This window comes from Tauraco erythrolophus, chromosome 12 (genome assembly GCF_009769465.1).
Source record: "Tauraco erythrolophus isolate bTauEry1 chromosome 12, bTauEry1.pri, whole genome shotgun sequence".
In the NCBI taxonomy this organism is placed as follows: domain Eukaryota; kingdom Metazoa; phylum Chordata; class Aves; order Musophagiformes; family Musophagidae; genus Tauraco; species Tauraco erythrolophus.
The window spans coordinates 16,405,204-16,472,019 of NC_141476.1; the positions used below are offsets into that span (position 1 = coordinate 16,405,204).

A 66,816-nucleotide genomic window follows, 5' to 3' on the forward strand; every position below is an offset into this window, starting at 1 on the left:
TTGAAAAAGCTGGGATTTTCCACCGTTTAAGTAAAGCCTGGGTGGAAGATGCAGCCCCTTCCAAGACGTGGTCCCCAGGGGAGCTGGGGTACCGTAACCCCCAGGAATGGCTGGTGGGGGGTTGGGGTGAGCCCAGGGCTGCCTGCCAGGGTGGAGAAGGGATTTGGGAGCCCTGCTGCCCCACGTGTGTCCCCATCCCAGCGATGGGGGCCAGGCGTCTGTTCTGGCAGGGATGAGGCGTGCAAGACCAAACGTAGCCTCCCCTGGCGCAGACGCGGCCGGCGGGAAGGGTACGTGCCGCCCCATGCGTACAGCTCAGCGTTCCCCACGGGGGGGCTGTGGGACCGCACTGGGGCCCAGCTTGGACTGCCTGGCCGCACCAGGGTTTGGTGGGGTGGATGGTGTCCCCAGTGTCACTGAGCAGTGGGACAGCAAGAGCAGCCCCTGGGAGAGACAAGGCTGGGTAGGGAAAGGTGGGAGATCTCAGTGCAGCGGGGCTGTCACTGTCCTTGTCACCCGGAGCCGGCAGGCAGCGGAGAGGCACACACTGGGGAATTGGTGCAGCTGTCTCAGCACCCCCAGGGACGTGGCCCTGGGTGCCACAGCGGAGGGGTTCCATGCTCACGCGTGTGGCCGTGCCCGTGCTGTCAGGGTGGGTGAGTGGGCTCTGGGACTGTGGTCAGGAGGGGGCCGAAGCCAGGTGGCACACGGGCTGCCCCACGTGGCAGTGAGGGCAACAGCATACCATCTGTGCGGCCGGGGCTCTCAGGGCTGGCACGCTGTGGGAAGAGATCCCTGGGGAGTGGAGGGTCCCCAATGGAGGTGGGCACACAGGGACAGAGATGAACCCGCTGCCCCAAGCGCTGGGGGGGGGAAACCCACACCACCACCACCACCCCCGCCTGGAGCCATCCGCTGCACCGTGTATTTGCTGTTCTGCCCAGCCTTATCACAAGGCAAACAGTGGCAGGCAGGGCATGCTTGGCCCGATCGAAGCATCTCTCATTCCCCCCGCTTTCATCTCCCTCTCTTCCCCGGCAGCCACTGCCGAGAGACCCTGGCTGAGGGGCAAAGGCTGGGGCCAACCAAGGAGGTGGTGGCAAGTGGTGCCAGGGCTGTGCCAAGGCTGTGCCAGGGCTGCTCGGCCAGAGGAAGCGTCTGGGTGGTGGTGCTAAGCCTGGTGCATGCCAAATGAGCCCGTCCGTGCCGCTTGCTATTCCGAGAGGCGCTCGGGGGAAGAAGCTGGTATTTCCTGAGCCGCCTGGCGAGGTGTAATTATAACCTGGGAGAAGAAAGGGGCTGCAGAGGAGAGGACCCAGCCTCCATGGCGCCGCAGGGGAGTGGGCAGGGGGAGTAGGCAGTTCCTGCCCACCGTTGGTGGGATGCTGAGCAGCCCTGCCCATGGGCAACTTGGCAGCACTGGGGGAGTTTGGGGAGGTGACGGAGCACCGGGGATCTGGCAGCCCCCTTCGAGCCCAGCACCAGGAATAGTGGGTTCGGCAATGCCCGCTCGCGGTGGCGGGAAGGTGCAGAGTTAACGGCAGCATTTGGAAGTGCTGGCAGCCTTGTTCGTGCCTGGATCCAGCCCAAGCGGAGGCCTAGCAGAGGGGATAAATCATCGCCCAGCGCCTGCCCTGTGCTTCCCTCTCTTCCCCCACATGCCTGAGCCTCCCTGCTCTGGTCCCCGCTGGCCTGCGCCCTGCCTCAATTTCCCCACCAGGCTGGGTGCTGCTGTGTGCCCCCAACCTGGGCCAGTCTGAGGGGCTCAGCCTCCCTGGCACTGCTGGCAGTCGGCGCGTGGCCTGGGATGACCCTGCCAGGTCTCCTCAGTGGCCTGGATGGGCAGAGACAGGTAGGGCAGCGGCTCAGGAGCCTGGAGGTGCTGGCACCCACATCCCACCATGGCATTCTTCCCCCATGTGCCAGGGGACTTCTGTCCCCTGTGTCTCCCTGCCCCAGCAGTGCCATGGGAAGAGTTGCCTGGTTCCCGTGGCCACCGATCCCCTGGAAGACTGGCATGTCCCCTGCTCACCCCATGGGGACCCCAGGCAGTAGGGTGATGGGGCAGCAACATCCCGCCGGGGTCAGGCACCGTGCTGCATCCCAGCCAACCCTCGCCTTGAGTCTGGTGGCATCACCTTATGGCCCTGAGGTGGAGACCCCAGCCGGCCAGGGAAGACCCCAGCCCCTAGGACGGCAGGGGGTGGCGGGGGACCCTGCCCCGGTTGCCAGCCTGCCCCAGAAAGCCACCCTGTGCTGTTTCCCAGCGGGGCGGGGAGGAGTGGGGCTCGCACAGAGGCGGCTTTGTGCGGCGTGCCAAGGCGTCCAGCGCTCCGCAGCCTTCCCCTGCCAAGGAGCTGTCTCCCGGCCCCGTCCTCTTTCCTGCTCCATTTGTCCAGCCCTGACGTGCCCCTGAGCCCCCTGCCTCGGCACCCCGGCAGCACCAGCCCCAGGCAGCGGGACGTGGGCGAGCCCTTCGCACTGGGCAGTGCCGCGGGCTTTACGTAACGGCAGTGGCTGGGGGGACCCCGAGCTTCCCACCCTGTCCCCAGCTGCGCTCCAAAACGCCCCCACTCGCCTGTCTCCGGGAGGGGAAACTGAGGCACAGAGCGGAGAGCTGTGGACAGGGGAGCAGAGGTGGGCAGGCGTCATGGACAGAGACTTCGGGGCTGGGCTGGCACCGTGCTGCGGGCTGGGGAGCGGAGTGGCCCTGTGGGGTAGGCTGTGGGATGGCTGGGTGGGTGATGAGACCCTCATGGGGCTGTCAGAGCTGGGGTGAGCTCTGCAGGGCGTTGTGGGCTGAGCGGGCAGAAAGGAGAAGTCCAGCTGCAGTGATGCCCGGCCAGACATCCCCATCGTCCCCCAGTGCTTGTCCCTGTGGTGCCACCAGCTCTGGTGCTGAGCCCGACTCTGGCATCCCCAGCAGATGAGGGACCTGTAGGAACCCCTGCCCAGAGCCAGACCCCCATTACCCTCCTCTTGCAGAGCCTGAGCAAAGCCCACAGCCTGCCCAGCCACCTGCCCGCCATGGACGCCACAGACGTGCCCCTCCAGGCTGAGATGGTGGAGCTGGTGCCCAACGGGAAGCACGCGGCCACGCTCACTGCCTCTGCCGTCCCCTCGCTGGCAGGTGACAGGTAGAGGCATGGGGACAAGCGGGGTTCCAGCACCCCAGGGGGCTCGTCCCGGCTGCTCCCTGCCTGCGCGATGCCAGCCGGCACTGCCTGGGCACGGGGGGGCATGGCAGCCTCACTCCCATCCCTCCGGCTGCCAGGTTTGAGGAGAACCAGTCTGGTGCAGCGGAGATGGAGGAGTTCCTGCCCCACGGCGCCGAGAAGAAGCAGACGCACTTCACCGATGTGAGTAGCAGTGTGGGCACCGCGGTGGTGGCGGGATGGCGGTAGCTCCCGGTGTGACCGATGTGTCCCCTCCACGTTGTGTCTCGTGTGCGCAGTTCGAAGGGAAGACGTCTTTCGGGATGTCCGTCTTCAACCTGAGTAACGCCATCATGGGCAGCGGCATCCTGGGGCTGGCTTATGCCATGGCTAACACCGGCATCATCCTCTTCCTGTGAGTGCCACACACCCACGGTGGTCCGGGTGTGCGGGGTCGGTGGGTGGCAGGTGTGTAGGTCAGAAAGGGGTCCCTGGCTCAGAGTGATGCCAGGACCGGTGTCCTGCTGCCTGAGCAATGCCCGTCCCCGGCGTGAGCCTGCCTGCCCCTGCCAGGCGCTGTGCCCTGCTGAAGAGGAGGATGAGGATGAAGGCTTGCTTGACTTCCTAATACAAGACCAGATTTCTCCACGTGGCCAAAAGAATGCGGGTGCCAGCTCCTGTCGGGCATGGGAACACAGACCCACAGGGCTGGGGTGGCCTCACAGCTGTGGGATGCCCGCGGCCCATCTGCCCCATGAGCACCCAGCCAGTGCCAAGGCGAGGGGCCGGGTTTGCCCCACAGTTGTGTCTGGCCCCAGTGCTGTGACCCGCTGGTGACAGCGCTGTCCTCCCGCAGCTTCCTCCTGACGGCGGTGGCCCTGCTCTCCAGCTACTCCATCCACCTGCTGCTCAAGTCCTCCGGCATCGTGGGTGAGTGCTGGGTCCCCAGCAGGGCCATGCCAAGGGCTCCCCTCCCAACCCTCACCCCTCACCGTTCCCTGTCCCGCAGGCATCCGCGCCTATGAGCAGCTGGGCTACCGAGCCTTCGGCACGCCGGGGAAGATGGCCGCGGCCATCGCCATCACGCTGCAGAACATCGGAGGTAAGGACGGGGCCGTGAGGGGACCTGGTGGGGTTGGGATGGGGACATGGGTCCAGAATATGCCAGCGCAGCACGACCTCGCTCTGTTCCGCAGCCATGTCCAGCTACCTGTACATCGTTAAATCCGAAGTGCCTCTCGTCATCCAGACCTTCCTCAACCTGGAGGAGAAGACCACGTGAGTGCCTCCTGCCCGCGCTGCCTTCCCCGGGCAGGCGCCGGGGCTTCATCTCCAGCTGTGCAGCCCATGGCAGGGATTTAGTGCCATTAAGCCACTACTATTTTTGATAACTGTCAGTGCTGAATAAGCCCCCGGGTGGGATTAAACTGGGCTGAACTTCCAATCCCTGCTCCTCGCATCCCCTTGGGACCATGCTTTCCTCCTTGAGCAGAGCCTGGGGCTGTGGGGGTGGAACCGGAGATGTGGTTAGGAATGGGTCCCCCCCACCCCATGCCCCTATCCCCACCTGGCGGCACGGGGTGTGGTAGCCGGGCAGATGCTGGGCAGAGCTGCCGCTGGGACCTCCACCAGCCTGGCACCGGATGTCCCAGCTGCTCTGGGTGCTCGAGCGCATGTGGGCCTGGGGATGGGCAGGTTCCTGCCCCACGAGCAGCCGGGGGCAGCTCCCCCTACCTGGGGCACTGAGGACCTGGCTGAGTCCCCTTGCAGATGCTGGTACCCTTGTCCCCGGGTCCTCCAGCTGCCAGGCTGCCCGCCGACAAATGTGCTGAGAACAGCAGTTCTCAGCCTGCCCGCAGCAGCTCTAGCCCTTGGGGGTGCGCCCCTATGGGGGTAGGCAGGACCCCAGCTCTGGGGCCCGCAGGGACACTGGCCTGGGGAGTCCCCAGGGATGCCAGCCTTGGGGGATGCCAGTGTCCCTGGGGATGCCAGCTCTGGAGTCCCCATGGATGGCAGACTCCCCCCTGCCGATGGCTGCCTCTGCGTCCTGTGCCCCGGCAGTGTGGGGCTATGAGCGGGCCCTCTGCTTCCAGGGACTGGTACCTGAATGGGAACTACCTGGTGATCCTGGTTTCCATCACCATTATCCTGCCCCTGGCCCTCATGAAGCAGCTGGGTAAGTCAGGGGGATGCTGCATCCGGCACCCCGGGGCTCCTGCAGGGTGATGGTGCCAGCGTGGGGGTGGTGGGCGACGGGGGGCACCCAGCCAGCGTGGGGGTCCTGCCCACGCCCACTAGCCACTCTCTTCCCTCCCCAGGCTACCTCGGCTACGCCAGCGGCTTCTCCCTCAGCTGTATGGGCTTCTTCCTCATCTCGGTGAGCACCCGCCGGCATGCCAACCATCCCTTCTGCCGCAGTGCATGGCTCCGCCAGCGCGGCCAGGCTGTGAGCTGCGGGGACAGTGGGCGCTTGGGGCTGCGGTGACGCTGTGGCGGGACTGTCACACTGCTGGGTTATTTTTGGCTGAAGGAGCTGAGCGCTGGGGAATGGAGAAGGGAGAGGGTGCTGGGGGGAGAACCGCACACAAGGCCCCTCCATGTGCTGCTGCCCCGCTCTGCCCTGCTGTCCACCCTCGCAGCGGCGGGCTGGGGGCCAGCATCGCCACGGGGCACCACTGGCAAAGGGTGACCCACAGAGGGAACTCAACGGGGACACTCCTGCTGGGTGCAGTGCTGGCTCAGGTGGCTGGTGGTGCTGGGTGCTGACCGTCCCCATGTCCACCCCACCCCAGGTCATCTATAAGAAGTTCCAGATCCCCTGCCCACTCCCCGAGCAGGAGGGGAACCTCACGGGCAGCCTCAACGTCACTGCTGTCAGCACCAGCGACTACCAGAACGGCTACACCGTCCTCCAGGCCCCTGAGCAGGTCACCTGCACCCCCAGCTTCTTCACCCTGAACTCCCAGGTAGGGGCCAAGGATGCACCCCTGGGGCTCCGGGTGAGCCCCCACCCTGAGCATCCCGTGAAGGCGGGTGGTCCCGGTGCTGGCAGCACCCACCAGCTTGGCCCCCAGCACTCAGCTTCCCTCCTATGGCGCAGACAGCGTACACCATCCCCATCATGGCCTTCGCCTTCGTCTGCCACCCTGAGGTCCTGCCCATCTACACTGAGCTGAAGGAGTGAGTCCTGGGTGGGGGCACCCATGGAGGGTGTGTGGGCTTTGTCTGGCACCCATCCAAAGGCAGTGCCCTCCGCGTGTGGGACCTGTGCTGAGGTGTCTTGGGGATCCGAGGGGATCCGGGGGACCCTGGGTGGGTGGTGGGTGATGAGACCTGGGATGGGTGACATAGGTCCCAGCACGTGGGTGATACAACCTGGAATGGGTGGGTGCGTGATAGGTGCTGTCACCCCTGGGAGGTGGGTGTTATGACCCAGGGTGGGCTGGGCTGGGCCATGGGGACTGTGCTGAGTCTGCTGTGTCCCGCAGCCCCTCCAAGAAGAAGATGCAGTGCATCTCCAACATCTCCATCGCCGTCATGTACCTCATGTACTTCTTGGCCGCCCTCTTTGGCTACCTCACGTTCTACGGTGAGCCCTCGGGGAGGGGGCAGGGGCTGCTGGCGGCATGCTGACACCAGGGCATTGGTGGTGGCGGGGCTGACCCAGTGGCTCTCCATCGGTGCCCACAGGCCGTGTGGAGTCGGAGCTGCTGCACACGTACAGCAAGGTGGACCCCTTTGACGTGCTGATACTGTGCGTGCGGGTGGCCGTGCTGACAGCTGTCACCCTCACCGTCCCCATTGTCCTCTTCCCGGTGAGTGGCCCTGCAGGGGTGCTGGGTGACACCAGGCTTTGAGAGGGGAAACTGAGGCAGCAATGGGGCTGAGGCCCAGGGACAAGGTGTCAGGGATTGGCAGGGCTGCAGGGATTTGGGAACGGGACCGGCTGGGCATCAGGGATGGGGCTGGGGCAGGGGAAGGGGTGACAGGTACCGGCAGGATTGCGGGGATGCGGGGTGGGATGGGCCCCGGCTCCAGGGATGGAGCGTGACACCCTGTCCCCGCCAGGTGCGCCGGGCCATCCAGCAGATGCTGTTTCAAGGGAAGGACTTCAGCTGGATCCGCCACGTCACCATCGCCGTGGTCCTGCTGACCTTCATCAACCTTTTGGTCATCTTTGCCCCCTCCATCCTTGGCATCTTCGGCTTGATTGGTGGGTGGCAGCGCCCCGTTCCTGTCCCCCCTCAGGAACTGGGCATTGTGGGCAGCACCCCAGCCTCTGCCCCTGCCTGGCACACAGCTTTACCTGCCCCCCGCCCCGTGCCTCAGTTTCCCCTTCTCACAGTGCCAGGACCCAGTGGCGTGTGGGGCGTTCCCCAGCCCCATCCCTATCCCAGTAGGCTATTTCCCACAGTGCGGTGCCGGCTGCTCGCCGCACTGCTGGCCGGTGCTTGCTTTTCCCCTGGGCATTTCCCTTGATCCCCCAAGCTGAGCTCCCCCTGCTCGGTGCCCGGCTTGGTGCCAAGGCCCTGGCTGCAGGGGGGCCGTGGGGACGGTGCCAGGACACGGCGTCCCCGGGCTCCTGGAAGGCTTTGCCAGGGCCGGGGGTGGCAGGGGACGGACAGGACCTGGCCCCGCAGTGGGGCTGGCAGGGCTGAGCCGTGAGGTTGGGGTCACCTGCCCGCTCTGTCCCTGTCTGCTCCAGGTGCCACCTCTGCTCCCTGCCTCATCTTCATCTTCCCCGCCATCTTCTACATCCGCATCATGCCCAAGGACAAGGAGCCACTGCGCTCCACCCCCAAAATCTTGGTAAGCGTTGGAAGGGGGGGACAGGGACGGGGTTCCTGGGGCTGGGCTGAGGATCCCATCACCCTGGCTGTCCCTGACCCCTTGCCCTGTCCCCACAGGCTGCCTGCTTCGCCCTCCTCGGGGTCCTCTTCATGGTCATGAGCTTGAGCTTCATCATCATTGACTGGGCCACGGGCGGGGGGAAGAGCGGTGGCAGCCACTAGCCAGCACTGGCTGCCCACGCCAACCTCCCCCCCACCCACTGCTGCCCCAGGGAGAGCCACCCCGGGCTCAGCCCCTGTGCCACAGCTCCACCGGGCTTCCCTGGGGACCCTCCACTGCCGCTGCCCATCGCCTGTGGTGGTGGTGAGGGGGGTGCGCATGAGCCATGGCAGGTGCGGGGACCCCCCGACCTGTGCCTGGGATGGGGCAGCAAGGCTGGGGCAGGTGCTGTGCTCCACCTCCCGTCTCCAGCAGGTACCCTCCCTGCTCCGCGCCTCAGTTTCCCCATCTGTAAAATGGGGAGAATAACACTGCCCTACCTCACCAGGAGCTGGCTGTCAGCTGGAGCTCATCTCTGTACACCCAGAGGCACCTGCAGCGGGCACTGCCAGGGGTGCGGGGCACTGCCTGCCGTGGGGGCCAAGGACCAGGGCACTTTCCTGGCCCCCCAAGACAGATGATCAGTGTCCATGGGGGGCTGGGATCTGGTGGGGTGGTCAGACCCCTGGCAGTGCCCGTGCCCAAGCCACCCACCCTCTCCCCGTACTGTTCCCCCGTCCCTGGTGAGATGCCTCCCCACTGCCCTGGCATTGTGGGGGCACCCCAGCCCCACAGGCGAGCGTGGTCTTGTCACGGTGGCTGGTGGTACCCAGCCCACTGCTCTCGAGCCCGCTGGGGGAATGGTTGGCTCCTGGTGCCTGTGAATGGGACCCCTGGTGCCCCCAGGCAATACTTGGGGACCAGCCACATCGCTTTGGGGTGGTGGGATGCTCGCTGGGGGCTCGGTGCCTGCTGGCACCCTGCCCGTGTTGTGACTTGGCTACCCAGGGCCTGGCCCACCTCTAGGGGTGCAGGTGAGGGGCACGAGGGGGCTGGGGACAGCTTGGGGCTCTGGAGCCATCTCCCTGTCTCCGTGCCCAGGCACCACAGTGATGGGCACCCCCTGCAACCCAAGCTGGCCCTGCTTGCCTTGCACCCAGGGCTGGCACCCAGGCCACCACAGCCCTCTCCCACCCACCCACCCACCAGGACGCCCCATGCCATGCCAAAACCCAGGGAGCGGCTCTGCTGCCCCCCGCCTCCCTCCCCAGCATGAGGGGTGCAGCCTGGCAAGGTGGGCAGCACGGGGGCGCAGGGGGGCTCCTGCGGCAAAGTACATAAGAGACGTATTTTTTTACCGGGGTGGTGGAGGCTGGGATGCTTTTTATAAATACTGTATATAAGAGTAGATCTTTTTTAACGTGCTGTGTTGCTCTGGGTAGCTCTGTGTAATGTATATATCTATATGGGGGGGGGCTGTGACCTGGCACCAGTGAGGGGCTCGGTGGACCCTTGCCATCGCCCTGGGGCTGCCAGCTACAACATGGCCCTGGTGTCCCCGTCCCCAGCCCGGCTGTCCCCTGCGCTGTGCCAGGGGGGGACACCTTTAAATTAGCCATGGGGGCGATGGCCAGAGAAGCCTCTGGTGATGACAATAAAGACGTGAACGTGGCCAGGTCTCGGGCATCACTGGGGCGGGCAAGGAGCTGGCACACAGGCTGGCATGCGGCATCCCGGGACAGCACCAACATATGGACACACATGCATATGGATGCACATGGGGACAGCAAGGACATACGGACATGCATGCGCAGGGTGAGTGGATGTGGACGCACAGATGGACAGGACGGCACAGACATACGGACACACATGCACAGGGTCAGTGTGTCTGAATTCTGAATGGACAGATGTACAATGGGACAGCATGGACAGATGGACACAGACGCACATGGTCAGTGCACAAGTGTGCATGGATATACAGCAGGACAGCACGGACAGGTGGACACACATGCACAGTGTCAGTGCACATGGATGCTCAGCAGGACAGCACAGACATACAGATACCTGCCATGGATGCACAGACATACAGGGGGACAGCACGGACATATGGACACGCATGCACAAGGTGAGTGGAAGTGGATGCACGGATGTACAGCAACACGGCACAGACATATGGACACACATGTACAGTGTCAGTGCACACGGATGCACAGACACATGGATGTGGATGCACAGATGTACCCGGAGATGGCATGGACATACGGGCACTCCCATGCCCCGACACGGACAGGCAGACACGGACACACACAGGGAGACACAGACCGGGACACAGGCACGGGGCCGCGGGGACAGACGGCAGCGCACCGGCGGACCCACGGGCACACGCACGCTGGGGGCACAGGGCCGCGCGGGCGCAAGGGGGCGCTGCGCTCCCACGCGCGGTTCCTGCCCGCGGGGGCGCGCCGGGGGCGGGGGCCGGGGCAGCGGGACTCCGGGGCAGCGGGACCCGCCGGGGAGGGGGATCCCAGGGAAGCAGGACCCCCCAGGGGAGTGGGACACTCGCGAGAGTGGGACCCCTGAGGAGTGGGACTTGCGTGGAAGTGGGGCGGGGGGCATCCCGTGCCTGGTGCTCAGCACCCCCCGAGGGCAGCCCCAAGTCCCCTGGCCCTCTCTCACGGCACGGCGTGGAGTGGCAGGGAGCACCCCCCCCCCCCCCAGCCTAGGCCCTGCTCTCCCCTGACTGTGGGCACAGGGCTTTGGTCCAGCCGGCCCCAGGCCTGGGCATGGCGCCAGATCATTAGCGAAGCCTTATTAACGCCACGGCCCGCTCCCACGGGAACAGCCCTGCTCCCGCCACGGGCACTGCCCCACGGACCCCACGGCTGGGCTGCACGGGAGGATGCTGTACCCCTTCCCCTGGCACGGCGACTTCTGGAGCAGAGCATCTCTCCCTGCCCCCTAGCCCACTGGGTGGGTGCCAGTTTGGGAGGGGCGAGGAGGGGCTGGGGGGCCCAGGCAGGCGGTAAGGCTCTGCCACGGGGCTGGCATGGAGCTAGGGTGGCTTCCTGGACACGGGCCAGCCCTGCGGGGCAGCGGGCACAGCCAGGCACCCTCCTCGGGCCGCGTGGGGAGTCCAGTTACCAAGGGTGCTGCCCTGGGAGCTGGTGAGGGGGCAAGTGCCGGCGGTACCCCTTAACCTGGGCAAGAGCGGCCGGGTGCCCCAACCTGCCCAGTCCCGTCCCTTGTGGTGGGCAGCTCCAGTCCTGGCACCTGCCGAGGAGCTCCCTGCTCTGGCAACGTGCCATGTGGGTCCCCAGGGGCTGAGCGCCATGTCCAGTGATGGGACAAGCAGGTCTCCAGGGTATGAGCCACCACCCTGTGACACTGTGTCCCCGCAGAAGGTGGCCCTGAGACACAGCATCCCCCCACCACTGCCGGCCCCGGGGCTGCACCCACCTCTCTGCACCCAAAGGACCCCAGACCCAAAGTGCAGCACCCAAACTCCACCTCCCACCCTATGTCTGTCCCAGGGGACATGCGGCTGGTGCCCGCCTGTCCCGGGCACACCGTGCCCCGACGCTTCCCGGCGCTGCCGCGTGGTGGCCGGCCCCCCCGGGCAGGGATGAGGCCCCGCCCCTCTGCCCTGCGGCCCCGCCCCCGCACGGACCCCGCCCCTCGCCTTTCCCCGCCCCCCGCCCCCGCCCTTCCGTTGGCCCCGCCCCCGGCGCAGGGGCGGGGCGGGGCCGGGCCGGGCAGGGCAGAGCCGCGGCCGCGCGCAGGCAGCCGCCGCCGCCATGGGCTGCACCGTGAGCGCCGAGGACAAGGCGGCCGCCGAGCGCTCCCGCATGATCGACAAGAACCTGCGGGAGGATGGCGAGAAGGCGGCGCGGGAGGTGAAGCTGCTGCTGCTGGGTGAGAGCCGCGGGACCGCCCCCCGGACCCCCCGCGGGCTCCCCCCCGGGCTCCCCCGCCCGGCCCTGCCGGAACTGGGCAGCCCTGCAACCCCCGCCCCGGTGCTGCCCCGTAGCCTCCCTGGGTACCGGCCCGCAGAGGTGCCGGCCCCGCCCCGGGGATCCCCCACGAGCGGGATGCTGGGCCCGGCCCAGGCTTTGGGGGTCCCCCCCGCCGAGTGCGGTGTCGGCCCCGTCTCGGGCTCCAGGGGTCTCCCCGGGAGTGGGGTGCCTGCCCAGCCCCAGGCTTCCGGATTCCCCCCCAGAATTGGGGTGCTGACCCCACAGCAAGCCTTGGGGTTCCTACCCAGGAGTGAGATGCTGGCCCCAGCCCAGGCTTTGGGGCTTTCTCCCAGGAGTGGAGTTTTGACCCCTTCCTGGGCCCCAGGGGTGTCCCCCCAGATTGGGGTGCTGGTCCCACAGCAGGCCTTGGGGATCCCCTCTGGAGTGGGGTGCTGGCCATTCCCTGTGCTTTGGGCATCCCTCCTGGAGTGGGGTGCCAGCCCCACCCTGGGCTCTGGGTATCCCCCAGAGAGTGGGATGCCAGCCTTGTTCCAGACTTTGGGAGTCCCCCTGTGGAGGGGGCTGCTGGCCTAACAGCAAGCCTTGGGTGTCCCCCCAGAGCACGGTGCCAGCCCCACCCCAGGGCCTGGGCTTCCTCCCAGAAGTGGGATGCCAGCCCCCCCCCCCCCCCACTGTGGTACTGTCCCCCCAACCCCACCAGGGTCCCGCCTGGGCACATCCCTTCAGGGCACAGGTGGGGACGTCTCCTGGTGGCTGTGTCTCCCCAGAAACGGTCTGGTCTGCCTGGGACCCCCAGATGTGCCAGGGGGCTCCTCCATGGGCTCCCCTTGCCCAGGCCAGCTGGGGTGGATGTAACGGGGCTGACGGGCACCCGCTGCCCTGCACCTGCCCCATCTGGGGCATTGAGACAGGCCCGAGCCCCACCATCTCGCCTTTGCCCTCCCCTCACCATGGGGTGGTGGGGGGGGTCGGGCAGCAGGCTCTGCCCCATGCACTGCCCACAGTGGGCAGGGCCCCGTGTGGCCCACGGCCGCTCTGCCCCGTGGCTACCCGATTTTCATCCCGATAACGGGCCGCTCGTGCTCTTCAAAGCGCCTCTTCAAAGATGCTCCTGTGGGCGTTCGCAGACCTGCCCGGTGCCTGCGGGCGAGGCAGCCGCTTTTTTATTTTAATGTATTCTTTTTTTTTTTTTTTTGTAATAACTTCCAGTTGGGGTTTTATTCCCTTTCCAAAATTCCCAGGGAGAGCCTTGCACCAGGTGTGACGTGCGAGCGTGCGGGGCTCCCACGGCACCGTGGGGCGGCGGGAACTGGGACGGGCAGAGAAATCCCCGGCTGCTGCTTGGGAAGCGCCGGCAGAAAATGTCTTTCGGCTCGTCGCTGTCGGCAGAGGAAGCCGCCGGCAGCAGGAAGTCACGCTGAAATCCGGCAGCCCTTTATTTGCTCAGCCCCTGCCTGCCTTGAGAAATACGTAATTAACGCCTCGAAACGCTCGTCTAACGGAGCGCTTGGGCTTCGGGGGGGCTGGGTTTATTTTATTTTTGCCTTAGCGTGAGCTGTGCTGGTTCAAGACCTGTCGTGGGGGGACTGGGCGGGGGTCCGTGCCGTCGCTGGGGGGGCTCACCAGTTGTGCAAGCTGGCTGACCTGCTTGTTTCCGGGGAGGGAAGGGTGCCGGCGGAGCGAAACCCCATGGGGTTTGCAGGCTGTTGGGGAAACACGTGGTTCCCCCTTCGCTGCGAGCTGCTCCGTGCTGGGCCTCGCTGCCGGCTCGGCTCCTCTCGGACTGCTGCCCACTGTGAAATAACGGTGCTGGGGGTTGTAGCCGACCGGGGGGGTTTGGCACATCCTTTCTGCAGGGCTCGGAGAACGTCCGGCATGGGTAGCATCGCCCCAGCACCGTTGGCTCTGGGTGTCTGGAGCCTGGATAGCTGGTGCTGAGCATCACCGAGGGGTGGTCGGGGGCTCGCTGGCCAGGGAGGATCGCAGTGTGAGCTGGACAACTGGCATCCCTTTCCCATGTCCCGCTCTGTGCTGAAGCGGAGGTGCAAGGAGGAGAACGGCCACGCTCCCTTCTGCCAAGGCCGGCGTTTACAAGCGGTGTTTCTGATCTCTGCTGGTTTCTAAAGCCAAAAATAGAGCAAAATGGTTCTTTTTAATTTATTTTTTTTTATGTTTATTTTTTTCCCTCGCAGCTGTTCAGGTGTAAATAGCACCAGAGCCTTGGGTGACTACTGCCCATTTCCGAGCTGACCTGCAGCTGGAAAATCCTCGTGATCTGGCAGGGAGCGGCTGGGGAGGTGGGGCTAGCATTGCCCACCATTCGTGAGAAGCCCTTGAGGTGGGGACACGGTGCTGGGGGGGGGATGCTCCCACCTCCCCACTGCCCACCCTTCCTATAGCTTATTTTTTATCCTGTGTTCAGGGGAAGCTTTGAGGAGAAATGGGGCCTCCCGTGAGCTCAGGCGGGTGCTTTTTGGTGAGCACCATGGCTCTTGGGTGTGCTTGGCAAGGCAGAGCTCTGCGGTCATCCCGTGGCCTGCAGCCCTCCTGTGTCCCCCAGAAATAGGGAGGAAAAATTAGGGAGGAAAAAAAATGAGAAGGATAGCTTCACCCCTTGTGCCGAATCAGCCCGTGGCACAAAGAGATGCCTCTTCCAAGTGCCGTGTGGTTTTTGCCGGTGACTTGTGCCATCCTGCAGCTGCAGCTTGGAGCTGCCGGTGCAGCCGGGCAGGACACGGTATGAGTGGAGAGCACCGGTCTCGGTGTGTGGTGGTGGCAGTGGGAGTGTAGGATCATGCCAGCCGCTGGCACCGCAGAGGGCTCAGCTCTGACCGGTGAAGCCACCTGGACTCTGTGCCGTGCCCTGTGCATGGCCATGAGCCCACTTCTGCCTTTTCTCTGCTGTGGCGGGCGAGCTGGAGAGGGGTGGACACGCCGTCAGTGCAGCGGGGGCAGGCAGGACCCCCCTGATGGCACCTGGCACTGCAGGCGTGGGCATGGCACTGCTCTGGCCTGCAGCACCTGCCGCTGCCTGGAGGTTTTCCTCTGCCGTTTGCTGCCTCTGGCAAATATGTTGCATTCCGGATAGTTTGAAGCTCTGATCCCTGATGGGGAGAGGACCCAAATGAAGCAAGCCTCATCCCAAACGAAGCCCTCCTCTTCTCCCTGTTGCTGGAAACCAACAACCTCCCAAGGTCTGGGTACTGGGAGAGGCCAGGAGCTGCCGCCGGCACCTGAAAGCACCTGGAGCATCCGCTCTGTGCACCAGCAGCTCCCAGTGCTGCTGGCGGCTCCTCAGCATCGCCGCGGCTCAAACCGCTGGAGTCACCGGCCGTTTCTGCTGGGCAGTGGTGGAAGTCAGGTCCTGCCTGGCTGACCTCCCTGCCCACTGAGCCGGGATGCTCCAGGGGAATGCAGGACTGGCAGCAGGCGAGTGGTTGCCGCGTTAGAAGCCCCTAATTCCATATCTTCCTTTGGAGGATTAGGAAAGCAAAAGGTTTTCTCGGCCGCTCGGGAGATGTCCCAGCTGCGAAGGTGGTGGCAGAAGGTGCCGGTGTGTTGGTGGTGTCGATCGCCAGTGGTTTTTGGTGCTGGGGCGAGCACGCTGCCCTCGCACCTCACCCAGGCTGGGTCATGGCGACATAGGTGACGCAGGCAGCTGCCTGTACGGGATCCTGCCTGGGCGAGCCGGTAGCCGGGGCGAGGGCAGGGCTCCGCAGCTTTATATGTTGTTTTTTTTTTCAGGGCTTGCATAAAAATAGAGGAAGGGAGGGACCAGCTGCCACTTTCGGAGGCCGCGTCGCCCCGGCGCTGCCCTGGGCCCGCGTGCGAGCGGCCGGGTTCACCGCGCTTCGTCGCGTCTCAGGGTTTTGTTTTTGTCCTCCCTCCTGCCCCAGCCCAGGGTGATGGGAGGGGAAGGGGTCCCCGCTCCAATGGGGACACTAGTGGGGTCCTGGTAGGGTTTCTGGCCACAAGCCCGGAGATGTTGACATGGAGAGGAGCAGGGAAGAGCTCGGTGCTATTAGATCTGATGTGACCCTGCATCCAACTCCCCGGAGCTGGCGGCCAGGCTCGGCATGGGATGGCAGGAGGGAGCCCAGGCCCTGGGATGGGTCACCCCAGTGTCCCCATCGGTGACGTTGCGGGTGCAGGCAGCTGCCCTCTGCTCTGAGACAAGTGCTTGGGCTTTGCCCAGGAGAGACGGCAGGCTTACATGTATATATTTTATATATTTTTTTACATAAATATATTAGAAATATAGTTTATATATATTGCGTTTATATATGTATTTTTCTTTTTTATATGGAGCAATATGTAAGAATTTCTTTGTGTTAAAAAGCATCTATATTGCTTTGCATATATTATCACACATTTTTAATATATATTTAATATACATATTTAAAAATATGTATATCTTTACATAATAAGGCCTCCCATGGGCTGAGCCCACCCAGGGCTGCAGGTGCCAGTGGGTGCCGGGGTCGGGATCGCGGTGTGCTTGAGCACCGCTGCTGTAGCCTGTGCCAGCTTGGCCTCTCCGCAGCTGCTGGGTTTCCTGCCCTGTGCCGGGCTGGAGCACGGGTTTCCGGGCCGGAGGCTGACTGAATCACCGGAGCTGGGGGAGCTGAGTAATCCTCCATCCCTGCTGGCGGAAAACCCACGGGAGGAGCAGGGTGCCAGCAGCCTCGCGGTGGCGGGCGAGCCCCAACCCTGTCAGGGTGGGATGGACGAGACGATGGCACTCGGGTGTGGGGACCCCACACCGCCGGGGTCAACTCACCAGCACGGGCTGCACTGGAGCTGCTCCAGGTGTTTGGGGAGGGGGAGACGCGGGAAGCATTGTCGTGTCCCCATGCCCCGAGCAGCTAGGGGGTTGCAATGGGTGATGGTCTTCAGCAACCCCCTTTTCTAGGGCTGAACCCCAAAATTGACACTGGTGACCCTGAGCGTGTCCGGGTGGAGGGGACAGCTCACTGCCCAGCTGTTCGGGGGCTCTTCCCCAGCCGGCCCAGTGTCGGCACAGCTGGCGTGGGGCAAGGGCACGGAGGTGGCTGGTGTGAGCAGTGGGGAAGAGGGATCACTCTGGCTCTGACAGGGGCAGAAACAAAGCAGCAAAGTTCTGGGATTCCTGGAAAAAAAACGGCACAAGGATCGTTTTGTGCAGTTTGCAAAAATCCAACGGCCCTTGTTGACACCGGGGGTGCTTTTGCCTTGCTCCCCCTGGAAATGCTCCATCCCCAGCCCACCTCCTCGTGTGCTCCAAATGTTCTGCCCGCTGCCAATTTATTTCTGGTCTGTTTTTTTTTTTTTCTGTGTCTCCATTGACTGCGTTGGACAGTGGGGTTCATACCTTCCCGGTGCCCCCCAGTTGTTTGGGTCCTGCCTGGGGACATGGCATCCCACTGGCTGCTGATGCATGGGCTCCTCCTGGGAAGCTGCCAGCCCTATGCCGGAACAGGACGGCCCCTGGGAAAAACACCCTGTATCACTGCAGGCTTTTAAAAAAACACGATTATTTTTACAGCAATTTTCCATCTATCTTGGGTTGGAAGGAAAATGTCGAGGGGAATCTCTTTTTGTTATTATTTTTTGAGCCTTTAAGATAACTCTGCTTTTAACCTTTGAAAATCCTGTTTGATGGCAAGGACCCCACAGGTGCTGAGAGGGGTGAGCTCTGCAGCCATCCCTCCGTCCAGCCATCCCTCTGTCTTGCAGGGAAGGGGATCAGTGGGTTTTTCCAGCAGTAAAAGCCATCAGTAAATCCACGCTCAAATAATAGCTGCTGTTTGCTGGGCTGGGAAACCTCGCTGGCACAGCGGCTGGGGACGGGGCTCCGAGTGCTGGGGATGGGGATGGCCTTAGACCTGCCAGCAGATTGAATTCCAGCTTCTCCCCCTGTAATAAGGAATATTTTCCAGCTGTGCATCGCTTCCATCCGCGCCTGAATATTTGAAGGCATAAAATGGGATGGTGCCGTGCAGCGAGATGGAAAATCCTCTTGGTAACGTGGGGTGAGGTGAACCCTGAAACCCGTGACCGGCTCCTTCAATATGTGGCATTAAATGTGTGCTGGCCAGAAATATATTGCATATATGGCATTAAATATGTGCTGGCCAGAAATATATTGCATACATGGCATTAAATATGTGCCGGCCAGAAAGCAGCTTAAATCATGGGCTGCAAAATATATGTTGGCTAAATAAATGTATTGCCTGGGGCATTTTGGAGCCGGGCAGCTGCTTGCTGAATTTAAATTTTTGAAGATTATTTTTAACAAAAAAGGGGGGAAAGCAGCCCAAGAGAGAGCTCCCCTCCTATTTTTGACCAGCGCTGCTCTGGGAACCAGCCCTGCCGGGTCCCAGCAGGCAGGAAGGGCAGGCAGGGCGCGGGCAGGGCTGGAGGGGCAGCCCGGTGGTGGGGTCACCCCATGGTAGGGGAGGCCTTCTCTCTGTCCCCCCACCCCAATGCCTGTCCAGAGCGGGGGGATCTGAAGGAGGCGAAGCCCCCGGCGCTGCCTGCCTCCTGCCTGCTTCCAGCAGGAGGGTGGAAGCTGGCAGCTGGCACCCTGCCCAGGGATTGTTTTGGGGCTGAATGGACAGCAGCCGGGGTTTTCCGGGGATTGGAATCTCTTCCCCTCTGCTGTGCTCGCCCCGGGGGGGGGGGGGGAGCCAGGAAGGGTCCCCCACCCTCACTGGGTGGGAGCTGTGGGGGCTGGGCACCCATTGGGCCCTGGCAGATGCTGGGGGTGGCATGGCACAGCTGCCTCGGCAATTACCTGGCCCCTTGGTTAGGCAGAGGCGGTGATTTGGAAAGGAAATTGGGGGGGACATGCGCATGCTAATTGCTGCTGCCCCGGCTTCCTTCAGGGTGCTGGCGGGACACCGGGGCTGTTATTAATTCAGGCCCAAATTTCTGCTTGCCACAAGCACGTTCCGGCAGCGAGTGGAGGTTCTGGCTTGAAATGGGGGGGCCTTCTGCTGCTGCTGCTGGGGAAGGAGCCAGCAGCCGCAGGGGCAGTTGGCAAGGGAAACGGCCGGCCTCGGCGGCTACCAGTGACTGCCACCCTGCTGGGAGCGGGCAGGGGGTCCCGGGGAGGATTTGTTCCCCCCTGGGTGGGGGGCAAGTATCAGGCAGAGCAGGAGGCTGGGGGACAAGTGTCTGGCACCTTGCTTCAGGGATACTTATAAGCAGGGTCCTCTCTTGCTGTGTGCCTCAGTTTCCCTCTCTGGGCACCCATCGGGGAAGGGCATGGTGAGTGCAGCAGCCTCTGCTGCCGAGCCCAGCGGTACGGAGCGACGTTGCCAGAAACCAAAGGTATTTAATGGAAAAAATGAAGGGATACACTGAGTCCTTCCCTCCCTGCTCCCAGCTCAGGGCAGGAGTTGCCAGTGCTGACCACGAACGCTGGCCCAGCAGCGCTGGCTGGACTGTGCCGGCTGCCGCGTCAGCACTCCATGGGCGCCGACACAGGCTGGGTCAGTGGTGCCGGGGGGTCCCCACCGTGCTGAACGCTCCCGTTGGGGCTGAGTGAACCAGCTCCCCCAGCACGTGCAGCGTGGAAGCTGTGGGACGGCGTGGTTGTGGCAGTCCATGTGGGGTCTGTGTAGTTCAGTAGGGCCCTAACCTTGGGGTCTCCATGCCTTGAGCTGTGCCCGTGGCCGTGTCCGTGGGGTACGTGCCCATCACCCTGGCTGCCTTTATGCCGGTGGCGGGGCAGAAAGCATTTGCTCCCTGCCACTGTGTCTCAGCTGGCACAACGGGCTCTGTTTTTCCTGGTTAATTTTAGCATAATCTCAATTTATTTTTTTTTTAAACTCCTCTGTAATCTCTCTTCCCCCTCTGCGGCCGTGCTGGCACAGCCCTGCTGCTGCCTGCCTGGGGCTCCCTGTAACGGTGGCTCCGTGGCCCAGGGCAGCAGCGGAGAGACCTCCCTGGAGGGGTGGGAGAGGACACAGGGACGGGCTGAGTTTGGGGGGATCCCCTGGGATTGACACCTAGAGGCAGGGACTGCGCTTGTCCCTGGCCAGAAGGGTGTCCTGGGTCGAGGCAAGCCAGGTGCTCATCCATCTTGGTGGCACTCCCTGCCCGGAGAGGGGACAAGGGACATGCGTCGTCCCTTTCAACTTCCCCTTTGAGCTTCCCCTTTTCTGCAGCCGGGGTGACTTCACCCCTTCCCTGCTCCCAGCCCGGGGAGGGAGGGCTGGGCTGGGAGCTGCATGGGGGTAACATCCCCAAGGGGGATGGGGTGTCGGAGGGGGGAGCCTTAGGTGCCCCAGCCGCCCCCTCTGAACCCTTGGCATCTCGTGCTTGGATGCTGAAAAAGTAAACCCACCTCAAAAGCCGTCGGCAGGCTGCAAGGTGCACCATATTTCAAAAGCAACCTGGGGGTGGCCGATCCCACCGGGAGCTGCTTGTGGAGGCGGCAGCTTCTTGCTGAGTTCCCTGGGGTGCCCAGTGCCCTGCCTGTACCTGCTGACACGAGCATCTCCACGTCCTGTCTGCCACTGGCTCCAGCTGTGGGCACGTGGCAAGGCTCTCGCTCCCGTGTCCCCCAGCACAATAGGGATGTGGGATGCAGGATGTGGGATGCTGCAGCTGAGCTCAGGCTCTGCCTGGAGCTGTGATGGCAGGTGACGGCAGGGTTTAGCCCCCTGGCACAGAGAGTCCCCAAGCTCAGCCGAAGCTGGGCTGCCAGTCGTGTTGGCTGCAGCGCACCGGGACCACAGGGCAAACGTTGATGTGTTGATGCTGTTTTTCTAGCCCGGAGCAGGTGTCGTTTCTCCCCTTGGGAGCTAATGCACAGTTCCCCCCCAGGCTCCCCTTTTCCTCCCCCTTTCTTGGCCCTGACATTCCCAGTGCTTGTCCAAGTGTCTGCTCTGGCCAATGCTGGGAGCACTTCTCCAACGGCTGAGGCACCCGCTGCCCTCCCTCCCTGGTCTGGGGGGGTCTCAGTAGGGTGGGGGTCCCCGGCTTTGGGCAGCAGCTCACTGCTCATCCCTCCTTCTCGTTTCTCCACAGGTGCTGGCGAGTCTGGGAAGAGCACCATCGTCAAACAGATGAAGTGAGTGGTCCCCACACCATCGCTGCCACCAACACCACGCAGACCTCGGCCACGGGCTCCAAAAATGGTGGTGGCCAGGGAAAGCATCCCATTGGTGTTGCAGCAGAGCAGGGGTGGGGAGCAGCACCTCGGGGTGCCCTGCAAAGGGCTGACCTTGCCTATGTCTCTCCCCTGCCCCAGGATCATCCATGAGGATGGCTACTCGGAGGAGGAGTGCCGGCAGTACAAAGCCGTGGTTTACAGCAACACCATCCAGTCCATCATGGCCATCATCAAGGCGATGGGGAACCTGCAGATTGACTTTGGAGACTCCTCCAGAGCGGTGGGTGCCCTTCTGCTCCCGCCGCGTCTGGCAGGGGTGGGGGTTCTTGGGGGCAAAAGCAGAAGTGCCCAAAGCTGGACTGGGATTAAGAGTGGCCCTGCCCAATCCCTCTGCTCCCTGTCTGGCTGTCACCTGTCCCTGGTGATGAGGATGGGGGGACCCAAAGCATAACCCGTGGGTGCCCTGTCCCAGCACAGCCCCTGATGGATGCAGAGGTGGGAGTTCCGCTGCTTCCCTGGGGTCTCATCTCCCATTCTGCTCCTGGGTGGGACATGGTCAGGTCCTTTGGGGCAGAGTGAGTGTCGATAACCCTGCACTGATGCTCGAGCCCTGTTTTTTTCCCACAGGACGATGCTCGGCAGCTGTTCGCGCTCTCCTGCACTGCCGAGGAGCAGGGCATCATGCCAGAGGACCTGGCCAACGTGATCCGGAGGCTGTGGGCTGACAACGGGGTCCAGGCTTGTTTTAACCGCTCCCGAGAGTACCAGCTGAACGACTCTGCCGCCTAGTGAGTACTCCTGCTCCGCTGCCCCGGCTCGGCTGGATCCCAGCCCTGCAGCCCCCTCGCCTTTATTGAACAACGGAAAATCCCCCCCGGGGGCTGCCATTCCTCATCACCAGGCTTGGGGGGGGGGACGGCTGGTGCTGCCACTTCCCGCCCAGTGCTGGGGCTCAGCCAGAGCAGAACTGGGAAGGCGGATGTTTCGAAAGCTGTTTCCTCCTCTGGCAGGGTGCTGCGTCCCCCGGTACGGGGGCACCAAGGTATCCCCCTCCTGGTGCCGCTTTGTGCCTGCCGCCCTTCCCCGGGGCTGCTCTCCCCTGGCCTCTGCATCCTGTGATGGCTCCCCTCCATCTGAGCACAGCTGGGGATCCTGCCCATCCTGGTACCCATGGGCATGGGCTGTGAAGGCAAGGAAAAGCCCCAGAGATAGCACCAGGGACCCTTGTATCTGAACAGCGTGAACAACATGGGGTTTTTCTTTTTAAATGAGCTTTTATGGAAAGACTTGGCATTACGCCGCCATATTAGCCATCAAACTGGTGTTTAGGCAGATAAATGGCCTGCATATGGTTGGGTTTATCCCTGAAGAGATTTAATAAATAAGTTAATCTGCCTAAAATATGATTGCTGGAGAGGGCGGTGTGGCTGAGGTTGGGCTCAGCTCGCATGATGCCCTCCTGCCCTGCCTGCCCACACCCCTCGTGGTCTCAAGCAGGGCCGGAGGAGCTCGTGGTGTGCTGGGAAATCCCCACCAAGGCTGACCAAACCCCTGCCAAGGCTGGCCCAGCACCCTTGGGACTCGCTGCCATCCCGGGGGCTGCTTGTTCCGCCATGTGCCAGCCCAGCCGTCCTGTCCTGCTTGGCACTGGCAGGTCCCACTTCTGCACTGGGGTCACTGCGGGAAAGAGGTTGCAGGAAAGCTCCTGGCAAGCGCGGACCCCGGAGAAGCTCCCACTGGCGCTTTCCTCCAGTGCCCACGGCTTTTGCTTCTTTCTGCCCTGCACCTGCCCGCCCTCCCTGATCCCTGTCCCACTCAGCCCCATCGCGTTTCCCTAGCAATGCCGTGCTGTGCCATGGGTGCTGGTTCGGAGGCACGGGAGACCCAGCAGGTGCCTGGCAGCTCGCACGTGCGGTTTGAGCAAATACGTCTGCAAAGCGCCTGCAAGTCCAGTATTGCCGTAGCTGCCTTTATGGAGCGTTTGGCACACGGCGGGGGCTGGGCAGGAAGTCATTAGGAGCCCCCTCCAGCTCTTGTTCCAGCCTTTCTCCAGGCCTGCAGAGATGCCTGTGCGGTAGCTGATGCCCCTGTCCAGCCCCGTGGGGACAGTGCTGTGCCCGTGGTGCCGTTGGCACAGAGCACCCTGGGGATGGGGAGCCCTGTGCTGTGCCCGGCATGCAGCCTGCCTGCACCCCAGCCCTCTGCTGCAGCCGCCTCCACCTCTCAGGGTGCCAGGAGCTCGGGGTGCTGGGGTCGGTGCTGGCCAGCACCCCGGGGCTGGGCGTGAGGTCTGAGTGCTGCCAGCACTGCGCGCGGCCCTGCTGTGGTGTTTCCTGTTTTTTTTTGTCAGCTGGAGGCCGCGTGTGTTTCCGGCTGTTTTCAAACTGCTCCGTGGCGGCGGCATGCCGGCACCCCCGCCCTCACGCCCGCAGCGGGGTCCCGGGGCACCCACAATTCTGGCTTTGCCCTGGCACACCCGAGGGCTTCCCGGGAGCTGGCGAGCAGCTGCGCTGCCATCGGAGCTGGGGATCCCTGCGGCCTCACGAGCCGTAATCTGGTTTTCACCAGATTATGGGGCTGCAAAGGCCTTAATCAGCGCAAGCCTAATTTGCTTAAAGGAGCCTGTTTATAATAACCCAATTAAAGCAACGTGAGCTGGAGAAATTGAAACCCGCTGTGATCCCCCCCAGCATCCCTCGACTGGTCCCAGCAGCTGCTGCACCTTCGGGACCAAGGCACCGGGAGCCACGGTCTGGCAGGGCCAGGCAGGCGATGCCACCCTGGGGTGTCGAGGAGGGCAGCAGCCCCCCCCCGGGCCGTGCTGCTCCCCATCCCTCTGGCCTCCTGCTTCCTCCCAGGACGCCGGCCCTTTGTGTTTTTTGACTATAAATGGCACGGCGCCATCGATTGTTTCCGCCGGCGCTGCGGCCGGTTGCCATAGCAGTGAATACTTTCCTCTTGCCGTTTCCTCCGTGTGAACGGCTGGGGGAATGGGGGGGAGACCCCCAGCCCCGGCTGTGTGCCCTGCCCAGCCCCCGGTACTGGCACACTGCCCTCCAAGCCCTCATTCCGATGCGTCCCCTTGCCACTCCGGCAGCTGGCCACCCAGCCCTGCCTGTGCCTGGATGATGCCGGAGTGTGGGCAGGGGCGGTGTGGGGATGCTCCGTGGAATTTAGATGGGTTGTGCCCCACGGTCCAGCTTCCCCAGCACCTTTCTGCTCCTTCCCCAGCTACCTGAACGACCTGGAGAGGATAGCCCGTGCCGACTACATCCCCACCCAGCAGGACGTGCTGCGCACCAGGGTGAAGACCACCGGCATCGTGGAGACCCACTTCACCTTCAAGGACCTGCACTTCAAGTATGTCTGACCCTTTCCCTTTTGCCTTTTTCAAGGAAAAAAAAAACAAACCAAAAAAAAACCAACCCCCAAAAAAAAACCTTCCTCCCTGTGCCGGGCCAGATCCTGCTTGCATGCTGCACACGCCAAGCCCCGCCAGCTTTGCTCATGGCGGGAGCCGCTGTCTCAGAGAGAGCGGAAACCGCTGAAATAGCTGGAGCGGCCTCAAAAACGCTTTGTAGGGCTTGGCCCGGGGGCGGATCCAGCCTCTGACAAGGAGGGGAAAGGGGAAGGCATCCTCCGGGTGCCGTGACGCTGCTTCCGCTGTGGGAAGGGCACTGGGCGGGAGCCGGGGTTCTTGGGGTGTCGGGGTCGGGCACTGGCGCTGCTGCCTGCTGGCAGCCTGGATTGCTTTCCACTGAAAACCCATGGGAAATAGCCAGGGCTCTGGTTTCCAAGGCAAAAAGCCGTCATCGCCCGCATTCCGGGGGATTTAGCCACTTGATAACGGAGCTGCTGAGGTCTGCAGCCTGCAGCCGTGCACTGCGGCTGCTCTTGGTCCACCAAGGTGTCCAGCAAAGCCCCTCAGTGCCCACTCTGGAGAGTGTCTCCTGGAGCCTGGCTCTGGGGAGCATTGCGCTGACATCTCTGGGAAAGGTGGCCTCATCCTGCCCTAGCTCATGGCGGGGATTTACTCCAGCTGGGAAACGAGCCCGGACACCGTGCTGTCCCTGGGATGGGCAGTGGGCGCTGAGGCAGATCTGTGGCACTGGCAAAATCCCTGGAGCAGAGACACCGTGTTGTGCCAGCCCTGGTGCCACTCCTGCTCCGGGCATCTGGGGAAACTGAGGCAGGGTGTGGGGCGAGGGCGGTGGGGCCAGGAGCTGCTGCCCATCGCCACACCACCTCCCTGCCGCAGGATGTTCGACGTGGGCGGCCAGCGCTCAGAGCGGAAGAAGTGGATCCACTGCTTCGAGGGGGTGACGGCCATCATCTTCTGTGTGGCCCTGAGTGCCTACGACCTGGTGCTGGCTGAAGATGAGGAGATGGTGAGTTGGGGAGATGAAACCAGCACTGTGAGCCGTCCCCTCCTTGGGGGACCGAGGGAGCACCCCTTCCTCTGGTGGTCACCAGTGCCCCGGCCAGCGTGGCCCAAGCCTTGCAGGGCCCTCAGCATCCCCTGCCCAGGCAGGCATGAGTGGTTTGGGGGCAACAGTGGCATGGGCTCTGCTTGGGGGTCCCTGCCTATCTCAGTCCACTGTATCCCCCGCCAGAACCGGATGCACGAGAGCATGAAGCTGTTCGACAGCATCTGCAACAACAAGTGGTTCACGGACACGTCCATCATCCTCTTCCTCAACAAGAAGGACCTTTTCGAGGAGAAGATTGTGCACAGCCCCCTGACCATTTGCTTCCCGGAGTACACAGGTACTGTGGGGTTCCTCGGTGCCTCCCTGGTCCCCCTGACAGGTGAAGCGGGCAGTGCCTTGCCCTGGCCTGGCAGCGTGGCAGGAGATGCTGGGGATGGAGATGGTTGCTGTCCTGTGCCCAGGGAGTGGCGAGTTGAGGCAGCAAGCGGAGTGCAGTGGTGGTTGGGGTGCCCCAGGGGATGGGGGAAGATCAGGGGGACAAGGGGCAGCAGCCCTGGAGGGGTTCAGCTGAGGCTCACTGTGCCTGAGGAGCATCAGTTTGGCATTGGGGTGGTGGCTGCAGCAGCGTGGGGATCTGAGCCAGGCCCAAACCCCTTCAGTGCCAGTGGGGGGTGGTCTCTGGGCGACCGCAGGGCAGCCCAGTATCTCCTCCTCCCCAGGGGCCAACAAGTACGATGAGGCGGCCGGCTACATCCAGAGCAAGTTTGAGGACCTGAACAAGCGGAAGGACACCAAGGAGATCTACACCCACTTCACCTGTGCCACCGACACCAAGAACGTGCAGTTTGTTTTCGACGCCGTCACCGACGTCATCATCAAAAACAACCTGAAGGACTGCGGGCTCTTCTGAGGGCCGCTGCTGCCCAGGTGGGTGGTGGTCCCGGTGGTGGCCCCCCCCGCCTCTGCAAAACGGGGTGGTCACAGGGCACCCTCTGGGGATGGGACGGGCGCTGCCTGCCATCCCTGCCGTGGCACAGGCTGGCAGGGGGTGCCCATGTCCCTCTCCCCAGCCCCCCTCCTCACCACCCGCTCTCTCCTAGGATCCCCGGCCGTGCCGGCGAAGGAAGGACTGCACCGCCCCCCCCTTCCTGCTTCTCTTTGGATTCATCCCTCCACCCCTCTCTCATAAAGAGACTTTTTGGGCGCCAGTGTGGCGGCAGGGCCCGTGTCCCCCCCTGCCGCCCCCGCTCGCCTCCTGCCATCCTCCTCCTCCTCGCCGGCGTCACCCTTTCTGCCTTCCTGGGGAAAATGAGGTTTTCAGCTTGGTTTTGAACCCCCCCAACCACTCCACTCCCCCCCTCGTTACTCGCTCGCGAGCCCTGGCGCTCTCACTGTTTACATTGCAAGTGTTGCTGGCGCGGGGTGGGGGGACACGAGGGTCCCCTCAAGGACACCCACCCACCCGCCAGAAAACACAACCGACAACATTCCTTTTAGTAAAGTAGAAAATAAAGAAAAGAAAAAAAAAAGGGAAAAAAAACCCCAACCCCCAAAACCCCAAACCAACCCCCCAAAACCCCCAGAACGGTGCAAAAAAAACCCAAACCAGAGCACAGCGCCTGGGGCCGGGATGCTTTTTAAAGAAACCTTTTTACCAAACTATTTAAAAGCGTCGAGTGCTACGTGGTGGCAGCGGTGTCCTCCACGGCCACCCCCAACCGTGTGCCTTGGGGCGGGGTGGGGGGGCTCCGCACCCCAGCCCGCCTTGCTGCCCCCCCCCACCTCGCTGCCCCTGCCACGGGCAGGCAGCAGGGCCAGGCAGGAGGCGGGCAGGGGGGGCTGCCCACTGCCTGTATCCCCCCCCACTTCTTTCTAAGCCTAATTTTGTAGGGCTAGCTGTTGCGTTGGGCGAGGAGAGCTCGCTAGACAGAGCGGTCCCCGCTGTGCCCCCCCACCATCCCCCCCCCCAGCCTGGGGGGGCTCCCGCAGCCGGTGCCCGCGGCCCCACTTTTCCCACAGGATGTTTTACCGAATTGTTCACATGGTTTGAAATAATAAAATATAGAAAGGAAAAAAAAAAAAAGAGAGAAAATATATATAGTGCCCCCCTGCCTCCGGGCTGGGTGTTTCACCATGTCTGGGGCAGTCGTCGGGGGTCAGAGAGGGGCACGGAGGGGCTGGCATCGCTGTGGGGGCTCAGCAGCATCCCCTGGGTGAGGGATGAGGGCAGCTGGGATTCCTGGGGAGGGAGCTGGGACATTGCTGGGGGCTGAGCCCTCCCCGGGTGCTGGCTTACAGCTGGAGGGACTGTGACCACCCCCTGGCCCTGCAGCAGGGGTAAGGTGGCACCCAGGGGTCCCAGTACCACACAGTCCTTGGGGACACCACTGACCCGTGGCCCCAAGGGACATCTAGCACCCCTAGCACCCAGTAGCCTCCAGGGGCCCCCAGGTCCAGAGGGCACCCAGCACCCAAGGGACCCCCAGCAACCCCAGCTCCAAGGGGCGCCCAGGAACCCTCAGCACCCAAAGGATCGCCCAGGACCCCCCATCGCCAAAAGGTACACAGGACCCCCTAGCACCCAAGGGGCCCCCAGCACCCCTCAGCTCCAAGGGGTACCAGGGACCCCCAACACCCTACAGCATCCCAAAGGGACGCCCAGCACCAAGGGGCACCCAAAGTCCCCAGTGCCAAGGATCATCTGGGGATCCCCAGCACCTCTCAGCTCCAAGAGGCACTCAGAGACCCTCAGCTCCCTGCAGTGCCCAAGGGACCCCTACCATCACTAAGGTCCAAGGGTATCAGGGACCCCCAGCACCCACCATCTCCAAGAGATACTCAGAGACCCTCAATTCTCAAGGGACTCCCCTGCACCTTCCAGCTCCAAGGGGTACCCAAGGACTCAGCACCCAAGGGGGCCCCAGCACCCCACCAGCTCCAAGGGGTACCCAAGGGCTCAGCACCCAAGGGGGCCCCAGCACCCCCCAGCGCCAACGGTACCAGGGACCTCCAGAACCCTGTAGCATCCAAGGGTATTCAGCACCCAGGGTCACCCAGTGCCCCCCAGTACCTGGAGCCCCCAGGAACCCCCAGCACCCAGCAGATGCCCTACAGCGCTGGCCAGTGGGAGGGCTGATGGGGGTGGGGGAGTGGGGCTGTGGCCTCCACCCAGGGATGGCTCCAGGTCACATCCCAGGGGTTCAGGGCAAGTGGAGATGGTTGTGGAAGTGGGGTGGGGGCAGCGGTGGGGCCAGGGAGGGGGCTCTGGGTCTGGGGCTCAGAAGAGCCCGCAGTCCTTGAGGTTCTCCTTGATGATGATGTCGGTGACAGCGTCGAAGACGAACTTGACATTCTCGGTATCTGTGGCGCAGGTCATGTGGGAGTAGATCTCCTTCACATCCCGCCGCATGTTCAGCTCCAGGAACTGCAGCTTGATGTAGTTGCCTGCGTCCTCATAGGTGTTGGGACCTGGTGGCATGTCAGTAAGTGGGGGTCCCCTCCTGGGCTGGGGTGTCCCACCGCAATGGGTGCTGGCCCAGCATCACCCAGCACTCCCCGGGGTGGGCAAACCTTGCTTGGTCCATGAGCAAGGCAAGTGCAGGATGGCTTGTATGGGGTGCTGAGGACACCTGGTGGGTGGCTGCTGCAGGGTGTTGGCACCCAACCCTTCACCATCACCCTCCACCACCACTCGCCTGCACCCTGTGTGAGCCGCTGCCACCCTCACCGTCGTAGTCGGGGAAGCAAATGCTGAGATGGGCCTTCTTGATCTTCTCCAGGAAGACGTCCTTCTTGTTGAGGAAGAGGACGATGGAGGTGGTGGCGAAGTAGCGGTGGTTGCAGATGCTGTTGAAGAGGTGCAGGCTCTCGTGCATGCGGTTCTGTGGAGGGACACAGCCCCATCAACCCCTCCATGACCCCACACACACATCATGATGGGGATGAAGCTGGATGGGTTGTGTGCCTTGGGAGCCTTCCTCACCACTTCATCATCCTCGACCAGGACCATGTCATAGGCGCTGAGGGCCGCGATGAAGATGATGCAGGTCACTCCCTCGAAACAATGGATCCACTTCTTCCGCTCCGAGCGCTGGCCGCCCACATCAAACATCCTGGGCAGGGCAGGGGGGGGTACATCAGCACCCTCCACCCCCTGCCCACCCCCCTGGCACCAGCCCTTGCTGGGGGCTCAGCCCCCACCTGAAGTTGAGGTCTTTGAAAGAGAACTGGGTCTCGATGATACCGGTGGTCTTGACACGGGAGCGCAGCACGTCCTGCTCCGTGGGGACATAGCCGGGGGTCACCAGGCGTTCCAAGTCCGACAGGTAACTGGCCAGGCACCCAGTGGGCATGAGACATGGGTTGGCACCCCTAGGCCCACCCCCACCCCACCCAGACACCTCCACCCCACGTACTATCCGGCCGAGTCGTTGAGTTGGTACTCGGAGGCGCGGTCGAAGCAGGCTTGGATGCCTGTGTCCTTCCAGAGCCGCCCGATGATGTCGGACATCTCCTTGGGCATGGTGCCCTCCTCGATGGTGTCGGAGAGGTGCAGCAGCTTGCGGGCATCATCCTGCAAGGGAGAGGGGCTCAGCGGGGCCAGGAGGCTGGGAGGGACCCTCAGCCTGCGGTGGGGTGCCCCTCACCTGGCGAGCTGAGTCCCCGTACTGGATGTTGAGGGTGTTCATGGCCCGCACGATGGCCAGCATGGACTGGAGCGTGTTGCTGTAGATGATGGCAATGAACTCCAGGCATTCCTCCAGTGAGTAACCATCCTGGTGGATAATCCTGGCCGTGGAGAGGGGCACGGGACTGAGCTGGGTACCAGGGGGTGGGGACACCCATGGGTGTAGCATGGGGCTGGGTGCTATGGGGCAAGGGCATGAATAGGTGCGAGCTGGGTGCTGTGGGATTGAGCCGGGCACTAAGGGGTAGGTGCAGCCTATGGCAGTGGCGTTGGGCAGAGCCGGGCACAGTGGGACAGGGCACCCCATGGCCACAGCCTGGGGCAGGCACGTGGCATGACAGGGCATGGCCAAGTGACACCCCTTGGCACTTACTTCATCTGCTTGACAATGGTGCTCTTCCCCGACTCCCCTGCTCCTGTGGGGACAAAGCACAGCTCACTGCAGTACCGAGGCCACGGGTACCCCTAGCTGTGCACTGCCCAGGACCCCTGGCACACCTGGTGCCTGGCACAGCCGGAGTGTGGCAGTGGCTGTGCCAGGTGTGTGGCTCGGGGCAGGGGGATTACAGCCTGGTGTCAGCGGGCATTAAGGTTGGGCTGAGCCACTGGGGCTAATGGGATCTGGGGCGGCTCAGCCGGGGACGTGCTCGGGGACCCAGGGGAGGGCTTGGGGACATGATGGCATGGCAACCTCACCATCCCCCCACCCGATACCCTGAGCCTGCAGCAGTGCAGAAGAACATGGCCGGGAGGGCAGCAATGGCACCCATGGTCCTGCCATGTCCAGGGCACCCCAGTCCTCGGGCACCACCGAGGCAGCCAGGAGGGACACAAAGGGACCTGCAATGTTGGGGGCTGCAGGGACAGACCCCAGCGCTGGGCATAGAGGTGGTGGAGTGGGTTGTATGGGGGAGGATGGGGTGGCAGGGGCGTCTGGTGAGTGAGGTGCTGGTAGGTGGTGTTGGTGAAGGTTCTTGAGATGGGTTGGTTGGGTTTGGGGAGCCTGGGAGTGGTGGACTATTGGGGTGGGCCGGTTGGGTTTGGTGGGGAGTGCCTGGAATCTGGGGGTTCTTAGGGTGGGCTATTGAGATGGGTCGTTGGGTTAGGGGTACCAGATGGGGAGTGGGAGGCTGTTGGATAAGCTGATGAGAAGATCTGGCTTGAGGGAGCCTGGGAATAGGGGGGGTTTGGGGTCGGCTGGTTGGATTTAAGGGTGCCTAGGAGTAGGGCATTGTTGGGGTGGGCTGTTAGGGTGAATTGGGTGAGTTTAAGGGGGTCAGGGAAGCATTGGGTGGGCTGTTGAGGTGAGCTGGGTGGGTTTAGGGGTGCCTGTGAGTGAGGAGCTGTTGGGGGCACTCTTGGAGTGCGTTGATTAGGTATAGGGGTGCCAGGGGTTCAGGAAAACATTGAGTGAAGTGTTGAGGTGGGTTGGTTGGGTTTGGGGGTGCCTGGGAATGGAGGAGCTGTTAGGGTGGGCTGGAGGGTTTCGGGGTGCTGAGGGATGTCAGCGGAACATCGAGTGGGCTGTTGGGGTGAGGTGCACGAGGGATGGGTGTCTCCCCTGGGGTGTCCCCCCTCCATACCCAGCAGCAGCAGCTTGACAGTCCTGGCATCCTTCTCAGCATCCTCCTTGAGCTTCTTCTCCAGCTCCCGAGAGTGCTTCTCCTCGGCGCTGGCCCCGGCGCCCATCCTCGGCCCCGCAGCCCTGCGGCTCACCCGCTCCTTGGAGGTTAGCACCAGGATGGGCAACGCGCTCCAGCCCCCCGCCGCCTCCAGCGCTCGCCTCCCTGTGCCCACCGCACCCGCCGTCGACTGCCCTGCTGCCACCGCCACCACCCACCCAATGTGGGCCAAGGACGGGGCCAAGGTGCCGGGGACCAACCGGTGAGGTGCTGCGCTCAGCACCCACGGCTTAAGCTGGGCCCTCCCCGCTCCCTGGATAAACCCCCTGAAATCTGCAGCGGGCTGAGCTCAGCAATCCTGCAGCTCCTGGTGTCAGCACTTCTGCCGAGGGGGGGTCCAAGGGCAGGCAGCCCCCGCTTTGTCCCCACCCTGGGGCTGGGGAAGTGATCGGCCACCTCTGGGATCATGGGACCCCCCCCAGCTCTGGCTCTGCTGGGGGGGTCTGCTGGGGTCTGACAGGGGTTGGGGACAGTGGGGGGAAATGTCACCATTGTCTCCAGCTCACACAGGACACCCCCCCTACTCCTCCGAACCAGTGTCCAGAGCCCCCCCAGTAAGCCACCCCAGTGTCCCCAGGGCCCTGTGCCCACTGTCCCCAGGGGCGCTTCCCCCAGTGACTGCATGCCAGCCCCAGGCACCCCCACCCTGTGTCCCCAGGGCCTCTTCCAGGACCCTCTGCCAATGTCTTCAGGCCCCTCAGGGTCCTTAGGCCACCAGTTCCCCCCTTCCCATGTCCCCAGCCCCTCCGTTGCCATTGTGGCCACCCCGGTCACTCACTGTCCCCAGGGACACCCCAGTAATCGCTCTGTGTCCCCACGCCCCCGCTGCCCCCCGGCCCCAGTGCCCCCGTGTCCCGACCCCCCCCCCCACGCTGTCCCCAGTGCCTCCCCCCCCGCAACCCCACACCGCGAGGCTCCTGCAGAGCCGCGCTCGGCCGCCAGGGGGCGAAAGGACCCAGCGCAGCTCCGCGTACAGCCCAGCGTTCCCGGTGTAGCGCGGCACTGCTCCCCGCACAGCCCAGCGCCCCCGCTACAGCGCTGCACCGCCCTCAGAACTTTCCCCAGTTTAGCCCGGGACCTCCCAGCACCGGCCCCGGTGCCTACCGAGACTGTCCGGAGGAGCCTGCTACCACCCCCGTTGCCCCAGTACCCACCGGAGTGCCCCCAGTGCAGCCCAGTATCACTCGCTGTCACCCCCAGTGCCCCCTATAAAGCCCATTACCGCTCTCCCAGCACCTCCCAGTACCGGCTCCCAGTACCAAACCCTAACGCTCCAGTACTTCTCCTGATGCTGCCTGTCCTCCCAGTCCCGGTACCAACCCCATAGCCCAGCCCAGTGAACTCCCTCCAGCGTACCCCTGACACGCAATCAGTACCACCCAGTACCCCCCCATCCTGCTCAGTGCCCACCCCCAGCACCCGGTGTCCACAGCCTCCCAGTGTTTCCAGTGCCCTCCCGCCACCGCTCCCCGCCTGGTTCCAGCCCAAGCATGCGCACCCCCGCAGGGCTCCGGGGGAAAGTTAAGGGAATTCAGTGTAGGGGCCACGGGGCAGCGCAGCGCCTGGCCACCCCCTCCCTGCCCATGCCCCGTCCCCGACAGAGCACACACAGGCGCCCACCTCCATCCCAAAGCCAGTGTTTATTTGGGGTGCCCCCGGTCTGCGGTGGGTGAGGACACTTGCTCGGCCCCGGCCACCCTTGCGCTCCCCATGTACAACTATTTACAACCCCCCGCACCCACTGAGGGGGTGGCTTATGGGCTGGGTGCCCCAAACACCCATGGGTGCTCATGCCAGTGAGTGCTGGCCACTGCTTGAGGTTCTGCCCTGGCACAGCCCCTTCTCCACCTAAAGAGCCCAGCTGAACACCCACTGTGGCCCAGATATCTGGGTGCTGTCTCCCCCCCCAGCAAGCCACCAGGGTGCAGATGGGGCTGCGTACTCTGGCCCCACAGCCCCCTTCTCTTAGGCTTGCCTGGTGATGTGCAGCTTTCCCACAGAAAGCACTTGCTCCTCGATAACTGGGTGGGGAAACTGAGGCATAGAGCCGTGAGAGTCGTGCCCAGGTTGTGGGGGGGCAGACCTTGTTTGGTGCCACCTCTCCCCTGCCTCATTCCCCTGGCTGGAGTTTGTCCCCCTCCGCAGGGCATCACCCCCTCCCACACCAGGACCCAGCACCTTCGGTCCCCAGCATGGTGCCATGCCCCAGCTGTGGGGAGACGGCGGCTGCGGTGCCCGGTGGTCCCCACACACCAGGATCCGGGGCTCCTGGGGCAGGGAGGAAGACAGCAATGCTGGCTGCGGCCGCCCTGGGGGTCCCCAATCGTTCCTGGGGCTGGGAGGCAGGGGTCGCATCGCCCCAGTGACTATATACACCCTACAAATAAATACCATTTCCCGTGGGAGAGGGGAGCGCGTGTGTCTCTGTGTGTGTGTGCGTGGATGTGTATATATATATATTTATTTATTTATTTATAGATATTTTTAATATTAAAAGGGGGGAAAAATAGACCACTGTGCTAGCAAAGTCCCTGATGATGGTTTCATGTATGCCCGTAGGTCTCTGGCTGGTGATTCCGGCGGTTTCGAGGCTTCTTCTGGTCCTGCTGCTCCTTGGCTTTGAGGCCAGCCAGCGGCTGGGGGGGGCTGGCAGCTGTGTGCCGCCAGTAGCCCTGGCAGTACTGGTCCAGGAGTCCCATTTCGGGCTGGGTGAGGAGCTGCAGCAGGTCCTGGTAGCGGGGAGTGGGGGCACCTGGCAGGCCGGGGGGGCTCTCTGCCTGGACCAGCACGGCGTGGACGGCGCGGCCGCTGAGGACGTGGAGCTGCACCTTGGTCACCGTGTGCTTGAAATTGTTCTCGGTGGCGGTGCAGGAGTAGAGGCCGCTGTCAGCAAGCTGGAGGGCGCGCAGCAGCAAGCCCTGCTCCGTCCGCAGCACCCGGCCTTCCACTCGCAGCTGGGGGACGGAGAGGCAGCATGGCTCAGCCAGCTGGCACCCGGCACCCCCTGGCACCCCCGTGGCGCAGCACCCTGTCCTACCTCTTTCCGCCGGTCGCTGTTATCCTTCTGCAGCAACCACTTGATGCTGGCTTGGGGTGAGCGGGGCTGGCACTCCAGGAAGGCGGTGCTGCCCTCCACCCCGTACTGCACGGCCTCCACTGCGTTCTTGTTAGCTGCAGGGCACGCCATGCCAGCTGTGTCACACGCATGCCCCCGTGCCCCTGCCACGCTGCCCCCCTGCCTGGCTCACCTGCTCTCCAAGGGAGAGCTCCTGCCTGCCTCCAGTCATGGGTCTGCCTGCTCCCCAGCTACCCAGCAAGTGTGCTCCCTCTCCTCTACTATAATCATCCTTCCACAAGGGTGTCTGTCCGTCCATCCATCCATTCATCCATCCATCCATCCATCCATCCATCCATCCATCCATCCATCCATTCATCTACATACTCAACCATTTGTGGTTGTCCTTCTCCCATGGTATCCATTCATCCATCCCTCTATCCACCCATCCAAATCTCCTTGCCCTCCTCCCCAACTTATCCATCTGTCCATCCATGTTTCATCCCCAATGTATCCATCCGTCCATCCATGTTCATCCTACTCTTCAATGTACCCATCCATCCATCCATTCATCCATGTTCATCTTCCTCTGAAGTATTCATCCATCCATCCATCCATCCATCTACACACCCACTCATTTGTGGTCATCCTTCCCCCATGGTATCCATTCATCCATCTCTCTTATCCACCCATCCAAATCTGCTCATCCCCTCCTCAGCGTATCCATCCTACTCCCCAATGTATCCATCCATCCATCCATCCATCCATCCATCCATCCATCCATCCATCCATCCACCCATCCATCCATCCACCCCTCCATCCATCCATCCATCCATCCACCCCTCTCATCTATCCATCCACCTGTCCATCTGTCCATCCAACCAACCAACCAACCATCCTTATCCTCTTCCTGTATATCCAGCCACACAACCACCAACCCACCAGGGCATCCATCCCCCACGTGCCCCTCTGCCCGTTGCCCACACCCCCTGCTCTCAGAACGCACCCCCAGCTGCCCCTCGTGCTGCGGGGCTGTGCCCCAGACCTCACTTACCGTTGGAGTTGTAGCCTCGGCACTGGCGGATGGGGTTGCCGTGCCGGATGTCTTGCCGCCGGCTCCGCCTGTGGGGAGGCAGGATTTGAGCGGGGGAGCCTGGGGCTGGGAGGTCCCTCCTTGCCGCTCTCCCCAGCCCCCCCGTACCTCTTGGAGGAGGCGGAGTAGCGGGTGCAGGCGCTGCCGTCCCAGGCGCAGTACGGGTCCCGGGCCAGGCAGCAGTCGGCACAGGCTTCCCCGTACACATCGCAGCGGTGCAGGGCCAGGTGGGTCACGCCTACAGCCGAGGACACGTACAGCTGTTGCTGTTGAGGAGACAAAGAGGACAGGGAGAGATGTCACCTCGTCCCCACTCTGCAAGGACTCCCCAGAATGAGATGCAGCCTCCCAGTACTGGGACCAGCTGAGACACCAGAGCCGCTCAGGCCCACTGGTGCCAACTCGCCCTGGGACCACCTGTGTGTCTCTCCCACGCTGGTGCTGCAGTGACACTGGGCAGTGCCATGGCTGGGATCTGCCCAGCCCTCTGCCACACGCCGTGACTCACCCTCTTGGAGGAGATGGTCATCGTCTTGATGGGTGCTGGCACCTAGACAGGAGCAGGAATGAAGGAGATGGAGTGGTGAGTGCCTGGTCTGATACTGCAGCCCCAGGGTGGGCACCCCAGAACCCCCAAGGCAGCTCGGGTGGGCAGGGGGAGCTGCGAGGGGGCAGCAGGCAGGAGGACCTTGGGGTCCCTCCAGAGCTGGCTATGGAGCTAGCTGATGTCCCAAGGGGCTGGTTGGTGTCCCAAGGTGCTGGCTGATGTCCCAAGGGGCTGGTTGGTGCCCCAAGGGGCTGGCTGGCTGAGTCGAGGACACTCAGTGGAGGGTGGAGACCAGGACAACTCTTACCTTGAACACCTCAATCTCCTCCAGCATGAGCTCCTCCGTTTCCATGTCGTCTCGGGGGAGCACGATGACCTTCTGCACTGTGCCCCGATCTGCAAGACACCACGGTGCCCAGGTGCTCAGTGCCACCCCTGGGCACCTGTGCCCTCCCCTCCTGGGAAGGGGGTCCCTACTAGGGGGAGGAAGGATCCCCTCAAGCCCATCCCCATCTCTCTCCTGCTGCAGCGGGTGGCTGTGCCTGGCGTGTGGCATACCAGCTGAGGTCACCATTCACGGCTAGGGACTGCCACCACCCAGGGCAGGGTGGAGACAGCAGCAGAGGACAGGCACTGGGGCAGGGGAAGGACCAAGATGGATCACGGAGGCTCTAGGATGAGCATTAGAGCAGGCGAAGCATCAGGCTGGGCAAGTGTTCCCAGGATGGGCACTGGGGATGGAGAAGGACAGGGAAGGATGCTGATGCATCTAGGATGGGCAATCAGGCAGGAGAAGCTTGAGGCTGGATGATGGTGGGCTTAGGGTGGGCAATGGGAAGCACAAGGCTGGATCACAGAGCCTGTAGGAAGGGCACCAGGGTTGGGAAAGGACCAGGCTGGATGGTGGCATGCCTAGGACAGGAGGTATCATGCTGGATCTCTGGCTCCGAGGATGGACATTGGGTTAAAGGAAGGACCAAGCTGGACAGTGGGGTCTGTGGGATGAGCACTGGGGCAGGGGAAGGACCAGCCTGGAGCTTCAAGGAGGGGCAGGGATCTCAGAGGGGTTCTCAGCCCCTTGCCCCGCTCCAGCATGGCGGAGGGCAACGTGCTCTGGCCAGCCCTGGTGGTGCCCGTGCCCTCCGGGGCCGCGCCGGAGCATGCTGCGTTCCCCGCGGTGCGCGGCGTGGGTACCTGTGCCCAGGAAAAGCACCTCATAGCGCCCGTCTGCCGCGTCCACCTGGTCGACGGCCACGGTGGTGAAGCGGTAGTTGACGTTGGTGCGGACCACCAGCGGCTGGCGGTGAGTGGGGTAGACGGCGTGGTACATCAGCGGGTGCGTGCGCATGAAGTTGATCACTTCGTCGGGGTAGTCCTTGGTTGACTTCATGGACGGGGTGAAGGTCCCCCCGGGGCACTGCAGCACGAATGTCATCCGTGCTTGGTGACCCACTAGCCGGGCACGGCTCAGAGCACGCTGGCTGCCCAGCAGGCGCCAGCTCTCCCCCCAACATGTGCCCAGGGGGTACTTACAGTGCCTGGCCGGGGGTAGGGCATTTTGCCCGTGTAGGGCATCCACTGGTAGTTGGGTCCCTCCTTGTGCGCGAAGGGCCCGTTGAAGACCATGCGGATGTCAGCCATGGAGTAGACACACACGGCAGAGCCCTTGAAGACCGACCTGGGAGGAAGGACCTGCTGCCACCCTTGGGCGTGGCGCTGCCCGCCACCGCGGCATCGCCAGGACCCCCACCCAGCTGAGGACCCCCCTCTCTGCTGCTCCATGCCAGGAGGGTCAGCACTCACCCTGAAGCGGAGAACACGGCGTAGATAACAGGGTTCTTGGTGTCCTGCGTCTGCTGGATGAAGACGTCCTCTTGGGACAGAAAGATGGAGGTGTCACCATGGGGGAGGTGGGCAGGGACCCCCCTTGCACCCTGGGGCAGCGGGGAGAGCAGCTCCCCATGGGAAAGTTAAGAGTTGGGGGGAAGCAAGGGGGTCCCCAGCCCTCCCCATGAGACAGGGTAAGGTGTCACCCAAGCCCGCAGGGGTGCCAAAGGACCCTCTGCCCCCCTCGTCCACTCACGGAGCTCATCAAAGTGCGTTTCAATCCCGTCGGGCCCCGGCACGGAGCAGACAAGCCGGGCTTTCAGGAAGGTGCTCCACTTGTTCACGAGGCAGCAGTGGCCTCCGTCGTCGTTCTGCAATGGAAGCACCCCTGGGCTCAGCCCTGCCTACCCCTCTACCCACCCCTCTGCCCACTCCCCTGCCCACTCGCCGCTCCACCTACCAGGCAGATGCGTCCGATGCGGGAATAGACCCCAGGGCTCAGCGGAGCATCGGCCGACTTCTCTCGGAAGAAGAAGTAGAGCTTGTCGTCGTTCCTCTCGCTGCTGTCAGGGATGAGCTGGGCGCGGACAAAGGCTGGGTCTGGAACGGCATGGCACGGCACCGTCAGCCCAGCAGCACCCCTGCCCCATGCCGCAGTGGGATGCGGAGCCCCCATCTCCTCCAGCATTGCCCCTCTCCTGGAAAAGCACTGCCATGGTTGCAGGATGTGGACCAGAGCTGCAGAGGTGGGCTGAGGAACCGGATCTCTCTGATGGTCATTGGCGCTCCAGGAGGGGCTCAGAGCATCCCTGAGGTCCGCAGGATGGGGGGCTCTGGCAGCTCTATGAGCAGGGCAGTGGGAACTGGTCTTCCTCCCCGGGGAGGAACCACACAGCCTGAAAGCTTCTCAGGAAGCTTCTCCGTGCCATCCATCAGCCGGTGCGCAGCCTGCGCTGACAGCTCCCCCTCTTCGGGTTACTGCCCTGCCGGCTCCCCGGCCCGGCCGGAGCATCCCATCTGCTCTGCTCTGTTTACTCAGCTGCCGTCCCACGGGCAGGGGTGTTCTGAGGGGACAGGATGAGCGCTTGGGGTCACCGACTGCAGGCGACATGGTTGACATCTCAGCCCTGCAGAAACCCATGCATGGACTCCGGCAGAGCCAGCCCCGTCTCTTGCCAGCTGACTGCTCCTGCCACCCAGCAAAGACCTCAGCACGTCTGTCACCGTGCTGCAACACAGCTAGCCCTCTGCTCTTCTGCCTAGGTCTCCATCCATCCATCCATCCATCCATCCATCCATCCACCAATCCATCCATTCATCCATCCGTCATCCATTCATCCATCTGTCTATCCATCATGTATTCATTCATCACCTGTCCACCCATCCGTCTACCCATCCATCAACCATCCATCCATCCATCATCTGTCCACTCATCTCTCTACCCATCTCTCCGTCCATCTATCCATCCATCCATCCATCCATCCATCCATCCATCCATCCATCCATCCACCTCTCCATCCCACACCACCACCCATCCACCTGCCCATGCTGGCTACTGTCTCTGTCCTGGGAGAAGGACGCAGTATGACACAACTGGTCTCATTTCTAGGGCTTGAGCCGTGGGGTCTCCAGGGAACCTGGGCCAATGACACCCTGAACTCACCATTGAGCCAGCGTGAATTGTACTGGTCTGTCCTCATGGCCGTCTGCTTGCCCATGGTGCGGAAGATGGCTGCGTCTGTGCCCATGAAGTCGATGTAGACACCAGCATAGAGCTCTTCATCTAGAGAGGGCAGAGATCAGCCTGGGACCCCCGCCTAATCCCATCCACCCACCTCTCCCACTGCCCCTGGCTCCATCCAGTCCCAGCCCTGGCCAGTAGCCACCATGCAACCAAGAGGCACCACCTGTGGCCATCCCAGAGAGCGCAGGAGGTTGGCACTGGTCTGTAACCAGGACCCTCACCTCTGCTGAGCCAGGTGCCCAAAGACTGGGCATCCCAGGTGCCTGGCCACTCACAGCTGGAGTGGCAGGGGCAGGAGCCCAACTCCTTGGTGATAGTTGGGCAATGCAGGAAGATGGTGGACCAGCTGTCCCACCTCGCCTGCGCGTTCCCTCTGCCCAACGCAGGCAGTGCTGGCCCTGGGAGGCTATGAGACTCACTTATCAGCGCAGAGACGGTGTCCACTTTGGGGTCATAGGAACACTTGCCCTTGCCCGACTCCAGCTTGTCTGGCTCTAGGTAGAAAATATAATCCTGGAGGAGGAAGCAAATGGAGGAGCTGGTTAGACTTTCACCCCTCCATTCCCGCGGCACGTTCCAAAGCCCGCTGGGAGAGGCAGCCTCCTCTAGGACGCAGTCCAGCAGCAAGGACGGATGCAGATGGATCACACCAAGGGTCTGCAGGTCTCCTGAGAAGCTGAAGCCCCTGGGCGCTACTTCTCTGATGTTGCTGGGTGCTTCTCCGTGCCCTCCATCGCTTGGAGACTCAGCTGAGTTGCCAGGCTGAAATAGGGCATCCACCCCCCCTGCCCGCTTCTGGGCAGACATCTCCCTCCGTCCACCTCTTCGCTCCAGCTGCCTGTGCCGCACGTTGTGGGGTGCCACTTGGCAGGCTCCAGGTCACACAGCTCCGATGGCTTCGGCAGGCAGGATGTGGCCAGTGGCACAGCTTGACCCGCAGACCTACCGTGCTCCTCCTGCCAGGACCCATTTTCCAGTGGGTGCTGCTGGGGTGGCATTGTGGTGGGATGCTGCACCCGATCCAGAGGATTCGCCCCGTGCCGTTAGGAGCCGCCTCCCCGCCATCGCCTCTGCCTTCCCTGCAGCCATCCCCGGCACCGTCATGCATCCCCAGGCAGGGGCGCGACCCACGCTGCCTCCAGAGATGTGCACAAAATCCTCTGCCAGTGCCAGCTGCAGGCAGGCCCAGCCAGGTCACCCCTCGCCACTGGCGTACAGACCCCCGGAGCCACGATGAAGCAGCAGCACAGCAGCACCCACAGGGAGCCTGGGCACAGGGAGGACCTCAGGCAACTGAATTGGGCTGGTGGAGCTGCCTGCTGGCCCCATGCCCTGGCTTCGACGCTGGGATGATGGACACGGTGGCGGTCACCCTCCATGGAGAGGCGAGCAGAGTCCTGGCAGAGCCCCTGACTCTGGGAAGGGCAGGAGAGGATGGGGAGCTGGGATGCTCACCGTGCACATCTCCCATGGGAGGGTTTGCTGGCACCAGCTCCTCCTGGGGCACCCAGCTGCAGAGATGGGCACGGCCATGCTTCCGCCATCCCCATGGCCGCACTGCGCCACCGGCACCGTCACTAACTCCTCTGCCCAGCATCAGCCCCGCTCCTGAGCTGGGCAAAACCCTTTGCAGCAACAATGTGGCTCTCCAGCACATCTCTGGCCTGGCCCGCGCCATCTCACCCTCCCGGCCGGCCAATCCACGAGCCATCGCGGTGCTGGCACTGCTGCTCAGCTACTGTGCCTTGAAACATAGAGCTGCTGCAAAGTGGGTGCCCGCAGCCACCAAGGACCCCTGGCTCAGGGCACAGGGACCCACACCAGGGAGCTTCTCCCTGCGGATGCTGGGACCAGATATGGCCAGGCAGAAACACAACAGTGCTTCCCTGCCAGGGAAGTTGGCCGTGGGAAACATACGCAGCCCGTGAGATGGTCATGGCCACCTACAACCCAGCCTCGGAGCCAGGGGGGCAGAGGGACAGGCATGGGGGAAGCCCAGGCTGCCCCAGGGTGCCTGCATCCCACACGCGCCCCGGCCCATGAAGCGACCCATGTTAGTCCGGAGGGGAGAGGCTCGGGGGATGACACTGTCAGGGACGGCTGGATGCTGGGTGTCCCCATAATCCGGGGACACTGTCACCTGCCCGCTGGGACAACACAAGCCCCTTCCTGGGGCAGAGCGAAGCAGCGGCTCAGAGATGTTTTTGTAGACCCTACCAAAACACCTGCGCATCACCTCAGCATCCTCCCCTGAACTATCCGGAGCCTCATGGCTCTGCCAACACGTGGCCCTGCTTCCGAAAGACACGGCGAGCCCGGAGCTGGGCGAAGCCACAGCGAGGTAGGGGGAGCCACAATCCCTGACAGTGTCCCCCAGAAGAGGACCCATGTGCGGCCTGGTAAGAAGGAGTTAGTGAGAGAAGGAGAGCGGAGACACCAGGCCGGTGACCAGAGGACGCTCTGCCAAGAGGGAAGGAGATGGTGGGGATGCCCATGGCACGGGGCGCCCGGCCAGGGGTTTGGAAGCATGCCGGTGGGAAGGAGAAGGAGCCCACGGCTGCGGTGTGGCCCGGGGGAGAGGCGGGCACGGCTGCGGTGGGCTCCCAGACTGGTTCCCACCTTGCTTTGTGCTGGTCTTGGGTTGAGGGGGCCGTCGGCGGATCTGCTTTCCCGGCCTCCCGGCTGGCTCGGTGGAAACCCCTGGGGAAAAGGAGCAGGGCAGAGAGTTAGCGCCGGTGGGGTGGGGAAGGACCCGCCGGGGCGGGGGCAGGCGGGGGAACCCCAAGAGCAGGAGTGCCGGCGGGGTCCCCAGATGCTCTGGGCTGGGCTGGCCTCCAGCAGGAGCTTCTCTGGGATGGATCCTGCTCTCTGACGCAGAACTGAGGTTCAATTCACTTCAATTGCACTGGTACCCCTGGCCCTCCTCAAACGCTGCCACTGCCCTGTCTGCCTCCAGTCTGGACCTAATCCGGTCCCAATCCAGTGTGGCCCGAGCAGTGTGCGTCTCTCTGGGTGCTCATGCCAGGTTCGGGGGTCACTGGGACACACACCCGTCCTCCACGTCCAGTGCCACATTCCTCCCTCGGCTTGGGCTGGCAGTACCCGGCTCACTCCAACCCCGGGCAAGGACGCAGGCCGGGACCTGCCATCCTGGCACGGAGGGGGCGGACACCTGGTGCGGTGCAGGGCCCCCCCGGACACCATCCCGAAAGAGCTTCTCTGTCTGCCACGCATCCAGCCCACACAGCCTTCTTGTTGCATGCCACACAGTCTTCGGGGCCAGGTGACATCCATCCAGGTCCTCAGAGTAGGTGACATCCATCCAGGGACATCCCTGGCACAGCCACATGTGCCAGCATGGTCCTTGCCATGGTTCTCTCTGTGCAATGCCGGGGTGGTGCCACGTATCCTCCACATCCATGGCGAGGGGCTTGGCAGCCCAGCGGCGGGTAGGAAGCCAGGGGAGGACACGTCCCTTGCCCCAGTAGATCCAGCGGTGGGTGTGGCTGTGGCCGGCGGGACAGGGGGGCACGTCGCATGGAAGCCAGCGTTGGGGTCCAGCCGGGGCGGCCCGGTTCCGGCATGAAGAGAAGTCCTCGGTCTGCAAAGACGGCTCAGCCCCGCTCAGCAGCAGAGCATTGTTAGCCACAGTCATCCCAGCTGGCCGCCGCCCCCCTAAACCTCCCAGCACCAGCCGACACAGACAAGCTGTGCCATGCTGCCCCTCTGCCCCCCGTTGCAGTCCCATGGTGGCTGTGCCGGCACCATCAGGCCGAGCACCAGCTCATCGCCCTCCTGTCCCTCCCGCCCCTCACCTGGGCTTTGCGTCCACGGTTGACGAAGGTGCAGATGGGGTTGTAGGCACCGGTGCCACACACGTAGAGGTGGGTCCGGTTCCAGGGCTGGATCAGGCGGATGAAGTTGCCACACTCCCCCTGGGAAGCAGAGGAGGGAGGTGACAACCCCTGCAAGGGGACAGGGGCACTCCCCCCTCCCACTGCCCCCCAGCACCCACGTGCATGTGGTACACACCATGAGAGCAAAGCCCCCTGGCATGGGGTAGAACCTGGGGAAGGGAGAAAGAAGGTCAAGGAGCCAGGAGGGTGGGAGGCTGGCATGGGACATGGCACGGGGCCATGGGTTGGGGTGGGGCCACAGGTTGGCATGGTCATGGGTTGGGATGGGGCATGGGTTGGCCTGGGTCAAGGGGTGGCATGGGTCAAGGGGTGGTATGGGGCATGGGTTGCTTTGGGTCATGGGACAACATGAGTTATAGGTCAGTGTGGCTCATGGGTTGGCATGGGCCATGGGTTGGCATGCTGGAGGGCCCAGCCCTGACCAGCAGGAGGAAGCAGCATGGCAAGCTTGGCCTCCTGCTTGCCCAGGAAGCTCTGCAGGACCTGCACGGCTGGGACAGAACAGGTGGCAGGACACTGACACCTTGGAGGCAACCCCATCCCAGGATGGCTGCAGATGCTGCTGAGCTACAGGGGACCTTGGGGGATGGCTTTTCCAGGGTAAGACATGAGGACAGGAATCCTCTTCCAGTGCTGGCCATCAACTGCCCCATTGCTACCAGAAAGGGGTTCATGGTGGCCACTCACGTTGCTGTTCTTGCCCGACAGGATGCACTCCTCGATCCTCTGCTGGGACGCGGGCCAGTGGATCTGCAGAGACACCAGCCCAGGGGAGACCAGGGCTCCCACCCAGCCCCACCTCTTCCCCACCAGCACCAGCGATGCACATCAAACTCTTGTCCCAGCATCCAAAATGCCCGCCTGGGTGCCCTCCTTCCACCCCTGCCCTGAGACGGCAGCTTACGATGAGGGGCTCGCGGTTGATGTCATGGAGGTCCAGCGAGAGGACGTAGTCCTTGCTGCCCACGTACATGCGGTCGTGGTCCTCGTCTTTCAGCAGGATGCGGTAGTCACTGGAGTTGAGGAGGAAGTTGAAGAAGTGTGCTGTGCCCGTCGCCTTCAGCTCTGCGGGGGCAAAGGGGCAGGCATCAGCACCCCAGGGACCACCACCTTCCGCGGTGCCACCCCTGCCCCTGAGTCCAAGCTTGATCCCAGCTGGAGGACATCCTGCAAGAGGAGGCGCCCACCTTCCAGGCCGTGGGGTCCACCTCCATGAGTGTCACGATGTTGTCACCTCTATGCAGGACATGGGACAGTGATGGAGATGCTCATGGCCGGTTGGGACAACCAAGAGTGGCCAAGGAAGTGGGCAGCAAGGAACTGGGCTCGGGAGACCCAGCATCCCACAGCAGAGAGTGGAGCTCCCCACTGAGATGGAGCAGGAAGGGGGGTTCCCCGGCACCCCAGCCAAGAGCTCGCAGCTCCCAAAATCTCTGGCACAGTCCCTCTCCTGCCCTGTGCCCCCACATCCCAGTCAGGCCACTGGCTCCTCAGATGGGGGAGCTGACACCCTAAGGAGCCAGCACCCCAAAGAAACAGTTCCCAGGGAGGGGACGAGGCTCTCCCCCGCCCTGCGCACCCCATCCCCCCCTTGAGAAGTTATTTTTAGCCTGAGTGTGGGAGCAACGAGTGAAAGAGGATAATGAGGGTCATGAATATTCACAAGTGCAATGAGGCAGCCAGATGGAAGGCAGAAGTGCTGCAGATGATGTGGGCCCGTGCCAAGGACCACGTGGCAGGGGCCAGGGCATGAGCAAGAGAGAGGACTCTACCCCCATGGGACATAATCTGCCCTGGGTGCCACCTCCTTTGGAGGTGCCACCCCTTTGGATGCCACCAACAGCTATTGAATGCCATTCCCAGCCATCAGATGCCACTTCCTCTGGAGGTGTCACCCCTTTGGATGCCAAACTCAGCCATCAGATGCCACCTCCATGGGATGACATCTGCCCCAGATGCCACCCACTTTGGAGATGCCTCTCTCTTTGGATGCCCTCAACAGCCATCAGATGCCACCTCCAATGGACATGATCTGCACCAGATGCCATCCTCTGTGGAGGTGTCACCCCCTTTGAAGGCATCACCCCATTCAGACGCCACCTGTAGCCATCAGATGCCACCTCCACATGATGCCATCTGCCTCTGATGCCACCCCCTTTGGAGATGCCGCTCCTTTTGGATCTGCCACCTTTGGCCTTTGGATGCCATCCTCATGGAATGTCATCTGCCCTAGATGCCACCTCCTTTCACCTCCTTTGGATGCTAGTGTTCATGGAACACTGGCTCCATGAACACCTCCACCCTGCAGAGTTTGTCCCTCCATGCAGGGATGTGCCCTGTGCAGGTACCAGGTGCTGGGGCTGGGGGTAGCCCCCGGGGACCCCCCCACTTCTTCCCAGGCAGGTCCCAGGGATCGGGAGTGGGAAGGACCACGTCGGTTTCCAGGCAGAGCCGGGCAGGGCTCCAGCATCTGGCTGCCATTCCCAGCCGAGATGCCAAGTGCCTGCAGATCTCCCTGACCTCCCAGCCCCACGGGGGGCTGGCAACATCCCATGGGTGTCCCCAGGGTCCCTTCCCACCCTGGGCATGCAGGACTTGCTCTTTTTTGGGAGTGGGAGGGATGGGGGGCAGGCTGTGCCCTGCACTCTGGCACTCCAGCAGTGCCAGGGACCTCCTCGCACAGCCCTGGGCACCCCTTGCTTGGCATCCTGGGGGTGGGCTGAGGGGCTGGCAGGGGGCTAGTGGCTCAGGGCAGGGTGGGCAACCACCCTCCTGCTGGCCAGAGGAAAAGGGGCATCTCCATGAGACTCCACACCATGGGGGCACAGGGTGCCCAGGTGTGGCCAGATACATGTCAGTGGGAGAACCCATTCTGTGGCAGGGCTGGCAGCAGTGTCCCTCAGCCCCCAGCCCCACCGTGGGGCACCCACAGCCCCCTCGGCACTGCTCAGTTGCAGCGCTGAGGCCACGACGTGCCAGGCACCACAGGGCGGAAACTGGCCAGGGTGCGCTGCGGGAAACGGCGTCATGGGACATGACATCACCCCCCACCCGCCCAAGGGTCCCCCTGCCTGCCAGGGCTGGACGGACAGGGTGAGCATGGTGGGCATGCAGAGGGGCCGGTGGTTTGGGCTGCGGGCAGGGCGGGTGCCCCCCACCATGGCAGAGGTGGGGTGGCACAGTGCAAGGTGTGGGGGGCCAGAGGGGCTGCCCACCCACCCCACAGCATGCTCCTCCTCTTGCCTGTCCCATCTGGGCTCCAGATGCTCCCTGTTGCCGGTGCTGGCTGGCTTGCCACCCGCCGCGTCCCCTGCTTGTCCCATGGTGTCCCCTGCCTGTGCCACGGCGCACTGGGTCTAGTCCCTGCGTGCCCCATGGCCAGCAGCTGCCCCATGTAACGTGCGTGTGTGTGTGCATGTACAGGGTGCAGCGTGTGCGCACGTACACCATGCAACATGTGTGCCCCACACTGTGTGTGTGCGTGTGCCCCACACAGTGTGTGGGTGCACATGTGTGCTGCGCTGTGCGTGTGCACATGTACCCAAGGGGGTGTGCGTGAGAGCGGGTGAGTGCCCCATACAATGCAGGTATATGCAAGTGTGCTCCACACAGCATGTGTGTACGTATGTGTGTGTGCATGTGTGTGTCCCACATCACGTGTGTCCATGCGTGTGTCCCACACCACGTGTGTCCATGCGTGTGCCGCACACCATGCCCTGAGGCCACAGGATGAATTTGCTGGGGCTTCCCCCAGAGGGATGCTGGTGTCAGAGCTTGGGAGCCAGGAAAGGGCAGGGCAGCTCCGGCAGCGGGATGACGCAGGCAGAGCAGGACAGGTCGTCACCGGCGCTGGGGACCCACTACCGGCGCTGGGGACCCACTGCCGGTGCTGGAACTGCATGTCCAGCATGCCGCTTGGGGCAGGGACAACTCCAGGGCAGGCACATCCAGGGATGGCGGTTAAACCAGGCAGGAGCTCCACACTGGGACATGCTCCTGTCCTCACCTCCTGCTCCCAGCCGGGACCCTGGGGCTGAGCTGGGCAGTGCCAGGACACCAGCAGCGGAGGGTGTCCTGTCAGCGGTCCCAAATATCCCCCATCCATTAGGATGGGCGACCCCAGGGCTTGGCAGGGACCAGCAGGGAATGGGGCCAGCAGCACAAAGGGCCCAGGTCCCCTGCCGAAGGCTCCATTCAGCCCCCCACGCCTCAGCGATCAGAGGGGGCACCCCAAAGCAGGGCGGGGACGGACCCACTGCCCCGTGACGCCCTCTGCAAAGGAGACAGAGGGGCAGGTGAACCCTCACCTCAACCTCTGACCTCCAGAACCGCCACCCCCCCCCTCCCCGCTCTCCCCGCCTAATCCCCCCCTGCTGTAGTGCCCCTAAACCTGCCCCCGGCCGTCGCGGGGGTCCCCCCCCTCCCCGGGGCTGGAGGAGCCGGCTTGTTAGCCGATGCGCCCTGATAAGCATATTCCCTCCTGCATCCCCGCTGCCAATCCCAGCACCGGCGGAGCTTCCCTGGCTGGCCAGGAGCCTAATCCTGTTTTAATTGCCCGGCACCGGAGCCAGGAGCAGCCCGGCATCGCAGCCAGGGTGGCCTCCCCGGGGACCGTCCCTTCGCAGCATCTCATGGAGCGCCCCGGCCCCCCGGGACTCGCCTCCCCGCCATCGTTCGGTGGCCTCGGGCGTTATGATTTAATTACCCAGCGCCCTCGAGCGATGCCGGCGGCCAGCAACCCCTTGGCCGGCATCGAGGGGTGCTCTGCCCGCCCGGCTCTGCCCGCGGGGGCGGCACCGCCCGATGACACGCTCTGCAAAGCCAAATCCCCCCCGAACGCCAAATTCCGGCTGAATTTACAGCTCCGGCAGCTGCCCGCACTTCTGCACCTCTACCACCGCCGTCCGCGCCGGGCAGTAGTGCGGGGTCCCCAGCCATCGCCCATCGGCACACAGACTGGCGCTGAGCTCCAAAGCAAGGGTGAGATTTTAGGGGACCCCAAAAAACCGAGCATCCCAGGCTGCTGCTCACTCCACCCCAGCCCCCCAAATCCTCCCGACCCCCCCAAACATCACCAAGGCGCCGGCACGAAGCCTTAATGCCATTAGGATCCAAGCCGGTCACCTCCCCAGGTGCACCATCACCGCACAACCACCCCCCCCACCACGAAACCAATTACAGGCGCTCTCACCTAATTAGTTTCTAATTATGGGCTTGTAGCGCATTCAACATAATTAGCATGTAAATTACACGGCGTGTTTATATTCAATAAGCGCTCTCCCCCCCGGCTGGCAGCGGCAGAGCCTTTTGGGAGCTCTTTCTTTCGGGGGAGGGGGGAATGGATTCCCTCCAAATGCCGATGGAGAAGCCCAGCGCTGATCCCAAGGGAGCCCGGCCCAGCAGCGATAAATCCCGACTTCATCCCGGAGTATTTTGTCCCACAAATTTACAAGCACGCCCCAATTTTTAAGAATGCTCCCCCTCTTCGTTTTATTTGTTGTTTTTTTTTTTTATCCCTGCTTGAAATTTGGGCTGCGGCTCTTTGGGTACCCGGTGGAGGGGAGGGATGGGGACCGATGGCAGGAGAGGGATGGGGGTCTGGATGCGGCCCCTCGCGTGTTTTAAAGCATTTGTTGTTACTGGGGCTGATCAAAGCGCTGGGTGGGTCGCCCGATGAAAGCAGAATTGCTTATTTGTTTGAGCGTCACTCCGCTACCCCTTGATGGGTTATTTATGATGTAATTAAGCTAATTACATGTAATAAGAGAGTTTCCGTGGCCCCCAGCCAAGCTTTTTTCCCATTTAACCGATTCACAGGTGGGAGGAAACCGAAGCTGCCTTGCCAGGGCTCGGGAGATGAAATGGCTCCGGCTCCCGTTCGCCGCCTGCCAGCCCCGACCATCTCCAGCCCGCCCCAGGAGCATCGCCCCGCTCCACGGTACAGGTGCTGCCTGGCTTGAATGCCTTGGGATAAAAGCGGGGCCGAACGGGTGCTCCCCCCTCGCTGCTGCCATTGCTGCCCGGCCAGTTGGGTGAAGGCCAAAAAAACAAACAAAAAAAGGAAAACCACATTTTTTTCAGCCGAAACCGCTGATTCATCCCCCGATGAGCCCGCCCGAACCGCCCGCGGGGGCACGAGCCCCAGCGAGCATCGCTGGCAGGGGGACCCCGTCCCCACCGAGCACTGCTCGGCAGCCCGGACCCCGATGCCCGCGGGGGAGCTGCTCCAGGGGATGCTCCAGCAGCAGGAAAACCCCCTCGGGAAGGAGTCCGGCTTCGAAAAAAAAGCACTTTAATCCCCACAAAAGCAAAGAGCTGAGCTGTCCCCACTGGCCACCTTCGGGGCTTTTTTTTTTTAAAAAAAAGAATTTTTTGACATTATGTTCTTCTGCAGCCCCCGGGAGCAGGGCAAGGCGCTGGGCGGGAAGGCGGCTGCTTTTCCAGGCCCTTTGCTCCCTGCCGAAAGGGCAGCAGGGAAGGGAGCGACTGGGGGTGCCCAGGGAGGGGGAGACACACATGCCAGGACCCCAGGAAGGGCCATGCTGGCTGCGCTGCTTCAGAAGGACCGTGGTTAATTTGAGGGTTAACGAGATTATTAGGTATTGGCCGGGGGGGGGGGGGGGGGGGCGGGAAGCTGAAATCACATGGTTTTGGGTTTTTTGGGGGAGGGGGTTAAGGAGCTTATGGAGCTTCGCAGCCAGAACCTGGGGGGCTCAGCCCCTGCAGCAGCCGGTCCTGGCAGGTGGGGGGGCCCTGCTGCAGCCCCCCACTGCCCCAGCCAAAGAAATCCTCTTAGGGGTCGCAGGGCTCAGCCCCATGTCCCCATCCCCCAGGGTATGGGAGAGGTGACTGCAGTGTCAGCCCCTCTTTTAAGGGGTCTAAGGAGCAACACGGGGGTCCAGTGCACCCCCAACCCACGACAGCACCAGCTCTCCCGGCACATTCCAGGGCCGGATGTCCCCAAGGCCCTGCCCATGCATCCCCCCTGTCTCTCCCCCATGTTTATCCCAGCCCGCTGTTGCCAAGAGGTGCCCACAGCTGCAGCAGCTTAGGAGGGCGCCTGGGTGGCCCCCGAGGACACAACCCCCTCGCTGGGCTCTTCTCCAGCCATCTGCCACCCCCCAGCCCCGGATCAAGTGTGCCGATGTCTCCCGGCTGCCAGCCGAGATGCCAGCGGGGCAGGAGGGGAAACTGAGGCACGAGTCAGTCAAGAGCACGGTCACACAGGGGGCTGGCAGCGGAGCCAAGAGGAGACTCCACTGCTTGATTTATTCTTTTTTAAGTACTTTTTCCCCCCGCAGGAACTGCCCTGCCTCTCACCCGGCCAGGGCTGCCCCCTAGCTGGACCTCTGCCACGGCTTTTCCGAAAGGTGTTGGCGTGGCTGTTTCCATCGCCATGGTGGGGCTGGTGTCAGGGGTAGCAGCTCCCCCTTTGAAGCCCCATGGAGAGCCCTGACCCTGAGAGTTTCCCGTGGCAATGCGGGGCGAGAGCCCACCCTTCCTTCCCGCACACTTTTCCCACGCCGGACGGGGAGCAGGACACGGAGGGATGAATCACCATCATCATCATCACCTCCTGCATCTCTGTGGAGAAAGCATCGATCCCTCTGGTGCCTGAGCCCCTGGCCTGGAGGAGAGAGGACTGCAGGATGTGTACAGGAGAGGGGGGGAATTGTCAGCAAGGAGATGATTAAAAATATCCACCCTATTTCTGGCCAGCACCGGGCTGGGATCTGGGAAGAGCTGTTGGCAAAAGGGAGCCGTGCCGGAGCCGCTCCCAGAGCTGTTCTTTCCGTGCCGGTCACCTTCCTCCAGCTGACACACGGACAGGAAAGCCTTGAGAGGGAGGACAGACGGAGGGGGACCATGGGGGTCACAGGATGGGGTGGGAAGGACCAGGGGATGACCTTGCCCAGCCCATCACCCTGCACCAGGGCGAAGGAGCTTGGCTCCAGCCCCCTTCCTATTGCTTCGTTATTTTCTACATATCTTTTTTTAAGCACTCGAAGACGATGGGGTTCCGTAGAGGATGACGCAGGCCCTGGGGAGCTGCGACAAACCTCCGGCGCGCGATAACAAGCAAAGGCAAACAAACGCAGAGACGCTCCCGGGGCTGGCGGGGCTCCAGGCAGCACGGCCCAGGACAGGCGCCGGAGAGGGGAGGACGCGACATGGGGACATGGCGGCTCCCACCAGCACAGCTCCTTCCCCGGCACCCCACTGAGTGCCACCTCGGTCCCACCAGGCAGTGCCGTGGCTGGGGGATGCGGGTGGCAGGGACCTGCACCTCAATTCCAACAGCACCCCTCCAGCCATGCCCATGTCAATGGCCACCGGGTCCCCCATGGTACCACAGTCCTGCCAGCAGAGCGCAGCCCAACTTATCACACCAGTGATCCATGGCCCGACTCCCATCATGCCCAGCCCCACCGCCTGCTCAGCCACCCCGAGGGATTTGGGTATGGGCCCAGGCTCTCCGAGGAAAAGAAGGGGCTGGGCTGGCCGGGAAGTGCTGCAGCCACTCCGCATCTCGTGGCCCCACAGCTTTAAGAAGGATGCGTGCAGGTTATCGACTTGGGAAAGCTGCTTACTGGCAGCTCGGTGTGCAGCTCCCAGCTGGCCCCTGAGGAAGACCCTGGGCTAATTCTCCATCGCTGCTGCAAGAGCACGGGCAGGGAAGGGGTGAGCGGCATCCCTTCCTGATCCCGGTGTGCTCGGATCTGGCATGCTGCCAGCATTTCTCCTCTGTGTGCTAGTATGAACTGGCCTTTCTCCCACCATGAATCCCACCTTCAGGCAGGGAGAGCCCAGCCAGACCCTGCCAGAACATCCCAGGGCTCTGCAGTCTGCAGGCAGGAGGGAGAACCGCCAGAGATCCCGACACACCATGTGCATTTGGGTGACGCTCCCAGGTCCCCTGGGCACAACCAGGGACCTCTGTTCCACCCAGCCGGGGTCAAAAACCAACCCCAAACCAACCCCCACCCCATGGCAAAGCAGGCCTAGCCACGCTTATCTGGAATTAATCCCGCTCCCTGGCATGCCAGCGGCTGCGGGACAGACACAGGTCTTAACACTCACCTCACCAGGGCCACCAGGGTCCAGCCGGGACTTCTCCGGAGCCTCCCCTCGCCTTGGCAGCAAGGAAGAGATGCCCCGAGCCAGGGTGAGGGATGCCTCCCTGAGCGGGAAAGGGCAGGGGCCAAAGTGCCCCGGCAGCCCCCCAAAAATCCTCCGAAAGCGCCTTTTGGAGAGGAAAGCGGCGCCTGCTGCATGGGGAGGAACCACTCGCTCCTTTCCAGCCTGGACTTGTCCTTAGCCTCTTCATACCAGCCATTTTTCCTGCCCAGACCAGCCTGTAGCACCAGCGGCTCACCCTGCCTGTGTTGGTGGGTAATTTTTGGTCCGCTCTTCGAGGTTTGCAACCCCAAGCCCTGCCTCATCGCCCCCTCATTCTACTCCCTTTCAGCATCCCCACGGCAGCAGTGGCTCCGATGTTTCCATCTCCAGTATTTCGACCGGCCCCTCCACCAACATGCACCCCAAAGCTGACCCTGGGGTGTCCCCACAGCTCCCAGAACCAGCTGGGTGGGTCGGGCAGACCCAGTATCAAAGGGTTAAGCCCCTTCCCTCCGCCCCCCCCCCCCCCCCCCCCCCAAGCCCCAGCATTCTCCCCTCTTGCCGGCTCCCTGCCAGCTCCCAGGCAGCTCCCAGGCGTTAATACCAGATGGGGGGGTTGGGGTGGTGTCAAGCTGCTGTCTGGACTCGGGGTGCTGCCGGGGGGGCTCCCCGCACCTCAGTACCCAGCTTCGCCAGATGGAGGGAGCCACCCAGCCACCCACCCGCGAGGCGAAGCATACTGGGAGGACTCTGGGCAGGCTACCAGCCTCCCCAGGCTGGGAGCGGGGGGCAGACTGGGAGCTCGGCCGCGCCAGGGTACGGATCCCCACAGGGATTTCTGGGGTGCAGTCTGCTGATGCTCCCCCGGGCAAGGAGAAGGAGGAGCAGCCTGGACCGGCATGCTGCTGGTCTCCTCCATCTTCTTGGAGTACCACCCCACTCCCCAACTCCTGCTGCCGGGCTCTTACCTTTGAAGGAGAGCTGGACTCTCGGGGTGGCAAAGCCGTGGTCCTTGGCGTGAGCAGCCCGCCAGCCCAGAGTCAGCAGGGTGGCCCAGAGGAGGACGCCGACCACGGGCATGGTGGGCACGTGCCGGGGCGCTGAGGTCGAGGGGAGTCCAGGGGGGGCCGAGCCTATCAAGGAGGGCACAGGAGGGAGGGATGTCAGTTTGTGGCACCCACTGCCCCCCTGGGGGGTGGTACAAGCCCCCCACATCTGCTCATCCTGCTCTTCATCACCCACCAGTATGCAGCATCCTCCAGGGAGGGCTGGGAGCCAGCCCTGGGGGTGTCTTAGCTGAAGCAGCTCCGGAGGCTGGGGGAGTGGGGGCAGGAATTGGGGGGTGCCCAGCCTCACCTGCTTGGGTGGCAAGCCAAGCGCACAGGGTGAGGCAAGCGCGGCGGTGAGCACCGCTGCAGCATGGTCCCCCACCCAAGCCAGTGAGCCTTGCCCAGGTGAGAAGCATCCCCCCTCGCTCCCCCTGCCCCAGCACCCAGAGGGGTCTCATCGCCAACCCTCTCCCATTCCCCCTCCTCTGCTCCCAGCCCCCAGAGGGGTCTCATCGCCAACCCTCTCCCATTCCCCCTCCTCTGCTCCCAGCCCCCAGCAAAGGCACAGCGAGCAGAGCCGGGATCAAATCTTTCCAACATGAAGGAAATCTGGAGTTCATTATTCCAAGAACGTACAAAAAAAAAAAAAAAAAATTTTTTTTTTTTTTTTCATAAATAAAAGAGGAAGAAAAAGAAGAAGGAAAAAAAAAAAAAAGCCCTGCCTGTGTGCCAGGCAGCTGGACTCCCTGGGGCTCCGGCACTGATCGGAGTCCGCCAAGCTGCCTCCAGCAAGCCACACACGCATCCCGGCACGGCACGGCGCGCAGTGCCCCAGTGGGCCCCACTGCCCCTCCCGGAGAGGGCCCGTGCCCCCGGGACCAGGTCCCTCTCCTGAGGCAGCACCCTCCCGGGGTGCAGGATTCGGGAGGAGGCCCGCGGTGGGAAGCCCCTCATGTCCCCAGGGAGCTGCACAGCCAGGTGGGCTGTGCCGTGGTACCCGGGCGGGCTCGGGCATCTGAGGAGCGCCCGGCCAGCCCGGCCGACGGGGCTCTGACGGCGGGGATGGGTGCTGCCCGCCAGAATGCTGTGTCGGGGAGGGTCCTCAGTGTGGGGGGGACGTGCCCTCCATGGCACTGCCAGCTGCCACCACGCAGCCCCACAGGGGACACGTACGTGGGAGCGTGCCGGGTGGAAAGGAACCCTTCGGGGCACCCCGGGAGAGGGATACTGAGCTGCAAGGGGGGCAAGTCTGCACCTCGCACGCCGGGGGTCTGCCCGCAGTCCACCCGGGTGGTCCGGCCGGCCCCTCCCGGGGTGCCCAGCACCCACGACGCCAGCCCCAGCCCCGAGCAGGATAAGGGCAGCAGCACCGTCACCGGTGGCGGGCATCAAGGCGGCTGGTCGAGCAGCAGGGCGAGACCCGGAGCGCAGCAGCACCACCGTTCCCTGGGGCTCAATATTTTATTTTTTTTCCTCACTCTTGCCTCCTCTCCCCCCGCGCACACCCAGCTCTGCTCCATTGTACTGGCACTCGGTCTCCATCCAGGCTGCAACCCCCCCTCCTCCCCCACCCATTCCCAGGCTCTGCCCTTCCCATCAGCGCCGGGCCGGGACAGCCCGAGCCCCCAATTCCTCCGCCAGCCAAAACTCCAGTTGGTTGCAGTTAAATACCCCCCTCCCCATCCAAACCTTCCCCCCCCCCCGCCACCACCATCCCCGGGCAGCTTTAGGAAATAATTCTGGCAAATCCCACTATTGCATTTGGATGGAGCGGCGTACGCGGCAGAGCCAGGGAGCGAGATGGCAAACAAAGGAAAAGAGGGAGAGGAGGGGAGCGCAGCGAGCGCAGGGCGAGGAGGGGGGAAAGGGCCGGCGGCGAGCGGGGGGCACCCAGGCCCGGCCAGTAAAGGCAAATTCCAAGGAAGCAAAAAGGGGAAACGGCCCATTGGAGCGCACCTTAGCCGGGAAATCTCTTATTTCCAGGGTCATCCGCGCTCCGGGGAAACTGGAAACTCCAGGGGAGAGCAGCCACGTTCCTTCCCCCCCACCAGCCGGGCTGGCTTGGGGTTGGGGAGGTTGGGTTTTTTTGGCAATTAAAGTTTGGCCACTGCTGGTGCTGCCGCAGGAAGATCAAAATCCCGCTCGGCTTCTCCCCTCCTCGCCCAGGCCGGACAACCGAGCGCCCCGAGCCGAAGCAATTAGGGAAAGGTTTCCTCGACTGGAACAGGGACTCCTCTGGGGGGCCAAGACTCCCTGGCGGAGGCGGGGGGCTCGGAGGTCGGGCTGCCTGCGCACCTCGTCCCAGCGGCCTCGGGAGCGAGCCGAGCGAGCAGGAAACGTTTTGGGAGGGAAAAGAATTACGGGCAGGATGGGCAGGCGGGGGGAGCCTGCCCCACCGCTCGGCCACGGCGCCCGAACGCCCGGTGCCACTGGCGGGAAGCGGGGGTGGGAAATAAGAAATAAAGTAAAATAACGATGCTAATCGTCCACTGCGGCCCCTCGCACCCGGGGAATAACTTTGCACAACTTCGCGCCTCCGGCATGCCTGGCCTGTCCCCAGGGAGTGCCCTCTGTCCCCTGCTCCCCCGGGCCCCGGCGCTCCTCCCTCCCCGCACCCCCTGGCTCGAGGTCCCACCGGGGCGGGGGGTCCCACCGAGGCCGGCATCGGCTGCCCCACGCCATCCGTCCCACAGTGCTGGGGGGGTCTCTGGTATGTCCCCTCATCCCCAGCACCCCTTCCTTGGGCACCCACCCGCTGCCGAGCCCTGCCGCAGTCGCCCCTGCCCCGGGAGCTCCCTGCCAGCCTCCGTCCCTGCCTGCACCGTGTCCCCCGTGGACGGTCCCCCCGCCCCGAGGGGGAACGGGGCGCGCCTGTGGACTCCCGGGGATGGGGGGACTGGCAAAGAGGACCGGCAGAGATACCCCCCACCACACCCCGGCATTGCCCCGCTGCGAGTGGGGGGGTGGCGTGCAAAGCACTGGGTGCCGCTGCCAGCCCGGGGCAGGGGTTCCAGCACCGGACCGCAGGCACCAGTTCCCCCCTCACCTGCCCGCTTCACCGGTAAGTTGCGGCCGGAGACACACACGCACGAGTTCCGAGCGGCGGAAAGTTTTCTCGGGGCGCCCCCCCCGCCGGGCCCCGGCTCCGCCGCCCGCCCCCGCCCTTACCTCTGCGGGGGTCTCGGCGGCGGCTGGGCGGGGGGGGGTGGAGGGCGGCGGGGCTCAGCGCCGCGCCGGGCACCCGCGGCCCCCCGCCATCTCGCGGCCGCGACTGCCGCCGCGGCCCCGGCCCGTGGAGCGGCGGCGGGGCGGGGCGGGGCGGGGCGCGGGGCGGGGCGGGAGCAGCGGGCGGCGGCGGCGGCGGCGGCCCGGCCTCGACTGGGCGCCGCAGCCCGTGCGCTCGCCGTGGGGGGTTGGATTTGCATATCCCCGCCCACCGCCCGGGGCCGCGGGTTCGAGCCCCGCTCCCGCCCCCGCCGCTCACCTCCGGCTCCGGCCTTTTGTTGCTCCGCGCCGGCGGCGCCCCGTAGTGCGAGGCCGCGGGCGGCTCGGTTGGCCTCCGGCGCCCACCACCCTCCCGGCGGCCCCGGGAAGGAAGAGAATAAATGAGCGCCGTCCCTCCTTTGTCTGGCGAGGCGGACGGCGGGGGGCGGCCCGGGGCGGCGGGAGGCAGCGGGGAGCCGAGCCCGGGCGAGCCGGCGGCTTTGTGAGATCTCCGGCTCCGGCGAGAAACCGCCTCCCACACACGGCAACTCCTTGGGCAGGAAGCGGGGCTCCTTTCCCCGGCCCCACCTCGCTCCTTCTGCCACCCCCCACCCCGGTTACCCACTCGCGGTAACCCCCGGCCCTCAGCCCACGGGACACAGGTGATCCCTGCCCCGCTCCGGACCTCTGGCATCCCCCTGCCCTGGGACATGCCGGCCCCAGGGCGATCCCTGCCCTACACTGGTCCCCTGGCATCCCCCTGCTCCAAGATCTTCTGGCCCCTGCTTGATCCCTCCCCAGGACAATCCCCTCCTGCATTCCCCTGCTCCAAGATCTGCCATCCCCTGGGTAATCCCCGTGCAGCACCGGTTCCCTGGCATCCTTCTGGTCCAGGACCTGCTGGCCCCTGGGCTGTCCCTCCCCAGGACCATTCCTCCCCTGCATCCCCCTGCCCTGGCACATTCCAGCCCCTGGGTAATCCCTGCCCAGCACCGGTCCTCTTACCATCCCTCTGCTCCAGGATCTGCTGGCCCCTGGATGATCTCTGCCCAGCACCATTCCCTCTGCACACCACAGCACGCTTTCCTCCAAGGCAGTGACTGGCAGGTGCTGTGCAGCTGAGTCCTGTAGCTCTGCACGGATCCTGCCTGCCTCGAGCTGGGCACCTCAGAGTCCTTCAGATGCCAGGCACATGCCTCAGTTCCCCTGCTCTATTCCTGCCAGGCTGGAGGCCTCCGAGGTGCTGCCTGCAAAGGCAGGAGCTGCCTCCATTCCCAGCTACAGGTACACTCCCCTGCAAGCATCACTTAGCCTGGCCCCATGCCCCCACCCTAGTAAAACCTTCCCCCTTGGCCTCAAAGATCCCATCCACAGGTTTACCGCCTCTCCTTTCGCTACCCTGCTCCCACGCAGGGTAACGAGGCGTTAAGGATGCTGAGAAAGCACAAAAAGGGGTGCCCTGATCTTAGACCCATGGTGTGGGTGGGTGGGCCTGGGCCATCCCCCCCCAGGGTGATGCTGGTGCCTCTGAGCCAGGCTCCCTGGGTAGGAGCAGGGCACGAGGGAGCCAGGGCTGTCCTGGCACAAGGGCCACAGGATGGAGAGCAGTAGACACTCGCAAGCAGGTATTGCTGCTGGAGCAATTGCTCCCCTGAGCGCAGCCCCCTACTCTGTCCCAGTGCCCCTCCATCCCCACAGTTACACTGCGGGGAGAGGGGACAGTTTGTAGGGCAGGGTCACCAGCCAGGAAGGGCCACCTTGTCACCCAGGTACTTGCTGGGGCTCGAGGAGGAGGCAGAGGCGGTGATCTGTCCCCAGCTGACACTTCTTTTCCCAGCGATGGCTCCTCGGAAATAAGCAGGCTCTGTCCTTCCCCCTCAAGCTTCTCTGGCATTTTGTGAAAAACGAGGAGTTTGTCACCAGCTTCTCATCACGGGCCACTCTGTGTGCGGGAGAGGGCGGCCGCAATGGCCCCAGTCAGCAGTGCAAATAAATGGCTCGAAACACGATACGCAGGAGCTTCCTGGGATAAAAGAATTTCTAAGGAGCGGTTTTATTTTCCCCTTGGAGCCTCAGTCTCTCGCGGTCTGGTCCAAACACAAAAGCTGTCCCGAATTTCCTGTCTCACTTTCTCTCCTTGCAGCTGGCAAGCTGGGTGATGTTTTGGGGCACCCTCTCCCTCACGCCGGCACCTCGGCATGCCGGGCTGTGGCAGTGGCAGGTCACCCGGCCTCCCTGGACTCATGGCACCCCCGGGCCACTGGGCTCCGGCGCAGCCTCCCGGCCTCCGCTTGCAGTTCTGGGGGTGGTGACACACATTTGGCAGCGGATTAAACTGGGGCAGCCGCAGCCATAGGCTGCTCTCAGCATCCCCCCACTGCCTGCCTGGGCTGCAGGTCCTCCCTCAAGCTGCGGTGGGGTGACACCAGGCAGGAGATGGGGTGCCAAGCCCTTGCCCAGGCCACCCTTCCAGAACTTGCCCCTCAGAATGGATGTGGGGGTCCCGGAGACCTGCAAAGGAGCCAGGGCCATGTTGGGTCCCCACCCCAGCTCTCCATCCCCAGGAATCCTGGCTCGCTGGCAGGGAAAGGGTCCTGGCCCCACCTGGTGTATCATTAACCCAGAACTGAGCCATTAATGGCCTGACTCTCCCAAGTCCCCTTCGTTATAAATCAGCCTTCCCAGTAACTTCCTTCTCCCCTGCTACAGCTTAAGCCTGTGGCTTCCTGTCCTAATTAACCAGTGAGGTTAATTGGCCCCCAGCCTCTTTACACCTACAAGCCTCTCTGAGGTGTGGATCACAGCATTCCCCATTTACCCACTGGTCTCCGGACCCTTCCCCTTGCCCCGAGCTCTTCTCCCCGCACTGGGAATGTGAAGTGCCAACACGGCCACGTTCATGCCGCTGCTGAGGGTGGCTGCCTGCCTGCCCTAGCTCCTGTCTCTGGGTTTTTGCCTCCTCAGCCCCTGCCCAGAGGCCTGGGGTGGGCACTTGTCACCTACACGGTACCCTGTCCCTGTCTTCATCCCTGTTCCTGTCCCAATTCCCATCCCTATCCCTATCTCCACCCTCATCTCTATCCCCACTCCCATTCTCATCCCTGTCTCTGTCTCCATTCCCATTTCTATCCCTATCCCTGTCCTCATCACCATTCCTGTCCCCATTCCCATCCCCATTGTTGTCCCCATCCCTATTCCTGTTCCCATTCCCATCCCTATCCCTGTCCCTCTCCCCATCCCTATTCCTGTCCCCATTCTCATCCCTTTTCCTGTCCCAATTCCCATTCCCATCCCTATCCCTGTTCCCATCCCCTTTCCTGTCCCCATCCCCCTTCCTGTCCCCATTCCCTCTCTTCCCTCCCAGGCCACTCTCCTCCCTGGCCCTGCTGCGTGGCTGTGCCAGAGGCCCAGGCTGCTCCTGAATGCCTCGGCACAGCCCGTGCCAGCTTCATGCTCCAGCCATCTGTCCCCCGCCTGCCTGCCGTCTCACGCCTCCTCCTCGGGGCCAGGGGTCCCCGACTCACCTGCCCCAGTGGGTGCCAGGGTGGGTGTCCCTGGGCAGGAAGATGATGCCAGAGGGGAGCAAGGCAACACTGGCAACCGAGCAGTGAGGAGGCACCTGGACCAGGTTTGTGGCTCCTCAGTGCCAGCCTGGGGACCAGTCCACTGCCACCCACTCCAGGGAGCTCCCAGGGACCCTAGGACCTGCTCAGCCCCCTAGGTAGGTGCCAAAGCATCCCCTGTTCCCCAGCACCCTGGGCTGGGGGCTCGGGTGGCAGGACCCCTCCGTGCCAGCTCCCTGCTCCTGCTGCCAGCCGGCCGGGCAGCACTGCCTTCCCCTACCAGGCTGCCGGGCGCTGCCTTCGGTGTCCTGCTGCCGGGGGAAGCATTCCTGCTTTTCATAACCCTCCTGACGCTTTCCAGCTGCCAGCCCCGTGCCAGCCCTGCTCGCCCTGAGGCAGCCCGGGGGGACCGTGCCCGGGCAGGGTCGAGGAGGGAGGAGGGCTGCAGGGGTCGGGGGGCTGCAGGGCCCGTACGACCTGCACAGCTGCATAGCTTGTCTCCAGCTATTAAACAAACTCGTTCCAGCTCCCCCTCTCCTCTCCGTCCCCCTCCCGCCTGCCAGACGCTGTTTAACCCTCTGCTGCCCCACTCCTCGTCCCGAAGACCCCGGCAAGCGGCACCCGCCTCAAGCTGCATCCCGGAGATTTGACTCACAGGACCGACCCCCCCACACTCTGTACTGCCAGTGCCCCCCAACCCGGCTGGGCAGTGGGGGGTGGCCCTCCAGGTCCCCAGGAAGCTGGTGGCCCGGCATCATCCTGCAGAGGAGCAGGGCAGGAGCAGGCAGGGCAAGCCAGGGCTGCACACCAGCTTGCCCGGCATCCTGCCAGCTTGCCCAGCATCCTGCCCACCCTCGCAGGGCTTCACTGGGGGCACGGTGGCCAGTCCTGGGCACCCACACTGCAGGCAGCGCTGGGGGACCCTGCAGCTGGCGGCTAGGAAGGGGAGTACAGAGCTCAGAGGCTGGGCAGGGGGGGGGGATACAGGGTGGGGGGGATGCAGGGCAGGGGAGTGCAGGGCAGAGGGTTGCAGGGTGGGGAGATAGAGGAGCTGCAGTGCAGGGCAGGGGGACACGAGGGCTGGAGGGCAGGCAGAGGGGTGTAGGTTGGGGGGCTGGGCCTCCCCCAACCCACCCCAGCACTCTGCTCTTCCCAGCCCACTGTGGGAAGCAACGCTGGGGGTGCTCCAGCCCCCAGGATAGGTCCAGCTGCAGGTGTCCCCTGCAGATGGGGCCAGTAAAGGAGGTAGGTGAGAGCAGTGGCTGTGGGATCTCCCTCAGGGCAGCTGCTCCTTTTCCTCGCTGCTGAGAACAGCACACCTCCGTGCACAGAGGCAGCCGTGCCACAGCCTCATGCTTCCAGCCCAGCTCAGCCTGGTAATGCCACAACAACAGCCTCCCAGCCTCCCCAGTTCCCACAAGCTGCCCACATGCCGCAGCTCTCAGCTTTATATGACGTGACCTCGAGCAGCTCCCGGCTCAGGAGCTGCCACAAGGATGCAAGGAAGGAGCAGGATTTGCCCCCCCCAGGCTCAATCGAGCCCTCCAGAAGGGTTGACTTGGCCATGCCACGCTCTGCTGTCACCATCCTAGGACATCATGGAGAGGCCGGACCCTGCCCGGTCCCCCAGGACCTCCCCGATTGCCCTCTGCCTCCCACGCTCCCTCCCGCAGATGTTTGGGATAGCTGGGCCCTCGCCACTCTGGCCCCGGTGACAAATGCTCGCCTGAGCATGGTTTATTATTGTAAGAGCCTGGAGGTGGCTCGGGCCAACTTTCTGCCTGGGGCCAAGCCAGCAGCTGCAGGGCACCCTTCGGCACAGCCACCCAGGGACCAGCTGTCCCCACCCTGCGCACCCTCTGCATGCCAAGGAGTTGGGGACTGACCCCCTGGCATTGCCCAGCACCCCGTGGCAGCAGCGGGTGGGCACCAGGAGACCAGGGCAAGCCCCTAGTCCTAGGCAAGGGATGAAGTCGGGAGCTTCATCCTTCAGCCAGCAGTATTGAAGAAGGGGGGGATTGACGAGAGCCCTCCCAAACCCCCCACTGCTTTTCCCCTGTTCCGCTCCGTGGCTGGGCTGTCGTGGGCTGGAGTGCAGCGGGCTCCGTGATCGATGGCCGAGGCGTGGGCTTGCCAAGCCCTGCATGTTTGGAAGGCTCCGTGTTTGTCTTGGCAGAAGCAGGGATGTCATCTCCTCCGCCTCGCACCGTGACGAGCTGGGAAAGCCAACGGGGGGCTGTGCTGGTGCGGGCACCCGCGTGGGTCCCCTGGCAGCAGCAGTGGAGGGGTCTGTCCTGGATGGGCAGAGTGATGTCCCAGCGAGGCGGGAGGACAAGCAGAGCGACACAGCAGGAGCCATGTGGGTGACATGGGGAAGAGCCTGTTGTCTCCTGGCAGAACGAGTTTGGCTGCCCAGAAGTGCCCTGCACCCAGAGATGCCATCAGGCAGAGCTATCCCCAGCCCAGCCCCTGTACTGGTGCTGCTCCCACGGTCTGTGGGAGCCCTGTGCTTTGCAGGCAGGGAAACTGAGGCAGGAGGGCAGCACTGCCTGGCAGTGGGTGCTGTGGGGTCAGCAGAAAGATGGGCACTGGGCAAAGTGGAGTCTTTTGGTCATCTACTGGAACCCTGGAATCTGCTGCAGCAGTGGGCAGAGGACAGCCCAGCTGCGTCTCTTCTGGGAAGGGGATGTGATGAGGACATGAAAGGTGGTGCCGGATCGATGCCCAGTTCAACGCTGATGGTGAAGGTGTTTGAAGAGCAGCTCTTGCCAGTGATGGTGAGGCTCTCGGTGGATTGATAGCTGCCTTCAAAGGCAGGGCAAGACATGCTGGCAGGCACGGGGCCAGGCAGAGGTCAAGCCTCGTGGAATGGGAATTGCCAGAGCCAGCGTTGCCCTCGGGACTGGGGTGTTTCACTCCTCAGCTGCACCCCAGGAGGCTCCAGATGATGGTGCCGGGACACAAGCCCTGCCCAGGGCCGTGGGCAGGGGATGTCCGGTGCTGCCTGCGCCAAGCCTGGCCATGGGGACCCATCCTGCCCTGTCCCCATGCCAGTTTCCAAGCCAGGGGGACGAACAGGATGTCCACCCCCAGCTGCGGTTTGGATGGCAGCGCCAAGGTCATCTATCCTCGCAGCGCTCCATGCTCCAGAGAAAGGAGCCGTCACCCACCCTTGCGTGGGGGCAGCCCCATCTCATCCATCTACTCACCCTGGCCCCACAAGCACATCCCCAGGCTCTGCAGCTGCAGGAGCATCATGGCATGCCTGGCTGGGACCAAGCATTCCCAGTGCCTTCTGTCCCACACACACGGGACTGTGGCATGGCACAGGACCACATCTGTGTCACCCCACGCATTGCCATGGAAAAGGGCAGGAGCTGCACTAATGGAAACCAGACGTGGGATGATGGTGCCGGTTCCTGATGATGTGGGTCCTGGCCCCCCGCTTTGCCGTGGGGTGCTCTGGGCATCCCCCGCAGCTCCCTGTGCCCAGGGGGCTGGTGGACAGTGATGCTGGAGCACGGGGACGTGGACGGGGCAGCAAGGATGTGTCACAGCGTGTGGCTGTGCTGTAGGGCTTGGCTGCATCCCCTCTAACACATCCCCTGTGCATGACAAATTTAGGAATACCGGTGATTTTGGAGCAATACAAGATCCTCTCCATGCTCCGGAGGAAAGCTGGGGTCATGGCTGGGACCACCTGCCCCACGGCTGGTCCCTGCCCCATTGCGGTGCTGCACTGGCCACGCAAGTGGTGGCCCAAGGACCACAACCGATCACTGCACTGGGAGCTGAGCCACTGGGCCAGCAGAAGCATCTTCAGGGAACAGGGCAGCATTGGACGTGGTGCAGTGCCTCTGGCCTCCCCTTTGCTGCCACCCAGAGCCATTGTCCAGCCCCCCAAAAATGTAGGGAGATGCTTGATGTCATCTGTGGGAGAGGAAAAACTGCATAGCTCAACACTTTTAAGACAACCTCCCAATTTTCTGGGGCTACCAAGGGCTTTCAGGAGCCTGGGAAAGCAATGTAGGCAGAGAGTGGGAGCCAGCGGCTCTGCGGCATGGCCCTGATGTGCCGGCGTGCCATGTAAGTGGGTCAGTGCTACAGCCGTGGGCATCGGCGGGCACGGAGGGAGTGGAGAGGACAGGACGGTGGCAGCCGTAATGGCTCAAGGGCTGGAAGAAACTGGGACACCTCTGTGCATGTGTGTCCTCCCAGAGAAGTTGACCTGAGAGCTGGATCAGGGAGAAAACAGCATCGGGAAACTGGAGAGGGTTTTTGGCTGTAGGATGTGGTGATCGCTCAGCTCCAAGACCTCTCGCTGGGATGTGTCCAGCGATGGCTGCCTTCGTCCCAGCGAGGATAGATGAGTGCTAGCCACTGCCCCACACCCAGCATCCCACTGGGGTGGAGAAAAGACGTCCATCCCTGCATGAATCCGGAGCCCAGACTGGGTCTGTAGTGGGAATACTCGTGGAAGGGTTCTCCGTGGAGACCAGGGAAACTGGGAGAGCCCCCTCCTCATCCCTGTGGCCATATTGCTCTGGGATTCCTCCCTGTCCCAGAAGCACAACCTGCCTCTCCCCTTCCTGGCCAAAATCTGTCGGAAAAATGATGCTCCTGCTCACGGGTCGCCGTGGCAACCGGCGGGCACGACAAGGAGGGGGTGCAGCATCCGAACCCCATCACTCCCCCCACCCGCCACTGCTTCCCAGTATCCACAGCCCCACGGGCCTGGGGCTGGCTCCTTGCTCGGGGGGCTGCCCCCTCCCCAGGACAGGCTCATGCCAAGGGGTGAGTGAGGCCCAGGCAGCCGGTGCCAGTACCAGAATGAGCCTCCCGGGAAGCTGCCTCCCTGTCTTGCCCTTCACCATGTCCCTCCCCAGCTGCCACCTGAACTTCAAAGCCACCGAAGGCCACATGGCCTGCAGCATCTTCTCCTTGTCCTTTCCAGGGTGTAGAAGCTGCTTTGAAACTCCCTGTCCCTTCTCCCCTCCTCTGCAGGGTAATTTCCATTTTTTTCAAAACCCCACAAAAAAGGAACCTTTTTCCTCTTTGTTTCTCGTCTCTCTTTTTTTTTTTTCTTTTTCTTTTTTTTTTTTTCTTTCCCCTTGTCTTTGTCAGCTAAAAATATGCAACCCACCAGGGAGGGCGGGTGGGAAGGGGGGGCGGCTGCCGCGCCAAAGGTTAGCACTAGTCCCGGCTGGAAAAGCCGCCGGAGGGGGATGCAGATATTGACCACCACCTTTTGGGGGGTTCCTACCCCAGAAGCCCCTCCTTCACCCAGGCTGGGGTTCAGGGCTTTGCCCCCACCATGCTGGGGGGTGCGTGGGGCTGAGGGAGGCAGCGAGGTCTGGAGGCAGAGTCCACTCCGGACACGGCGTGACCCCCGGTGAAGGGGCCGGATCTGGATCCGGCTGTTTCCCAGGGGGTCGGGAGATGCCCAGTGAGCTGGGGGTGGGATGTCCAGGCACCCCCGCAGGGGAATGATCCTGCAGGGTAGGGATCAAAGCGACCGAGGTTGGGGGCAGAGGGGCAGGAGGGCAGGCAGGCAGGCAGGAGGACAGGCAGACGGGCAGGGAGGTGGGCAGGAGGGCAGGCAGCTCAGGCTGGAAGGTGGGAGGAAGGTGGGCAGTCATGGCGGAGGAAGGATGTGATTTACCTGATATCCTGCTCCGCCATGGGAACGGTTGGAGGAGAAAAACAACCCGGGGGCTCATCATCTCCAGGAGACACTGTCAGGGGCCAAGAGGCACGGAGGGGTGCCAAAGCGAGCGGGGAAATTAAATTGGGATGAATCACCCAGAGCAGGCAGCCGTCACCCGAGCCACAAACC

General features: G+C 63.3%; 4 protein-coding genes across 6 annotated transcripts; 2 read left to right on the forward strand and 2 right to left on the reverse strand.

Moving 5' to 3' along the window:
- Positions 1-1,184: 1,184 nt before the first annotated feature.
- SLC38A3 (solute carrier family 38 member 3) lies at positions 1,185-8,167 on the forward strand. 2 transcript variants are annotated; one of them, XM_086618832.1, is made up of 16 exons: positions 1,185-1,241; positions 2,986-3,137; positions 3,275-3,359; positions 3,455-3,570; positions 4,012-4,085; positions 4,165-4,257; positions 4,352-4,433; positions 5,249-5,331; positions 5,474-5,532; positions 5,948-6,121; positions 6,256-6,335; positions 6,644-6,744; positions 6,846-6,970; positions 7,224-7,368; positions 7,861-7,964; positions 8,063-8,167. In XM_086618832.1, the coding sequence occupies exons 1-16, from the start codon at positions 1,185-1,187 to the stop codon at positions 8,165-8,167; spliced, it is 1,635 nt and encodes a 544-aa protein (XP_086474958.1). The 2 variants fall into 2 exon arrangements, with proteins under 2 accessions (XP_086474958.1, XP_086474959.1); XM_086618833.1 differs by lacking the exon at positions 1,185-1,241 and adding an exon at positions 2,208-2,456 and having other exon boundaries at positions 2,988-3,137.
- Positions 8,168-11,779: 3,612 nt separating this feature from the next.
- On the forward strand, positions 11,780-26,414 carry GNAI2 (G protein subunit alpha i2). Its single transcript, XM_086619070.1, has 8 exons — positions 11,780-11,897; positions 20,978-21,020; positions 21,201-21,342; positions 21,690-21,850; positions 24,294-24,422; positions 25,321-25,450; positions 25,676-25,829; positions 26,212-26,414. The coding sequence occupies exons 1-8, from the start codon at positions 11,780-11,782 to the stop codon at positions 26,400-26,402; spliced, it is 1,068 nt and encodes a 355-aa protein (XP_086475196.1). The 3' UTR covers positions 26,403-26,414.
- Positions 26,415-28,769: 2,355 nt separating this feature from the next.
- Positions 28,770-31,868, reverse strand: GNAT1 (G protein subunit alpha transducin 1). The gene is made up of 8 exons (XM_009979918.2): positions 31,763-31,868; positions 30,553-30,595; positions 30,139-30,280; positions 29,908-30,065; positions 29,693-29,821; positions 29,475-29,604; positions 29,220-29,373; positions 28,770-28,960 (listed from the first exon to the last, which is right to left on the reverse strand). The coding sequence occupies exons 1-8, from the start codon at positions 31,866-31,868 to the stop codon at positions 28,770-28,772; spliced, it is 1,053 nt and encodes a 350-aa protein (XP_009978220.1).
- A 2,536-nt stretch (positions 31,869-34,404) lies between these two features.
- Positions 34,405-54,244, reverse strand: SEMA3F (semaphorin 3F). 2 transcript variants are annotated; one of them, XM_086619223.1, is made up of 18 exons: positions 54,133-54,244; positions 44,949-45,109; positions 44,732-44,794; positions 43,943-44,062; positions 42,747-42,827; positions 40,547-40,640; positions 40,047-40,166; positions 38,844-38,983; positions 38,640-38,754; positions 38,360-38,429; positions 38,090-38,234; positions 37,751-37,973; positions 36,864-36,952; positions 36,518-36,559; positions 36,118-36,275; positions 35,971-36,038; positions 34,899-35,032; positions 34,405-34,815 (listed from the first exon to the last, which is right to left on the reverse strand). In XM_086619223.1, the coding sequence occupies exons 1-18, from the start codon at positions 54,242-54,244 to the stop codon at positions 34,405-34,407; spliced, it is 2,346 nt and encodes a 781-aa protein (XP_086475349.1). The 2 variants fall into 2 exon arrangements, with proteins under 2 accessions (XP_086475349.1, XP_086475350.1); XM_086619224.1 differs by lacking the exon at positions 42,747-42,827.
- Positions 54,245-66,816: the final 12,572 nt, after the last annotated feature.

Bases quoted from the DNA above. Each gene is read 5' to 3' on its own strand.
- SEMA3F (XM_086619223.1), bottom strand. From the start codon at position 54,244: ATGCCCGTGGTCGGCGTCCTCCTCTGGGCCACCCTGCTGACTCTGGGC. The intron at 44,063-44,731 runs GTGAGTGGCCAC...TCTGCTTCCCAG, and splicing joins TGTCGGGCAAGAACAGCAAC to GGGGAGTGTGGCAACTTCAT. The intron at 38,984-40,046 runs GTGAGTTCAGGG...ATGCCGTTCCAG, and splicing joins CAATTCACGCTGGCTCAATG to ACCCAGCCTTTGTCCGCGCC.
- GNAT1 (XM_009979918.2), bottom strand. From the start codon at position 31,868: ATGGGCGCCGGGGCCAGCGCCGAGGAGAAGCACTCTCGGGAGCTGGAG. The intron at 30,596-31,762 runs GTATGGAGGGGG...TTGTCCCCACAG, and splicing joins TGTCAAGCTGCTGCTGCTGG to GAGCAGGGGAGTCGGGGAAG. The intron at 29,605-29,692 runs GTGGGGGCTGAG...TGCCCTGCCCAG, and splicing joins TTCAAAGACCTCAACTTCAG to GATGTTTGATGTGGGCGGCC.
- GNAI2 (XM_086619070.1), top strand. From the start codon at position 11,780: ATGGGCTGCACCGTGAGCGCCGAGGACAAGGCGGCCGCCGAGCGCTCC. The intron at 21,851-24,293 runs GTGAGTACTCCT...CTCCTTCCCCAG, and splicing joins CTGAACGACTCTGCCGCCTA to CTACCTGAACGACCTGGAGA. The intron at 25,830-26,211 runs GTACTGTGGGGT...CCTCCTCCCCAG, and splicing joins TTGCTTCCCGGAGTACACAG to GGGCCAACAAGTACGATGAG.
- SLC38A3 (XM_086618832.1), top strand. From the start codon at position 1,185: ATGCCAAATGAGCCCGTCCGTGCCGCTTGCTATTCCGAGAGGCGCTCG. The intron at 3,138-3,274 runs GTAGAGGCATGG...TCCGGCTGCCAG, and splicing joins CCCTCGCTGGCAGGTGACAG to GTTTGAGGAGAACCAGTCTG. The intron at 7,369-7,860 runs GTGGGTGGCAGC...TGTCTGCTCCAG, and splicing joins TGGCATCTTCGGCTTGATTG to GTGCCACCTCTGCTCCCTGC.